At 42.7% G+C, this 72,089-nt stretch overlaps 1 protein-coding gene across 1 annotated transcript; it reads right to left on the reverse strand.

Moving 5' to 3' along the window:
* Positions 1–6,338: 6,338 nt before the first annotated feature.
* Positions 6,339–30,308, reverse strand: LOC110488182 (delta-type opioid receptor-like). Its single transcript, XM_021560282.2, has 5 exons — positions 29,791–30,308; positions 11,791–12,023; positions 11,502–11,624; positions 10,928–11,222; positions 6,339–10,800 (listed from the first exon to the last, which is right to left on the reverse strand). The coding sequence occupies exons 1-5, from the start codon at positions 29,988–29,990 to the stop codon at positions 10,560–10,562; spliced, it is 1,092 nt and encodes a 363-aa protein (XP_021415957.2). The 5' UTR covers positions 29,991–30,308; the 3' UTR covers positions 6,339–10,559.
* Between the last annotated feature and the right edge of the window lie 41,781 nt (positions 30,309–72,089).

The raw sequence follows: 72,089 nt of genomic DNA on the forward strand, positions 1-72,089 counted from the left end.
ACCATCTAAAAAGTTACATTTGTCAAGACCATTGAGAAGAATTGAGATAGAAAGGAGAAAAAAACTAAGGTCTTGTTGTGTGTTTTCCCAAATCATTTTACTGTAGCTGTAATGAATCAAAATCTGCGTTACCATTTCTGTTGAATTTCTTTTGAATGACCTTAAAAGGGTATTGAAGGACAGATTAGGATACTCACAGACTCATTCCTCATTTTGACAATCCCATTCCATGTTTCTGGCCCACACCAGTTAAACACAAACAACTCTGCAGATCCTCCAACATCAAACTATTCACATTCATTGCAGGTGTGAGGACAAATAGGAATGTTATTGAACTTGTATTTATTCAGGGGAGTCCATTGAGACCAGGGTCTCATTTACAATGGTTCCCCGAGGACAACAATCCAATACAACACATTCAAAATTATCAATAAAAATAAAATAAACTACAAATGACAGAATCAACACTACAGCTTCAAACGATACAAATACAATACATTCATTCAACATTGTTTTATATATTAAGGGTATGTGAGACACAGTTGTTTATTAGGAAAGGGAATTGCACTAATTATCTCATGTTATGAATCAAACACCAATGTTGTCTGTCTTTGTCTGTTGCCACTACTATTGCTGCTTAACCTTGTTGCATTTTCCCTCCTCTCCATCTTCCCTCTTCAAAAGGACCACAATGGAAATAAGCTTTTAAGCTTTATTGTGTTATCCTTGATGATTTTCTTAAATTGTATGTAGAGGCTTCTGCATTCCAATAAATGGTGTCATCAGAGTAAAGAACTGGCAGGGAAGTTGACTGTACAATCTGCTTCCTGCTGTTTATGTCACGCATGCTCCCGCTCTCCCTCTGTGGGCCACGAGGACGCCAGGCTGCCCTTCATTACGCACACCTGTCACATCAGCGCAATATTGGACTCACCTGGACTCCGTTACTTTGTTGATTACCCCCTCTACATCTGTCTGCTCCTCACTTTGTTCCTTATGTCAGCGATGATGTCATTGTTGTTCCTGTTCTGTTTCATGTTCATTGGTTATTAAATGTTCACTCTGTGTACCTGCTTCTCATCTCCAGTGTCGATCCTCACAGTTTAGGGAGAGGCATGATCTATTTCTATAAAAGAAGACAACTTTAAATCTCAGCTTCCTAACAAGCTAATGTCAAATGTCAAATTTGACATTAGCAACAGTGTGTGAAAACCTTGTGAAGACTTACAGAAAACGTTTGACCTCTGTCATTGCCAACAAAGGGTATATAACAAAGTATTGAGATAAACTTTTGTTATTGACTAAATACTTATATTCCACCATAATTTGCAAATAAATTCATTAAAAATCCTACGATGTGATTTTATGGATTTTTTTTCTCATTTTGTCTGTCATAGATGAAGTGTACCTATGATGAAAATTACAGGCCTCTCTCATCTTTTTAAGTGGGAGAACTTGCACAATTGGTGGCTGACTAAATACTTTTTTGCCCCACTGTAAATGTGTAAGCAATCTGCAATATTTCTAAGAGAATTAGAAAACAGTACACATTTAGTTTTTCCCTCATTAAGTACCAGTTGTAAAGCAATAAGGACTTTCTGCAAGGTGACAAAATCAGATTGCAGCTCCATCATATCCTGGTCAACCATAGTATACATAACAGTGTCATCTACATACAGATCAATGTTACAGGTGGCTCATAGACCAATATTATTTATATAAATAGTAAAGAGGACATGTTCCAAAATCAATCTCCGCAGGACACCTTTAGTAATATTGAGTTAACTTGACTTGACACCGTAAGAAAGCACACATTGTGTCCCAAACCATAGTGTTGCTCATAGTATTCCCACTGGCAGATGGGGTAAACGCTGTGTGTGTGTGTGTGTGTGTGTGTGTGTGTGTGTGTGTGTGTGTGTGTGCGTGCGTGCGGGCGTGCGGGCGTGCGTGCGTGTGTGAGTGTTTGTGCGTGCGTGCGTGCATGTGTATGAGTGTTTGTGCGTGTGTGCGCGTGTGCATGTGTGCGTGTGGAGATGCAGGGAGGCATTCATTGTCTCTCCATGCCCACTGGGCACCTCACACCGTCTCACCTGGCCTCCCTGTTCTATCAGTACCACCAGACACTCAGGTCTATGAATCCTAACCATGCACACGCACATACACACACACACACACACACACACACTGTCTGAGGCTGATAACAACACAGGCAGTCCGCTTGCCAGTTAAAACAGATTAAGACCAATATCTTCATCCCACATCCTCATGCAGACAGCTTTATGCCTAGCCTCAATGTGACACCCCATGCTTTCCTTTCTGGACAATTGTTATAGTCACATAGTGTACAATCAAAATTGCACCCTAATGCTTATATACTGATGTCGGATCTTAATTTGATCACTTTTTTGTTGCTGAGAATTTTCCTGCACCACAGATGAGCTTTGTGATTTACAAATTCACTGATAAACCAAACTAACACACAGTTATATTAACAGTATTGTACTTTTCATGTAGCCTATTTTCGACCAGCTAATCGTCTAACCACTGATCAAACAACATCATGGACTAAACGTTCAAATGCTGTTGATGCAGGATTAGTTTGCCCTGGTCAAAAGTAGTGCACTATACAGTGAATCAGCCAGGTCACCTGTAATACAAGTCAGTATTCGACATCCATCCATGTCTGAGGATGCCGGGTGATGACATGGAAACCAGCCTATAGGGGCAATAGTGAGTGCTGTTTCCTTCAAATAGGTTTAGTTTTTGTAGGGCGTTGTGGACACGGATGGTCGTAAGCATCTGCCTCTGATTCCAAAACTGCCAAAGAGAAGGAACCAGACGAAGGAAGGTTGCAAGTTCAAATCCAGTGATTAAAAGTTGTTTTTGAGATTTTTTAAAAACATTTCTGGAAAGCGTTGAAATTTGACGTGAGACTGTGAGAGCTAGTTGAGTGAATGGGGTGTCATTTCAGCCATAGCCTTATCCCTGACCTCACTGTGACTCCCCATGCTTCAGCATAATGATAACATCACTCGTTCCTCTCTGTCAACTCAGCTCCAGTCTGAAGATCAATATGATCATCCATTATTGTCATTGGAGAGTTTGTGATCTGAATATCATTCTCATCCAACCATTTTGCATAAGATCATGTTACTGAAGATATTCATCACTAGAACCAGTGTCAGTCACGGTAATCGGATGAGACTGGGGTTGAGTCTGAAATGGCATCCTATTCAGAGAGATCAGTCACACTAATCAGATTGGAACTTGGAGGAAAAATAATGAGTCTTTTAAAAAACTCACTGGTTTTCCAGAAATCCTGGTTGGAAGATTCCGGATTTCCTTATTATTCCCTTCTAATTACAGGAATCTTCCAACCAGGATTTCTGGAAAACCTGGGAATTTTGACAAAGTTGCCTTAATTTTACAACCCTAGTTCTTGTTAAAAACCTGTAGCCTTTCCTACCGTATCTGACACTATATTTTCCCTAGTATGATCATTATACAGAGTTAAGATAGCCTTTAGGCAATGTTTTACAAGCATAACGAATTGGATGATTCATTTTACGTTGAGACAAACAACATCCTTTTGAGAGATGCTTTAGCACTCAGAGAGCCTACTACAGTGAAGACTATTGTATCTGATAACAAAAGTCTGCGAAGGGAATGATAACCTTGGGAGTGCAGCTCTCGGGACGAACGATGCTTAATGGAGCATGCCAATTAGCCAATGGTAGGCATTCTAGGCCTTCTTCCATCTAATAAAATATTATACGATCCTATATAATCTATTGCATGTTGTAAGATTCTATAGCCAGATTCTGTCCCCATTGGTCCTTTAGCCATGAGAAATGGTGAGCTATAAAGCTATAAGGGTATGGAGTTGGAGTTGTTGAACCCCTTTGTATTCCTCATATGAATAATTCTCTTTTTCCTTGTTTTAGTCTTTCATCACGCCCACAACCCTAGTTCCCTTTCTCTCTCATCCTCTTCTTCTTTTTCAAGTATAAACTTAAAATATTAAGATCAAAGTATAGTCTATATTTTATGGCGATAGCCTCTTGTTCACGACTTCTGTTCCACAACATTAATGCAACACTCTTCTGATCAAAGAGCGATGTACATCAGGGGCAACAGGCCACGTAGTTTAACAGAACTAAGTATTCTTACTGAGAGGTTATATGTGTTTCAGATTGACTGTTGCGTTCGGAAACTACAGACAAACTGATTTACAAATCACCTTGCATCCTAAATAACTACTCATTATTTTTTGTAGATCAGTCCTTTTTCTCTGTCATCAGCAACTGAGCGAAATTGATCATCTCAAACACGGCCATAGTCTGCTCTTGTTTAACCAGTGCCCTGATTAGTATGGATTCAATTCACTAGTTCGAAGTGAGAAACAACAATTCTGCATTGCCCTCTGAAAGTGGGCACATGAGGATCATGGACTACATTTTCGTATTATTGCTGAGAATTGCCGAAAATATGCACATCTGAACCAACATACAGAGCTACGGTGTCCTTTAATATGGCCTGCCCTGCATTGTAGTTAAGTTCATGTAAATATCTCTCTTCACTTTGTTTCAATCCAACACCTCACTAAGGGTAATTAATATGACGCTGGTAGAAAGAAAACTCCCATTAATTAAACAGAAACACTTCAGATGCTTCAGTGAAGCGAACACTGTGTCTCTGTGGGTAGTGTGGTTGGTACCCTGGTTTCCATGGTGACTGCAGTGGATGATGTCGCTGGCTGGATCTGCAGAGAAGGCAAACAGAGTGGGAACTTTCATTTTCTGATAGTGAGCGGCTCGATGCGATGGGACTTGCACGCTAGAGCTCACTGACGGAGGCCTCGGGGCCATCTTTGTGACGCATTCATATTGAAGGGATCTGTTTAATTTCATGACTGACTTTTTTTATTTAAAGACTTCGGCAGAACTTTAAAATTGATTTCTGGTCATGGATGAATTGATGGGTTATTTTAAAGGGGCAATGATTTCTGTGACATGGAAAATGCCAGTAAATAGTTTCTCAGATGTTGTTTTTGTTTTTGAAGTTGAAGAAAGCCTCCATTAAGCTTGCTTGCATTAAAAACCCCATGCTGTCTTTTTCATTTATTTTTAAAATCATTACTGTGTGTCCAATAAATCACTGTAGGTGTTTATTTTATGAACAGTTTTATATTTAAAAAAATAAAGGTTAATTTATTTCCCTGCGCCTCCTTTTGCTATTAAAATGTTCAGTCTGGTTGTGTGGGCGATTTGATACAAATGTAAATAAATTTACATACACAACCCTGATTGGCGAATCGAATCGTCTAGACCAGGGGTGTCAAACTCATTCCATGGAGGGCCAAGTGTCTGCGGGTTTTGTTTTTTTCCTTTCAATTAAGACCTAGACCACCAGGTGAGGGGAGTTCCTAGTGACATTAATTCATCCATCAAATCGAGGGTAGAGTGAAAACCTGCAGACACACGGCCCTCCGTGGAATGAATTTGATTACGCGGTCTAGACTAGAGAGCCTACCCCGCTTACCCCTTCAAAGTAGGAGGATACATATGCAAATAAAATATGACCGGTCAGAATAATCAGATCAGATGGTGATGTCATGCTGTGGGTCACAAAATTCATCCCATCTGAACAGGCTGAAATTCCAGGTTTTTCTCCAAAAAAACTGTTACACTGAAAGGGCATTATCTGAATTGTCCTAATTTCAGAGTGTTATTTTGACATCATAGAATGGAAATATCATTTGAAAAACAGGAAATCATGTTTTTGACTACACTAGACATATTGGTTTAAAATTGATTCTACAGTGAAGGTCACATTTTTTTGATTATCCAAGTAAAGTGCTACTAGTCTTTGTTTTTCTGTTTTCTCTTTTTGAACGTTTTAATGTACTGTGAAGACAATAACTAATAGTTTAGCTATCCATCCACAGTTCCTCGACTAGACATAGAACACACCTAACCCCTAGCCCAGCTATCGTTAGCCACAAATGCTAACGTAACAAGACGCATGATAATGTAAGACCGCTAAAATGTATGATACTATACGACCGATATTCTACCACCAAACCATTTGTAACATATCATACAAATTGGAGGACGTAACATATCATATGAAATGGAGAACGTATATATCATACAAAATGGAGGATATAACATATCATACAAAATGGATGACATAACATATCATACAAAATGGGGGACATAACATATCATACGAAATGGAGGGCCACAAAAACACCACAACATAATGTGAATGGGTGTGAGACAGTGTTGGTTCTACAAATCGTTCCATGGTTTTTACAAATTGGGAAACATAATTTGCTACCGTGTTCATTTTATTGATTTTTGTTGTTGTTTTAATCAACAATCCGAGAAGCTTCTTGTAAAACATCTTGGCTTGCTGTTAATTCATCAATGCATTTTACAATAGATACTCATCTAGCTAGCGTAAGTTATAAACTATAAACTATAAGGATCACTGCATGAGCACTGTAAAGTTAATCATGATGGGTTCAAGTGTGACTAGCACAAATACCTTACAGTCTCTGGCAATACATTGAATATAAGCAAACATACAGCGTTTTGTATACATTTTACAGAAATGTTCCAGTATTCAATTGTTTTAAAGGAGTTACTTATAAATGCATATTAATTCATAAAAATGACAAAATTCCCTAACTGCAATATCCAAAGCAGGGCAGAAGAACAGTGCTAGAAAAAACAGAGGTAAAGCTATATTTGGATTAAATAGTGAATCTGTAGGCTAAAAAAATACTGTTGATATCCTGCTGATAGTCTACAGCTAGTTTGTTGAACATCTGCACATTGACTATTTATATAAAGCTTTACCAAAATACACTGGGTGTACAAAACATTAAGGACACCTGCACTTTCCATGACATATTGTAGACTGACCAGGTGACACCAGTTGATAGCTATGATCCCTTATTGATATCACTTGTTAAATCCAATTCAATCAATGTCAATGAATGGAGGAGACAGGTTAAAGAATGATTTTCAAGCCTTCAGACAATTAAGACACGCATGGTGTATGTGTGCCATTAGGATGTTGAATGTGCAAGACAAAATATTTAAGTGCCTTTGAATGGGGAATGGTAGTAAGTGCCAGGCACACTGGTTTGTGTCAAGAACTGCAATGCTGCTGGGTTTTCCATCCTCAACAGTTTCCTGTGTGTATCAATAACGGTCCACTACCCAAAAGAACATCAAGCCAACTTGACACAACTGTGGGAAGCATTGGAGTCAACACAGGCCAGCACGGGCCTTGGGGTCAACAAGGGGAGGGGGGGGAAGGGGTGCAACTCAATATTAGGAAGGTGTCCTTAATGTTTTGTACTCTCAGTGTATAAGTATAAAAACCATGAATGATAGATTGTTAAATAATGAAATTAGATTTTCAACACAAAGTGTGACTCACATGACGAGAGAAAGGAAAGTTACAATTGTATTGCAGTATTGTAGCTATTGACAGCGGTTCCCAGAAATACTATGTGGGAGTTAGCCTTGATCAATATAAAATCCATCGTTCTATAACAGACACTCAGAGGCAAAAAGGTTATAGTAGGCTATTAGCAACTGTTGCTCTAGTAAAAATGGGTGGCTAAGTGGTCATTTTCTATTTTGTGACATTTGCACGCATTTGTCAGTTTGATGTACTGTACTGTACCTTTTACCATTATATCTCTACCCTGTCGATTTGAGCTTGTTTGCAAAGCTAATGCATGTAATCAATACCACATCTGTCATACATAATAATGCGTAGGCTGTTCCACATTTTAATAGACTATCTCTCTTTGTAGAAGCCATGTAAATACGTAGTTTTAGATCCACATAATAATATAAAGTGTGTCTGTCAGGAATACTGACAAAAGCAAAGAGAACATAAACCAGAAACGGATTCGGCTGTAAATAATTCAGCAGTCTGTGTTATTAGACCTGAAGCATTTTCACTCACTGCCAGGACATATACTGAAGATACGGGATGAAAATAATTTCATTCTATAAATGGGACTTAATCTGTTTCTCTCTTATTTTCTTTTTTAAATGTAAGACTAGCCTCAGCAGTTATGCAGTACAGTAGCTAATAAAGCATACAGCTATTTGATCAAATATCACTGTGAAAATGGAGCGATAGTCATCATCAAAACAGCATACAGAATCACATACACAAACGGAAGCCAGTTAGTTTCACCTGTCACTGAAAAGGTTAGCCAACTACGTAAATAATATGTCAGAGTTCTGAGAATATCTATATCTACAAAGTCACGTTAAGTGATTTTAGTTTGGAACTGATTTTGGTTTCCTTACCTTCAGCAAACTACAATGTTGTGGTACATGCACATTCATCTTATTAGAAATATGCCAAAATGTTAACATCTAACCATTAATAGTTAGACTATGTCATCTAAACTGACATTGACATAAACAGTCATTAATTATATTCTCTTCTCATCTGTAGTCTGTGCTAGCTAGAATCATTATGCAAAACGATTCACAAACCTCTCGTCCACATTTTTGGGCTTGTCATAGTGGTTCCTGACATAGCATCATGCCCAAGGTCAGTAAAAAATATAGCTACTTCTGAAATGGTACCCTATTCCCTACATAGTGCACTACTTGGTCAAATGCAGTGCACTATATAGGGAATAGGGTGTCATGTGGGTTGCAATCTATGGAACGATTTACAGGCTTGATCTTTCATCAGCATTGATGTTTTGCAAGGTTACCGGGAGAATTTATACCCTATAATAAAGTCATAAATTATAGCCTACAGCCTATGAAATATGAAGGGTCATTTTAATCTTAATCACTATAATTAGTTGATGCCCTCAAGGTAAAATTGAGCGCTGTCATCATCTTTCTCATGAATCTTATCATGACTTAATGCCATAGTTAAGTCTCTCTAATCTGCCATCGATTTATTTTGACAGATGACACAATGTTTTTCTCCAATTACACAGTAAAACAGATTGTAAAAGTCCTTTCCAAATCTCACTTGGTTCAGCTATGTACATACTCAGTTGTCTTGGTTTCACAAGCCGCCATACTCTTCAGGTTTGTCAGTTTTAAAGTTGTTTTGCTGTTGTTGTTTCATTTTTACATTCATCAGAGTAGTAATGCATTCACGCAGAGTGTAGATCTAGATTAGGCTGTTCTGCTCCTCCACCCTCAGTGTTCTATGATTGTTTAGTTATTCCTTTCAGTGGTCCCTTCTACCTCTCTGCTCCGATCTATGAGTCTATTAGGTTTGTAGCCGAGAGCCGAGGTGTCTGTGAGGAAATTCTATGGTACAGCAGTGGAGCACACGCAGGCACAAAGCTCTGTGGTAGATTTCCATTGTTTGCAGATTCATGTAGCTATCAGCCCCATTTTCCCATTTTGTTTCAGTGTCTCGTGCCCCAGTGCTTTGCACTAAAGTATGTTTTCATCCATCATCCAACCTGTCACAATGGATCTGTAGTTTCTTCTTCCTCTGTGGTGCAATGTATTTGTTTTGCCTTTTGTAGATGGAAAGTGGAAAATAACTATTTTTCTCTCCATTTTACAGTACCTTAGTCAAGTGTGATGGAATATGCGTCAGCAATCTTTGACAATTCACCATCGATGTTAGTTTACAGGTGCTTGCTTCCCAGAGAATAGAAAGAAGGTCTGATAAACAATGGTTGGACATCCATGCTTCTCCACTTTCTCAGTTTGTCAAAGCACATGGCTACTGTAGCCTGGAGAAGCATTGACATCCCACTCACAGTGTACTGTACCCATGCTACAGCCTGTCTTGTCTATTCACACTACTTCAAGATGGATGATGCAGTCTCTGGTACATGAGATAAAAAAATAGACCACTGCTTAGCATTTGGGATCTTTGCGAAGTCCGTCAGCTGTAACAACTGTCATTGTCACTGAACAGTGTTGGGCGTTTTCTCCAACCCCTCCTGGGTCAAACGTCCCCATTTCACATGTCTACATATCTACTCATTCAGTGGTGTCCCTTACCCCGTTGTCTTATTTTCAAAATAACCCCAGTCCCATATTTGTGCAGCTTGTCATCAGTCACAAACAGGGATGACTTGTTGACAAAACCATGTCGTATACTTTGGACCACTGTCCTTGACAACATCCTGTGTATTCACTCTACAGCCAGACATCCATTTGTCACGAACCAGAAATTCACTACTCAAAAAGGCCTGGCACCTTCACATATTGTCTCTAGATAGAACCTTCACAGAGATGTGTGTAGAGTTTTATTGAAAACGATTTATGATGAAAAATTGAATCTCTCTACTTCTGAGCTACAATAAAGAAAGTTCCTAAATCTCACTGGTAGGAATGTCGATGATGAGGTCTAAAAAAAAAAGGTATAGTGTGTTTTGGAACCTCCTTTACTGACACCCCTGTGTGAGTCTGACTAAATCATTGTTTGTCCTGTCAGAATTCCGTTGTGGAGATCTGGGTGATCTCAGACTGCAGGTCTTGCTGGACCCTCCTGGATCGAGAACCACGAGGGATCTGGTCCATGCCTAGTCATACGGGCTTCTTTTCCGTCCCAGCTTCAGTCGGAGCGCAGACGGACACGGGTTCCCGGTTGGCGTTCCGACCCCTGTTGAGGGAGTTGCGTTCCACGCGTGTCCGGCAGGGCAGGCAGAAGTCCCGGAAGCACCTCTTGAAGTTCTCGTCCAGGAAAGCGTAGAGAACAGGGTTGAGACTACTGTTCATGTAGCCCAGTGCAATGCAGAGGTGCCAGCTGGCTTTCACGTAGGGGTTCCTGTTAATAATGAATCATAATAAGTTATGCATCATTTTATTTGATGCCCTTTTCCAACATACCCAAAGTAATTTGTCCAAAAAAAAATTGACAAGAAAATAGAAGTACACAAAACATAACGACTAACCCAAAGTCGATCTCCACCAGAGTCTTGATGATGATGAAGATGTGGATGGGCGTCCAGCAGACAATGAAGGCCGCGACAATCACGAGGACCATGCGGGTGATGCGGCGCATGTTGCGGTCCTTCTCCTTAGAGCCGGAGAGCAGGCGGACGCTGCGCAAACGCAGTATCATCAGACCATAGCAGATGGTGATGACCATGACAGGGATGATGAAGGCAAAGATGAAAACGCAGATCTTAGTGACTGTATCCCAGTACCAGTCAGGGTCGGGGAACTTCAGTGTACACATAGTCTGACCTAGGAGTAGAGAGGGGTGGAGGAGAGAAGAGGGGGGGGATGGGTGGAGGAGAGAAGGAGAGGAGTCAGACACGTTTAAAGAGAGCGGGGGTGAGACAGAGACTGTAGGACAGAGACTGAGGAGACTGAGGAGACTGTAGGAAGTTTATGTTATAGAGATAATTGATATTTGACCAAAGATGTAATAAACTGTACTATAAATTTGCAGGAATAGTGACTTATTATATTATTTAATGGGATAATATACAAGAAAGCCGTTGAAAGAAGTTACTTTCTCACCACTGTCTGTTGTTTTGGTCACCGCCATGACCATGATGGGCACTCCGATGGCAGAGGACAGAACCCAGATCAGAACGTTGATGATCTTACCCTTGGCGGGCGTCCTGAACTCCAGGGCTCTCACTGGGTGACACACAGAAGATTACGTTTCAGTTGCAACTTATATTACAGTGAGTGTTATTGGCTCTAGGCACCCTTTCATTTCTATTTGCGAGAGGATACACTCTGGTTAAAAGTAGTGCACCATAACGTGTATAGGGTGCCATGTGGAATGCTTCTCTCCCTTTACCTGGGTGGCACACAGCAATGTAGCGGTCCACAGACATCATGGTCAGGGTAAAGATGCTTGTGAACATGTTGTAGTAGTCGATGGCGATGACCACCTTACAGAGGACCTCTCCGAAGGCCCAGGTCCCCATCAGGTACATGGCGCTCTGGAAGGGCAGTGTGCTGGTGGCTAGGGCATCCGCTAGAGCCAGGTTAAAGATGTAGATGTTGGTGGATGTCTTCATCTTGGTGTATCTGTGGACGGAGACATTTGTTAAATAGATGTTGCTATCAAACCGTATGTTGTATTCTGTGATGATTTTGACATGAATTCATTTAATTTCAATTCACCTACAAAATTGACTTTTGAATTTATCTCAACCTTGGTGAAAGATAATTAAGTTACAATTATTTTGCGGTCAGTAATGACAGCGGTTGGTGCGGATGGTAGAATTTTCTGTTACACACTTTGGGTTGAGAAAGCTACAGTTGAAGTCAGAAGTTTACATACACTTAGCTTAGAGTCATTAAAACCAATTTTTCAACCACTCCACAAATTTCTTGTTAACAAACTATAGTTTTGGCAAGTCGGTTAGGACATCTACTTTGTGGATGACACAAGTCATTTTTCCAACAATTGTTTACAGACAGATTATTTCACTTACAATTCACTGTATCACAATTCCAGTGGGTCAGAGGTTTATATACACTAAGTTGACTGTGCCTTTAAACAGCTTGGAAAATTCCAGAAAATTATGTCATGGCTTTAGAAGCTTCTGATAGGCTAATTGACATAATTTGAGTCAATTGGAGGTGTACCTGTGCATGTATTTCAAGGCCAACCTTTCAAGGCCTACCGAAACTCAGTGCCTCTTTGCTTGACATCATGGGAAAATCAAAAGAAATCAGCCAAGACCTCCGAAAATAATTGTAGACGTCCACAAGTCTGGTTCATCCTTGGGAGCAATTTCCAAAAGCCTGAAGGTACCACGTTAATCTGTACAAACAATCGCACGCAAATATAAACACCGTGGGACCACGCAGCCGTCAAACCACTCAGGAGGTGTTCTGTCTCCTAGAGATGAACGTACTTTGGTGCAAAAAGTGCAAATCAATCCCATATCTACAGCAAAGGACCTTGTGAAGATGCTGGAGAAAACCGGTACAAGTATCTATATCCACATTAAAACGAGTCCTATATCGACATAACCTGAAAGGCCGCTCAGCAAGAAAAGAGCCACTGCTCCAAAACTGCAACAAAAAAGCCAGACTACGGTTTGCAACTGCACATGGGGACAAAGATCGTACTTTTTGGAGAAATGTCCTCTGGTCTGATTAAACAAAAATAGAACTGTTTGGCCATAATGACCATTGTTATGTTTGGAGGAAAAAGGGAAGCACCGTGAAGCACAGGGTGGCAGCATCATGTTGTGAGGGTGCTTTGCTGCAGGAGGGACTGGTGCACTTCACAAAATAGATGGCATCATGAGGAGCAAAAATTATGTGGATATATTGAAGCAACAAGACATCAATCAGGAAGTTAAAGCTTGGTCGCAAATGGGTCTTCCAAATGGACAATGACCCCAAGCATACTTCCAAAGTTGTGGCAAAATGGCTTAAGGACAACAAAGTCAAGGTATTGGAGTGGCCATCACAAAGCCCTGACCTCAATCCTGTAGAAATGTTGTGGGTAAAACTAAAAAAAAGCTTGTGCGAGAAAGGAGGCCTTACAAACCTGACTCAGTTACACAAGCTCTGTGAGGAGGAATGGGCCAAAATTCACCCAACTTATTGTGGGAAGCTTGTGGAAGGCTACCCAAATGTTTGACTCAAGTTAAACAATTTAAAGGCAATGCTACCAAATACTAAATAAGTGTATGTAAACTTCTGACCCACTGGGAATGTGATGAAATAAATAAAAGCTGAAATAAATCATTTTCTACTATTATTCTGACATTTCACATTCTTAAAATAAAGTGGTAATCCTACCTGACCTAAGACAGGGAATTTTTATTAGGATTAAATGTCAGGAATTGTGAAACTGAGTTTAAATGTATTTGGCTAAGGTGTACTGTATGTACATTTCCGACTTCTGTATATTCTGTAGAGTTTTGTCCCTGTGTTTTCACTCACGTCCAAAATGCTCAAACTACTTGCCTCTTGCTGTATATGTTGAGCAGAGAAACATTTGGAACATGTCATTCCAATTCTCTTTGAACAAGTGATTTTCTCTGTGAACAAGTGATTAAAGATAATTATACAACGGGTGGGTCTAATCCTGTATGCTAATTGGTTAAAAGCGCATTCCAACCGGTGTCTATTCCACAAGTTCCAACCGGCTAAATATATGATGTTAAAATGCCTATTTAGTCTGTTCCATCTGACTGTGCAATCCACTGTCTCATCAGCCCAGCCAGGCAAGTTATAAACTTCCTCTCCACTATAAAACCATCACGACATTAATCTCACATTTCTTTTAGACTAACATTTAGTTTTCAATAATGGAGATTTGTATAAAATTTGCTGTCTTTCTCTCCGACATTTGCAACATTGTTTCAATTTTCAAATTCGATCTCCAACTGTCCCATAGTAACTTGTTAGGGTCAGGAGATGGGACAAGAGAGAGAGAAAGAGAAAGGCAGTGTTTCAGTTCGCACCATTTTTATGGATATATACAAAGAAATGTCAATTGAAAAAAAGTAAAGCGTAACGAAGTGCAGGTAGTTGGCTGTCTTTCCAGCTTCAGTTTGAAGTTATTGTGTTAGTTGTGTTATTGGCTAGCTTCTCTGACCAACAGTGTCCTAACAACAGAGAACATTTTCTATGCCAGGCAAAATCGTGCCTCATAAGCTCATTGTTATGGATGTATCCAAATAAATGTCACAAGAAAACAGCTTAAGCAAATGCAGCTACTGTTGTTTTTCTGTATGCATGTGCTTGAAGTGACTGTAAGTTAGCCGTAGTTGGCTAGCTAGCAAGCAAGGGATAAGAACATTGCCAGCCAGTATGGCGATGGAACATTTAGAATGAACGACTTGGTCGCGTCCATAGAAACAGAACAAAAAGACTGAACGCCTGGGTCGTGTCTCTGGCGACCAAACCAATAGAACGAACGACCAGCCGGCTTGGGTAGCAACCCTATGTTTGTTTCAGGACTATATCTTGTGGAAGGTTGAAATGGTATGAATAAATTAATCCAAATAACATTTCATGAAATTATGTCATCATTATTTGAATATGTTGGTAACCCGTTGTGTAAAAGTGATAATGCCTTCAAAGCCGGTGTTTGGGGCCTAACAACACCCATACCGATATCCCCCAAACACCAGCTTCTCGGGCATGATCACTTAATCGATCTCTTGAACATGCGTGGAACAGCAAAACACGTTATTCTAATTCTCTTCATACGCGGTTCTATTTCTTTCTGAATGAGTGATTAAAGATAATTTATATACTTCAGGCTTGTTAGTGTCTGATCAAGCACTTTGAGGACCGCTTAGGATTATTTGCTGCATTAAGATATGTTATATTCCTCTAAAAAACTCCTGCAAAGAAGACTTTTTTTGTAATTAGACCCAAGACCCACTGGGCAGAGACATCAGTTCAACGTCCAGTTTTTTTAATTTAAATTTGGTTGAGTTGTCAAATAACATGAAAAAAAAAATACATTACATTGATGTCTTTTTGCAAATCCAATTAGTTTTCCACAATTGTTTAACTAGGCAAGTTAGTTAAGAACAAATTCTTATATACAATGACAGCCTAGGAGCAATGGGTTAACTGCTTTGTACAGAGCAGAAGAACACATTTTTACCTTGGCAGCTCAGGGATTCAATCCAGCAAACCTTTTGGTTACTAGTCCAACACTCTAACCACTAGGCTATCTTTCACCCCTAGGTGACCTGCTGACCCAAAACATTGACATCATTCAACATCATCACGTAGATTTTGGGGATTTAAATGATGTGGCAACAATGTTGATTCAACCAGTTTTTGTCTAGTGGGGAGCATTTTGGCTGAGTCACTAGAGTAGTTAGAGATATTGGCCTAATGGGGTCAGAATCTCTCTGAAGGCACAATATAAATGTGTTCATAGAGATATATTATATTTTAACCTACTTTGCCTTCAAAACAGTATTATATTAGTCATAGCCCATTGGTCTGTATGTAAAATGCTCTAAGAGTTACAGAATATGCTGTGTTGAAATTGGTGTGCCTAAGTGAGAACGGTACTTGTCAATAGATTTTTGCACTGTGGCTCTGTGGATACATTAAGTTAATATTTTGTACAGTCCATTTAGTTAATGGTACAGATGTGTGTGTTCACCATAAAAGCTATTGATGTTCAAAAGTCAAAAGGACAACAAAATCAAACCAAACAACACTCAGAATGAAGTAAACAACATTTACTGGAAAATGGAAATCAGCTTTGGGCGTTGGTCAGTCTTTGACAGGGACTGTAAGCTCCTAATCCTAACTCCCTGTTGGGTCGTTCCATGTCATTTCAGCAAGCCGTTACACCCACTATCTCAGATTTATTAAGAAATCATTTTTGTAGTTAGAAAAATATAAAATTAGCATTCCTGCTAAATCCTTTTGCTGAAATATAATTTGATCTCTGAGAAATTAAGCTGCTTGATTGCACCCAAATTCATATAATATTCAATATGTCCTGGTAGTCTATCTGGCCACGTGGCCTTGATACTGTTGAATGTTTAAAGGTCTTGCTCATATCGACTACGGAGAGCGTGATCACACAGTCTTCCGGAACAGCTAGTGCTCTCATGCATGCTTCAGTGTTGCTTGCCTCGAAGTGAGCATAAAAGGCATGTAGCTCGTCTGGTAGACTTGTGTCACTGGGCAGCTAGCTGCATTTCCCTTTGTTGTCCGTAATAGTTTACAAGCCCTGCCTCATCAGACGAGTGTCAGAGCCGGTGTAGTCGGATTCAATCTTAGTCCTGTATTGACGCTTTGCTTGTTCGTCTGAGGGCATAGCGGGATTTCTTATAAGTGTCCGGATTAGTGTCCCGCCACTTGAAAGCGGAAGCCCTTTCCTTTAGCTTGGTGCGGACATTGCCTGTTATCCATGGCTTCTGGTTTGGATATGTACGTACAGTCACTATGAGGACGACGTTGTCGATGCACTTTTTGATGAAGCTGGTGACTGAGTAAGAAATTAGGACTGTTGCAGGAATGCTTATCTTGTCTGTTTCTAACAACAGAAATGATTTCAGAACAATCTGACATGGTGGGTGTCAAAATCGTCCTTCTTGTACTTTTTGAGGTGGAATAACCCTGATCCCTGTCGCTCAGTAATAAATACATTATAGCCTATTGATTTCCCATTCCCTTTCTCCCTCTTTAAGATATGGTCGATAACATGTACTAATTTACATCTCTTAGTGCATAAACACTACCAGCCAAATCATTCTGGAGACTGGGGCTATAATCTAGGTCTGTGGAGTGTATGTGTATGCATGTCTGTGTCTGTGCTTGTGTGCGTGCATGTGTGTGCTATAATGTAATATAATATATATATGCCATTTAGCAGACACTTTTTAGCGACTTAAAGTCATGCGTGCATACATTTTACTTATGGGTAGTCTGGGAATGCTCTACAAAATGAGCTACAAAGGATCACCCATATGCAAAATGTCTCTTTGCTGTAAGTCAGCAAAGAGGCCTTGAGCCAGGACTGATGACTGTGATGACCATTCCATGTTTAGGCATCCCATCTGCTTATGAGACTGATGGTGGGTTAGGGGTGAGAGGGGACAGGACTGTCGAGTATGTGGACTGAGAGCTGCTGGTGATTTGCTGATTTCTCTTCTGCTTCAACGGCTCCCACAGGAGGGTTAGACCCTCCCGACTGAAATAGTCCATGAAAGCCACCTTCTTAATTGTTCATCTGACAGATGTGTTGTGATCCCTGTCAGGTCAAGTCAACTGGCCGACATTTAACAGACTTTACAACAAAGGTGCGTGTGTGTGCATGTGTGTGCGTGTACGTGTGTGTGTGTGTGTGTGTGTGAAGAGTCGTGACAGTCATTGTAATATGGGCCAACTCAGGGACAACGGCTTTAAATTAAAACAAGGTCAGGTCAGTGGATCTAAATATTGTCTATTCAATGTATTTCTGTTTTAATTGCACCTGTCTCTATTCAAACAAAAGTTATAATTGTTGGTTATCTCCCTCTCTCGCCATCTCTGTCTGTATTGGGTCTTGGTGTCAGTCAGTAAGATCTCATTGATCTACTGGCTCTGCCTCTCCAGGGTATCAGTCACTCTCTACACCATAAACGCAGCCCTGGCAATTAAACAATCCCACTGTTAAAAGTAGAGACAGGCTAGGTGGAGGGATTGATGAACGCAAAACAAATCTGTCAAGAATCATTCCAACGAACAGCATCCTGTACCTGACTTATACAATATGCTTTCCCAGCTTTTTAGCTCCATTCCTATGCTGTAAAGTTATACATTGGATTTTATTGTCACATTTAATAATATCAGTACCGTATACAGATGTAGGATCTTAATTTGATCACCCTGTTACAGGATAACTTTCATACAATGCAGGACAATTAAAATGTGTTGTTTATTTGAGGTGTAAAAAGGCTTCTGAAGTTTGTAATGTCCACTTAGAAATTTCATACTTGATTTTCCATTGCGCAAAACGTATAAACCCCTACATAAATGTCCGTAAATTATTATTCACACAATCATTCACATTTCCTGTTGCTGCAGGATTATTTTCCTGGCTCAAACTGGCTCAAATTAAGATCCTACATCTATAATGCATCCCATCTGTGGTCAGTAGCACTGTGGTTTCTAAATGGGCCTCTGTTGTACAAACACATCACTTGTCCATTGCTGTGAACCTGCTCATAGTGTATCACAACTATATCTCAATGGGGCAAGGAAGATATGTTTTAGGAAATATTGCTTGAGTCATGTACTGGGGTGCCAGAGACAGAGTAAATCTATTGTCTGAAGTTTCCGGTGCTCAGATGAGTCAGACTACAGCAGGTTACAGACTCTTTTACTGCTAGGGAAGATTGTTCTTGATGGGAGATGTCTTTCTCTGTCTGTTAGAACCCTTTGATTCAGCATAACTTCATCTATGAATCCGTCTGTGCTCCCTAGCGCCACTGTCAGCAGGAGAGAATAGATAGATATTACATGTTATATTTTTCGTATTTATAAGATGACGGTGAATCACAGGCAGTCATTATATCCATTGGATGGGTTTGCTCTCTGCGTATGTAGAATCATTATCGCTAGCCCTGATCTGAGCTGGCGTGGTCAGGGCACACCCACCCTCACCTCTCCTCCACCACCAAGACCCATGCTGGGACCATGTCCCTTCTGGTCTTTCCTGTCCTAACCATGGCCCACTCCCCTCTGCCTTGAACCAATGTTACAGGAGCCAGGGCTTACACATGATAGACACACACACAGAGACACACACACACACACACACACACACACACACACACACACACACACACACACACACACACACACACACACACGGAGATGGAGATGCAACGAAAGACGCATCGAGTGGGTGGCCTCTGGGCTCTGTTTGTGTGGATGGATGTTGATGAAGTGGCTAGAGAAGGGGAGAGGAGGCGGGTGGGCGGTGGGGGAAGAGACATGATGTCACATGTGCACGATGTTACACATACAGGAGCTGAGAACACACAAGTGGCCAGATACTGGCAAGATGTTAAGGATACGGCGTTCTGTACAGCACTGTACGGTACAGTCGTTTCAAGGAACTGGCTAAGATAGGCGGTCCCTCCCTGCTATCTTTAAAGGGGTTGTAGCTGACAACCTGAAGCATCTTCTCAACAGGTTACAGCACCAAGGCAGGTTTCACCACAACATGCTATGTTCCATTTCCCTTTGAGGATGACACCTGTGCATGCATTAATCATAGAAGAGGAGGGAGAAGATGAGCTTTTGATATTTTCCCACGGTGCCCACTCTGTTCATGCCATCCGTTTAACTGGTTCTGGACCTGTAGTAGTTAGCTAATGCCACAGGTTCATAGGGGTGGTCCATTCTCCTTGTTTGGAAGCCTGAAAAGCTTGAAAACAGTGGGATATTTTCTTCCAATGTCGTGTTAAATCATGCTGTTCAAAATGAGAACCATGATCTGTAACTGTGATAGTATCATAGATGTCAGTCTAGTTGGAGATTGTAGGTGTGGAGCTGTCATTGCTGTCCTGCCCTGTCATCTCGTGTCCCTAGAGCAGTGGTTCACCACCATCTCCATTCGGTGGACCACCAAATCACGTCAAAACCTCTTGAGGACCATTATTTGTGGAGTCACTAAATGTTTTGACATTAAATATCTTGCCGGACAAATTTTGAGTCCGTTTTATCCATGAATGTAACAGTTAAAAGGCCTATTATTATTATTATGAACAATTTGTATTTTTTAAAGAAATTAACATTTCTTATAATATAATTAATACCCCCAACTGTTTTTATTTTTGAAGGAAAATAAATTGCACCAAAAAAAGTACCACGGACCACAGGTTGAAAACTACTGCCTTAGAGGTTAATCAACATATGGAGGAGGCAGAACCTTGTTAGAATCACTGCTGCAGGCTAGAGGGTCGTGTCTGTATGTGTATTTGTGTGTGCGTTTGTTAAATTCACAGCAGCAGGGAACAGAGGGTCATTTTAAAAACGTCAGTCAGTGGCCTTGGTTCCAGGACAAACCGGATGGAAATTGAATACTTCCTTCTCCTGCCTGACGCTGGTGAATATTGATTATTGTCTTATTGATCACAGCTTCATCAGACCACAGGCAACATTTGTATATTGGGTACGTACACCCAGAGCCATTGATCATAGTCTGTCACCACAAGTTAATCACTCGGTCCAGTATTAACCATGTTCACTGGGCTCCAGTCCGATATGTGTCCATTTCAGCCAAAGGCAGCACACCATGAAAAGATGAACTATATATGCAAAAGTATGTCAACACGCTTTCTAATTAGTGGATTCGGCTATTTCATCCACACCCGTTGCTGACAGGTGTATAACAATTGAGCACATGGCCATGCAATCACCATAGACAAACATTGGCAGTATAATGGCCTTAATGAAGAACTCAGTGACATTCAACAAGTCAGTTCATTACATTTATGCCCTACTAGAGCTTCCCTGGTCTGCTGTTATTGTGAACTAGATATGTCTAGGAGCAACAACGGCTCAGCCACGAAGTGGTAGGCCACACCAGTTCACATAACGGGACCACCGGATGCTGAAGCGCGTAGCGTATAAAAATTGCCTGTCCTCGGTTCCAACGCTCACTACTGAATTCCAAACTGCCTCTGGAACCAACATCAGCACAAAAACTGTTCATCGGGAGCCTAAGATCACCATATGCAATGCCAAGCGTCGGCTGGAGTGGTGTAAAGCTTGCCACCATTGGACTCTGGAGCAGTGGAAACGCGTTCTCCGGATTGATGAATCATGCTTGGAGGAGGAATAATGGTCAGGGGCTGTTTTTCATGGTTCGGGCTAGGCCTCTTAGTTACAGTAAAGGAAAATCTTAACGCTACAACATACAATGACATTATAGACGATTATGTGCTTCAAACCTTGTGGCAACTGTTTAGGGAAAGCCCTTTCCTGTTTCAGCATAACAATGCCACCGTGTATAAAGTGAAGTCCATACAGATATGGATTGTAGAGATCGGTGTGGAAGAACTAGACTGGCCGGCACAGAGCCCTGACCTCAACCCCATCGAACACATTTGGGATTAATTAGAACGCCGACTGCGAGCCAGGCCTAATCGGCCAACATCAGTACCTGACCTCACTAATGCTCTTGTTGCTGAATGGAAGCAAGTCCCTGCAGCAATGTTCCAACATCTAGTGGGAAGCCTTCCCAGAAGAGTGGAGGCTGTTATAGCAGCAAAAGGGGAACCAACTCCATATTAATGCCCATGATTTTGGAATGAGTTGTTCGACAAGCAGGTGTCCACATACTTTTGGCCATGTAGTGTGTCTTGCTGCTGTAACGGAGGTGGTTTGGTAAACCATGCTTGCTTGATAGCTAACCTTGCCTCAGACCTGAAAAGTTGTGTTTGCTCTATGAGTTATTACCTAGGCTTTAGCTCAGAGGGCTGACACAGTAATGTGGCGCATGGGAGACACAGACTCAAACATCAGTTTGTCACACTGCTTGGAGACAGTCAAAAGAGTACTCACTCTTTTATGAGGGTCCTTCATTCAGTAAGTTTACTGTGAATTGGAGACATTAGCATTTGGGCAGGCAGTGCTCAAACTTTTGGGCTTGGTGGGCCAGAATAACATCTGAGTGGTGCCCAACTAGACATGATGTATTTAGAAATAGGACAGGTAAACAATAGCTTTTTAGGGTCACACTCCACACCAAACTCACACTTATTAAGAACACATTCTAATTACCAGTAATGATGTATACATTTTTTAACAGTTGTGGCACAGAAACAGCAACCAAGTTTCTATGTTCATAAGGCTAATAACTTGAATATGTTTAAAATGACTTGAATATGTGAAAGATGTAAAAATTTGTATTTGCAGCTCTGATCTGTCATCATTTCTACCCCACTGTTTCCTCCATACTCCGCGGAAGTGCCCTCGACCGCTCTTCTTTTCCCACCACTTCCCTGACCAAACACACACTACTCCTTCCAGAGCTCTCTCTCACACACACACGCACATGCACGCACACACACACTTCACACACACACACACTGCTGAGTAAGAGAGTAGACATGCAGCGAGACACGGGAGCTGGTGTTGACTCACACCCGTCCTAAAAAACACCCAACTAAAGCTTCCACTCCACTGGGTACAATATTTCAGGCAGGAATTGCTGCTCTTTGTTTGTTTGGGTAAACCCTGATGTATTTCCCCAAAGAAAGGATTTCGACCTAATCAGAGTTATAAGATGTCAGCTTATGGTGTATACTAGAGTTCATCTTATTCAAGCTCATTAGATGATTCTCCCCTGTTTGGGAGTTTTCCTCCTAAGACAGCTCTGCTTATGCCCTGCGTATGAATAAACCAAGTACACCACCTAGTACATCAGCTACACCACTCAAATAAGTAATTTTATCAACTGCACACCCTCATTCATAACATTAGCCATTTAAATGTAGGTCATAGCACAGTACATTGGGTACAATCATCTCTACACTATTACTGATTCTGTGTGTGTGTGTGTGTGTGTGTGTGTGTGTGTGTGTGTGTGTGTGTGTGTGTGTGTGTGTGTGTGTGTGTGTGTGTGTGTGTGTGTGTGTGTGTGTGTGTGTGTGTGTGTGTATGTGTGTGGCTGGCTGGCTGGCTGGCTGTCTAGCAGAGCGAATGCTTCTGACCTGGGCTATGTTACAGAGGGATGAACTACAATATTGGTGGTGTCAGCCCCAGCTCTCCCCTCAGTCCCCTCAGTCAGTAATCACAGAAGAGTCTTCTTTGGCTCGTATTATAACTAATGCTATTATGGATACTAAAACATAGCCTTCATATCTACCCAGGCAGCTCTCCCTCTGAAGCAGCCGACACCTGGGTTCAAATAGTATTCATTTTCTTTCAAATACATTGAGTGTTTGATTTAGCCTGCCTGGAATGCCAGATGGATCCAGTCAACAGCTCTCTAGAACAGAGGGAGGGGAGATACTGTAGATGGCTCCTAAATAGCTTAATTACTCACTGTGCTGTGTTTTCAAAATGAATATCCAATGCCGATCACGATTCACAGTGAATGAACAATAGCGACTGACTGTGGATGCTAAAAACACTCATTTTACTCCACTAGTCAATGTTTTCTTTCCTGCTTCTTTCCTGTGTAAGGCTGATTACTCCATGCCTAGCACACAGTTTCAGAGAATCAGAGAGCATCGAACCCAACTCAACCTCACCACTTTCTCCGCACTTCATATCTCCCTGTCTCTTCCAATAAATGTGTTTAATTCAGTCCTTGAGCTGTTCTTGTCTATTGATGTTCTGTATTATGTCATGTTTTATGTTTTGTGTGGACCCCAGGAAGAGGATCTGCTGCTTCAGCAACAGCTAATGGGAATCCTAATAAAATAATAAAATACTAAATCCGGCTGATTCTCTCCGCTCTCTCTCCCTGTCTCTCTCTGTTTCTCTCCCTCTCACACACCCACTCTCCCTGTCTCTCTCTGTTTCACTCCCTCTCACACATCCACTCTCTCTGTCTGTCTCTGTTTCTGTCACTGCCTCTCTCTCTCTCTCTCTCTCTCTCTCTCTCTCTGTCTGTCTGTCTGTCTCTCTCTCTCTCTCTCTTTCTTCCTCTCTCTCTCTCTCTCTCTTTCTCCCTCTCTCTCTCTCTCTCTCTCTTTCTCTCTCTCTCTCTCTCTCTCTGTCTTTTTTTTTCACTGTCTCTCCTTAAATTTTGGGGTGGTAGTCATGGTAATGGCAGGTCATGTGCAAAGAAAACCCCACTTTAGAGCAAAGAATCTGATCTGTGCGTCCAGACAGAGGTCGCATATGGAGGATTCGGTTTGCATCAGAATTCAGATCCACATATGGAGGTCGTATAAATCTGGAGTCAAAAGATCAGATTCCATGTTTCTTTTTGCTGTTTACACTGAAGGGAACACATACAGTGCCTTGCGAAAGTATTCGGCCCCCTTGAACTTTGCAACCTTTTGCCACATTTCAGGCTTCAAACATAAGAATCAACAACAAGTGGGACACAATCATGAAGTGGAACGACATTTATTGGATATTTCAAACTTTTTTAACAAATCAAAAACTGAAAAATTGGGCATGCAAAATTCAGCCCCCTTAAGTTAATACTTTGTATCGCCACCTTTTGCTGCAATTACAGCTGTAAGTCGCTTGGGGTATGTCTCTATCAGTTTTGCACATCGAGAGACTGACATTTTTTCCCATTCCTCCTTGCAAAACAGCTCGAGCTCAGTGAGGTTGGATGGAGAGCATTTGTGAACAGCAGTTTTCAGTTCTTTCCACAGATTCTCGATTGGATTCAGGTCTGGACTTTGACTTGGCCATTCTAACACCTGGATATGTTTATTTTTGAACCATTCCATTGTAGATTTTGCTTTATGTTTTGGATCATTGTCTTGTTGGAAGACCAATCTCCGTCCCAGGCTCAGGTCTTTTGCAGACTCCATCAGGTTTTCTTCCAGAATGGTCCTGTATTTGACTCCATCCATCTTCCCATCAATTTGAACCATCTTCCCTGTCCCTGCTGAAGAAAAGCAGGCCCAAACCATGATGCTGCCACCACCATGTTTGACAGTGGGGATGGTGTGTTCAGCTGTGTTGCTTTTACGCCAAACATAACGTTTTGCATTGTTGCCAAAAAGTTCAATTTTGGTTTCATCTGACCAGAGCACCTTTTTCCACATGTTTGGTGTGTCTCCCAGGTGGCTTGTGGCAAACTTTAAACGACACTTTTTATGGATATCTTTAAGAAATGGCTTTCTTCTTGCCACTCTTCCATAAAGGCCAGATTTGTGCAATATACGACTGATTGTTGTCCTATGGACAGAGTCTCCCACCTCAGCTGTAGATCTCTGCAGTTTATCCAGAGTGATCATGGGCCTCTTGGCTGCATCTCTGATCAGTCTTCTCCTTGTATGAGCTGAAAGTTTAGAGGGACGGCCAGGTCTTGGTAGCCCAATTTTTCAGTTTTTGATTTGTTAAAAAAGTTTGAAATATCCAATAAATGTCGTTCCACTTCATGATTGTGTCCCACTTGTTGTTGATTCTTCACAAAAAAATACAGTTTTATATTTTTATGTTTGAAGCCTGAAATGTGGCAAAAGGTCGCAAAGTTCAAGGGGGCCGAATATTTTCGCAAGGCACTGTATCATACTGTATCAGCAGGTTAGGAGAGCATTTTAGCTAACCTAACCTTAACCCTTTTCGTAACCATAATCTAACTCTCCTAACCTGTTACGTTCATTCTCCTAACCTGCTGCGTAAATTCTCCTAACCTGCTACGAAAAGTAACTTCCGTCCGTAGCTGTATAGGCCTACCATCTAGTAAAACCCCTTTAAAGCACCTCCACAGGGAGAAACCAGAGTCCTATATTTTGAGAGTTGGGCCAAAGCGGTTTCTGTCTGAATGTTCTGAGAGAGCCACTTTCTCCTCCACAGCTGTTGCTAAGTGATAATTGACACTTCCGTATTGTGCTGTTTATTTCTGATAGTTTTCAAAACCTATGAAGATGTCAAGTGAAAGCAGATATGTAGTTTGTTCAGACCATAACACAGTACCGACTTGGATACACATTATCCCGAATGCTAATAAAAAAAATGTCTGTTAAATTCACTGCTCTGTTTTGCTTGTTGACAGCGAGTAATTTCATAGGGAATTGTCGGAGACGCTCTCATATTGTACATCACCAACATTTTGAGAATAAAGGAGCTAACATGGCATCCGTTCTAATACCTGGACGAACTCTCTTAAATATATGGCTCTCGGAAAACCAACTAATGTCCATTGTCATGACAACCCCTTTCATTATCTGACAGGAAACAGCAGTAGAGGCCACTATACGTATCTTTTCCCTGAAAACCAGAGAGGAGAGTTCATACTGATAGTAGCCTCCTGGCTCTTACTGTCAATAGTTACAGCCTTATTCTAAATGTGATTAAGTAAATGAAATTCCTTGGCAATCTACACACAATACTCCATAATGACAAAGAGAAAAATATATATTTTTTACATTATTTTTTTTACATAAATATACAGACCCTTTGCTATGAGATTCGAAATTGAGCTCAGGTGCATCCTGTTTCCATTGATCATCCTTGAGATGTTTCAACAACTTGATTGGAGTCCACCTATGGTAAATTCAATTGATTGGACATGATTTGGAAAGGCACACACCTGTCTATATATGTCAGAGCAAAAACCAAGCCATGAGGTTGAAGGAATTGTACATAGAGCTCTGAGACAGGATTGTGTCGAGGCACAGATCTGGGGAAGGGTACCATATTTTTTTCAGCATTGAATGTCTCCAAGAACACAGTGGCCTCCATCATTCTTAAATGGGAGAAGTTTGGAACCACCAAGACTCTTCCTAGAGCTGGCCGCTTGGCTAAACTGAGCAATCGGGGGATAAAGGCCTTGCTCAGGAAGGTGACCAAGAACCCAATGGTCACTCTGACAGCACTCCAGAGTTCCTCTGTGGAGATGGGAGAACCTTCTAGAAGGACAACCATCTCTGCAGCACTTCAACAAGCAGGCCTTTATGGTAGAGTGGCCAGGTGGAAGCCACTCCTCAGTAAAAGGCACATGACAGCCCACTTGGACTTTGCCAAAAGGCACCTAAAGACTCTGACCATGAGAAACAAGATTCGCTGGTCTGATGAAACCAAGATTGAACTCTTTGGCCTGAATGCCAAGCGTTACGTCTGGAGGAAACCTGGCACCATCTCTACGGTGAAGTATGGTGGTGGCAGCATCATTCTGTGAGAAGGTTTTTCAGCGGAAGGGACTGGGAGACTAGTCAAGATCGAGGCAAAGATGAACGGAATGCCCTTGAGTGGCTCAGCCAGAACCCGGACTTGAACACGATCAAACATCTCTGAAGTACCAGAAAATAGCTGTGCAGCAACTATTTCAAGAAAGTATGCTTCAAGAAATGATTGAGTAAATCGTCTGAATACTTATGTAAATGTAATATTTCAGTTTATTTTGAATAAATCAGCAAAAATGTCTAAACCTGTTTTTGCTTTGTCATTATGGGGTAGTGTGTGTAGATTGGTGACAGGGAAAAAAACAACTTAATACATTTTAGAATAAGGCTGTAATGTAACAAAATGTGGAAAAAGTCAAGGGGTCTGAATTCTTTCCGAAGGCACTGTATATAACAGGATTGGGGACAAGTATGAATAGAGACACGAATTGCTCTTTAATTATGTTCAATTCATGAATTTGAATTGTATTTCAATTGGACATACCTCACAGGAAACAGAATTTGAATGAAAGGAAGTGGAATTTATTTAAAATAAATGTAATTAAATTCAAATGACTTATTGTCACGGCCGTCCTCCTCTTCATCTGAAGAGGAGAGGCGAGATGGATCTGAGGACCAATACGCAGCGTGGTAAGTGTCCATGGTGAATCTTTAATAAAGAAAGACTGAACACTATGCAAAAGAGTAACGAAAACAACAAACCAAATACGACCGTGAAGCTACAAAATGAGACCTGTGCAGACACAAGCCACTAACATAGACAATCACCCACAAACAAACAGTGCAACCCAGGCTACCTAAGTATGATTCTCAATCAGAGACAACTAATGACACCTGCCTCTGATTGAGAACCATACTAGGCCGAAAACATAGAAATGCCCCAAAACATAGAAAAACAAACATAGACTGCCCACCCAACTCACGCCCTGACCATACTAAATAAATACAAAACAACAGAAATAGAGGTCAGAACGTGACACTTATTTATTCTACACATCCCCATAATTTTGGTTACAATAGCATAAGGTTGAAACATTTAATTTTCTAAACTCATTCTCTTGAAACAATTGTAAATTATTATCGTGGTCTGGAAATATTCTAAAACAATGTTGTGGGTTGTCTATAATAATCCATAATTCCCTTAATGTTCAAAATATCAGAAATAAAAAAATCCCAGAATGCATTAGATCAAACACTTCCTTATGGAGACATGCCAAAGTGAAAAACTGCTTCACATCTGAGTTATAATCAAATTAAGATTTGAAATGGTGTGTATATTATTTGCATTAATAAGTGGCATTGATAAAAATATTTGTGAAATGAATGAGACTCATGTTTCACTTCTAAATTGAATTGGTTTCAATTGGTTTTAATTCAATTCTCCTTCCTTCAATTAAATTCACATTCTGCTTCCTGTGGGGTGAGGCCAATTTAAATTTAATTCTAATTCAATTCAGAAATTCCAACCCTAAAGCTATTATTAGATTCAGAGCAACTAGACTGGACATTGTTTTATAATGTCTGACTGCAGTGGGCAATAAAGCTATTAGTGGATTCAGAGCTATTAGACTGGATACGGTTATAAAATGTCTGACAGCAGTGGGCAGTAACAGAAGTAAGTGCACTAGACTGGACATCCAGTTTACTAGACTGGATACTCACTGTCTTATAATGCCAGACAGTGTAGTACTGTCAAGGGTTCAGTTTAGTACACTGCTAGGGTTCAGTTTAGTACACATTGTGTGGGTTCAGTCCTCCAAGTTTGGCCATGGCCTGCCATGTCTATGAACATGTCAGAGGGGGGTTGTTAGAGCATTTTTGTGATGTGGGCAAAATTATTATCCTTCAAAATACACTCAGCATGGTAATGTTATCATAAACAATAAACCCATCACTGACATCAGTACTATTTAAATTAAGGGAGGGGGCAGATTGGGAATAGCCAATAATTGAATCCTGTTGATCCTAATTAGTGTCTGTAAAATGGGAGCATTTGATAATAAAACTTTTTTTAAAGATAGCCCAATTTGAGTACTCTTTTGAGTGCTGTGTAGTAGGCACACAAACACCACACACTCTCCACCAGACTCTCTCTTTCCTTTGGTCCTCACGCGCGAGTAAACACTGATTTATTGTTTCGCCAGCAAAAATGTTTCCTTGTTGAACAAAAGCAACAACAACAAAAAAGTATTATAGAGTGTAGCATCTTCAAATCACAGAAAATCATTCATTTTATCATTGATTTGCGCCCTGTGCTTGCTTTTGACAAATACACGGTTTGCTTAACTAACACGAAGAGAGGCACACATGAGATATTGGTCTATAAAAAAACGCGATTTCTATACGAAATACACGATTCCCCTATAGCCTAAAACCTTCTTTTTTTCAGTCACGCATATCCCCACAAATATATGCATTCACATGCTTTCTTACAGACAATAATAAGGCATATAATCTCAAAAGCAAGTTCCCACCAATGATAGTAGGCTAAATATAATATGCCACGGGTGGTTCCAGTAGAAAAGCCTTACCTCACCACCCCGTACATCACAAGGACATTCCCGAGCAATCCCACCACGCAGATAACCGAGTAGAGCGCGGTGATGGAGATGGCTACTATAATATTGGAGGCGCTCTGAACCGGGGGCTGCTGGGTGAAGTTTGGCACGTTTGGCACGAACCCCATCTTGTCGTCCGGGTAGGTGACATTGAACGGAATCACCGAGTACATGTCGAAATCAGCCGGTTCAGCACCATGGCTCTAGGACTGTCGCGCGCCTGTGACTGTTACTGTTCTCTGGTCTGTGGTGCTGAAAACTTATCCAAGCACTACTGGTCGGCTGGTCGGACACGGCTCGCGCTTTTGTTTCGCCTGCTCGGCGTTTTATTGGCTGGAAGGTGTGTACTGATCCTCACGCGCCAAAGGGCAAGGTGCACAGTTTACAGTTGGTCTGTCTCACCAAGGGGTCGAACATGAAAAACAGAACGATGACAGACTTCCCAACCCCAAAAATAAGAATAGAAAAGCAAAAATGATTTCACTTCTGTTTAGAGTTCACAGAACATTAGGATGATTCAATAATTGTTCGGTCTTGTGTCTGGTTGAAAGAGAGGTGTCCTGTTCTCAGGAGGATCGGTCTGTGTAATGTTGACGGTAGCCTTTAGTGGGAAAGGTGCATGCAGTGATTTGGTCTCGCTCTCCAAACGTCTAATAAACGTCTAATAATAATAACTCGCGCACTGCAAGTGTTTTTTTTTTCATAGGCTAACACATCAAAGCTGTGCATAGTAGGCTGATAATTGTTTTAGCCTATTCCGCTGAGCTATAGATTAATCTCTACACGTATTGTAGGCTATGTGACAGAACATACATACACTATGCATACAAAAGTATGTGGACACGCGTTCAAATTAGTGGATTTGGCAATTTCAGCCACACCAGTTGCTGACAAGGTGTATAGAATCGAGCACACTGCCATGCAATCTCCATAGACAAACATTGGCAGTAGAATGGCCTTAGTGAAGAACTCAGTGACTTTCAACATGACAGTATCATAGGATGCCACCTTTCCAACAAGTCAGTTTGTCAAATTTCTGCCCTGCTAGATTTTCTCCAGTCAACTGTAAGTGCTGTTATTGTGAAGTGGAAACGTCTAGGAGCAACAACGGCTCAGCCGCGAAGTGAAAGGCCACACAAGCTCACAGATCAGGACCACCAACTGCTAAATTGCATAGCAGGTAAAAAATAATCTGTCCTCGGTTGAAACACTCACTACCGAGTTCCAAACTGCCTCTGCAAGCAACATCAACACAAGAACTGTTCGTCTGGAGCTTCATGAAATGGGTTTCCATGGCCGAGCAGCCGCACGCACACAAGCCTAAGATCAGCATGCGCAATGCCAAGCGTCGGCTGGAGTGGTGTAAAGCTTGCCAGCATTGGATTCTGGAGCAGTGGAAATGAGTTCCCTGGAGTGATGAAAAGGGGGACCAACTCCATATTAATGCCCATGATTTTGCATTGCGATGTTTGATGAGCAGTTGTCCACATACTTCTGTTCATGTAGTGTATGATAAAAACATTGTTGGCGTACAAGAACATGATAATGCCATTTTATTTTCATAAATTCCCAAATGCAGGACTTCGAATGAAAGGAAATCATTCATATTTACTGGGCCTAGGCTTATTAGTGATACAATTACTGTATGTCGACGTAGGTAGTTCTAGGCATAGTGCTTGGCAAGGCAAAAATAAAATATTCTAACAAGGAATTGAATGGTGCCTCAGATGGTTTTGATGTGGCAATATTAATAATTTAATTGAAAATGTGGAAAATGTGGAATAGTACAGCAACACTCTACATATCGTGCCAATAGGGTTAACCCTTTTGGTGGGAATTGTAACGTGGCTCATATAACGAGTGTCGCTTCACCGCCCTCTCAGAATGAGAAGTCACATCCCCGCCCTTTGATTTTCATTCAAGCCCCATGACACATCCTCCCTTGCATTCCGTTGGCCCCACAGCCGCCATCCCACTTCTGTCACCAGAGGAGCAGATAGGGGATCACTCCAATATATTGGTATCACTCCGCGGTGGAGGGATACATCCATGGTGAGGATTTACAGATTTACTCCCGTGTACACCTATGTCACGGCTGGGGTCCGCCCCTATTTATAGACCCCATGGCCGCGACACTCGGGTAGCCACTGCACTGGACATCAAACTGGTGGACAGTAATGACTATCCATCTGTCCCCATCTCTACTGAGTTCAGCGAGACCTTGCAGGAGAGCTGGGCCTCTGCCAGGCGGTGCTTCCGACTCACAGCAGAGACTGGACCATGGAGTTATGTTGCGGGCGCAGAGTTACTCACTCCGGGAAGCGATGGAGGTGTCTCGCCTGCTTTCCCTGGTCCAGAGGGATGTGGCCCGTGCCAATGGACGGGCCATGGCGCAGGTGGTTACCTCCCGGCGCCATCTCTGGCTGGTCCAATCCCATCTGCCAGCTGCTCTCCAGAGCACATTTGCCACTCTCCCTATCACCCCAGGGCTGACGTTTGGCCCAGGGGTTGATGACATTCTGGAGCAGACCGATAAGGTTCGTATGGACCGGGAGACCCTGAGACGGTTCATGCCGCCTCCTCAGGCCCGGGGTCCGGGTCCAAGGCAGACGGACCCACCTGCACCCGAACAACAGTGCGGTCCCTCTCCTGACCCATCGCCTCGTGCTGAGGGACGATGGCAGGGAGGGGCACAGCATACAGTGGAGCAACAACCTGTCAACTGTCACCACCATAGGGACGTGCCTGGGGGACCCAGGTGTTCGGGGTGCCAGAAGAGAGGCAGGCCCCAGCAGGACCCCTGACAACACCCTTCCCCGGCCTCAGCCGCTTCTCCCGGGCCTCAAAGGGCAAAGTGGGAGGAGGGTGTGGAGTCCCCCTGGGTGTTGTCCACAATATCCGAGGGGTACCAACTCCAATTCTGGTGCCGGCCCCTGCCCTTCATGGGCCTTCATGTCACAATGGTGGCCGACCCCCTGAAGAAGGAAACCCTGCGGCTAGAGATCTCCTCACTCCTGGACAAAGGTGTCATCCGCAGGATTGAGAAATCAGAACGGCTAGGTGGGTTGTACTACACTTATTTTCTTGTCCCAAAAAGATACGGAGGGTTTCGACCGATTCTGGACCTCCGCAACCTCAATGAGTTCTTGAAGGTACTGAGGTTCCACATGCTGTCCCTAGCCCTCATGTTGCAGGCCTTGTCCAGGGACCAGTGGTTTGTTATGATGGACCTGAGGAATGCACACTTCCATGTTCCTGTTCACCCAGCTCATTGGCAGTACCTCCGATTCGCTTTCGAAGGGCGGCTTACGAATGGATGATTCTTCCCTTCGGCCTTTCCTTGGCACCCCGCACTTTCACAAAGTGCATGGACACTGTCCTGGCACCTCTCACGTACCGAGGATTGTTGATCCTCATTTAACTGGACGATTGGCTGATTTGTGCCACGACCAGGACCCAGGTCCTGTCAGACAGAGACATGCTTCTGACCCACATCGGCGGGCTGGGCATTACTGTAAATGACAATAAGAGTCATCCAACGCCCACCCAGAAGGTGGCCTTCATTGGCATGGAACCGGACTCAGTCCTCAGGAGAGCACGCTTGCCCACCAGAAGGGTTCAGGCGATCTTATCTTGCCTCGACCGCTTTCAGCAAGGGAGGGTGGTATTCACCCTGACCTGCCAGCGCCTGTTGGGCTTGCTGATGGCGGCCTCGTTGCTGATTTCCCTGCTCCTGCGCCTGCTCCATGTCCAGCATCTTCAACGATGGTTCAACTCCCACCGGCTACAACGAAGCTCCACCATCACCGCCAGCTGCGGATGACCGCACAGTGCCTCAGGGCATTGTTGAGGCGGCGCAGTTGCTCCTTTCTCTCAGGTGGGGTGGAGATGCTAAGAATGTCCCGCCGGGAGCTGGTCAGCACAGACTTCTCCCAGATTGGCTGGGGGGGGGGGGGGGGGGGGGGGGGGGGGGCAGGTCGGCCAGCTCTCCTTGGCAGGCACTTCATTACACTAGAGCTCCGAGCTGTACTGCTGGCCCTGTGGTCTTTCCTTCCACATCTGAAGAGAAGACATGTCCTGGTGAGAATGGACAACACCACAGTGGTGGCTTACATCAACCATCAGGATGGATTGAGGTCACACCGCCTCCATCTTATGGCAGGGAAGCTCCTTCTCCTGTGACACAGTACACACAGCGGAGTGTTACCAATATATTGGAGTGATATAACTGTGAGCTATATAACCTTCATTTTGGTTCCAGGAACCAAAAACCTTTCTTCAAAGGGTTCTCTTAATAACACATGACAGCCAAAAAAACGTTATGTTTAATGTAGATCGATTGAAATGATTCAAAGTTTTAGAGCTTTTACAGTATCAGACTGTATCAGATTGTCAGAAAGAGGCAGACTTTCATTTCACTCTGTCTATAGTATCTCTTTCTCCCTCTCACTCTCTCACTCACTTCTTCCCTCCTCCCACTCTCTCTCTCTCGCTTTCTTCATTTCATCATTTCATTGATTCCTCTCTTACTGTGTCGATGACTATATTCTGAATCCAGCTCCTCATTACTTTCCACTTTACCAGGCTCCATAATGGCCATTAATTTCCTGCTATGTAAAGTGGCTATACTAGCTCTTGTTCACACACCACTAAACCCTTCAGGAAATATACAACACTCTTCCATCCACAGGGCTTAGAGGACCAGTTCGTTATTAATAATATAAGCCTCATGTACCTCTGGAGTTCACACAGGTTGCATCCCACATGGCAACCTATTCCCTACATAGGGCCCTACTTTTGACCAGAGCCCTATGGGTAGTGCACTAAAGTATTCTGGAAACAGGAGACAAAGGGTTGTGAGACATGGGTTTGATCCCATACACATGAAAAGTGGGATATATACAGAGGGTACAGGGCAACAGAAGACGAACAGCAGAGTAAGTATCTTGGAGATTGCGGGACTCTACCCGGAGGGGCAGATCTCGGGCGGCTTTGGAAAACCGGGCCTCTACTGTCAGGATGGCGGTGTTGCCATCAGAGAGACATAAGAGAACAACATAGTGAGGCAGTAACACATAACAACACAGCATGGTAGCAACACAACATGGTAGCAGCACAAAACATGGTATAAATATTTTTGGGCACAGACAACAGCACAAAGGGCAAGGCGGTAGAGACAATAATCCATCACGCAAAGCAGCCACAACTGTCAGTAAGAGTGTCCATGATGAGTCTTTGAATGAAGAGATTGAGATCAACCTGTCCAGTTTGAGTGTTCGTTGGAGCTCGTTCCAGTCAGGGCAGGCAGAGTGGCCAAAACTGGGAAAGCTAGAAAACAGTAACTAGAAAAAGACAGGAGCAAGGGGAAAACCACTGTTAGGCATGACCAACAAAACAAACTGGCAACAGACACACAGAGAACCCAGGTATGGGGATAACGGGGAAGATGATTGACACCTGTGACAGATCAGGGTGTGACAGATATCCCCTTAATCATCTCTGATCTAATGTGACACAACCATATTTATTAATGGGGCAGAGAGAAATCCTTAACGTAGAACATTACATCAAAACAGCCTAGAAACTATTTCCATCTCCTATCTCTTCTCTATCTCTGTCATGCCTACTCCTGCTCCCTCCCTCGGGCACTCGACGTCACTAGTCTATTAACCACCGGTCCTGGATGCCACATTGCGCACAGCTGGCAACCATCATTGCACACACCTGCTCCCCATCATTACGCACACCTGGACTTCATCACTACCCTGATTACTGTCCCTCCATATAGCCCTCTGTAGCCTCAGTCATCAGGAAGTATTGGATTTGGTTACATTTAGTACGCGGCTCCTGTTTTGTATTTTAATAATGTTTATTATTATTATTATTATTATTAATCACCTGCTTCCTGATTCCCTGCATATACGTTACAATCTCCCGGTGTCTGTCTGACAACCACCTCCACCTCCATCGATCCAAATAGAAATGGATTCTCATTAAAACACAGAGAACAGAGCATGTTAGAAGGGTTTGTTCCTCTACCTTTCATGGTGACAGAGAGACAAACAGATAGACACATCACGCTGAACTTCGGAGGCCTCCTCCAGAGTAGCCTTCCATCTGGGCCTGGCTGAGAGGAGGGGAAAGGCTTCCCCATTAAAGAGAAAGGTACACAGTCCCACAACAGGTACAGAGACCACGACTAGGCAGGCCAATCCTTGAGTTAGGTAGAGACAGCCTGGCCACAGCAAGCCCAGCAGCATTTTTTGATGTAAATTGGTTCTAAGGACATCATTCTACCAATTAGAGAGAGAGAGTGAACGGGTGATTCATGCCACAGTCAAAGAAGTAAGCCTCCTCCTCACCATAATATATCAGGACAGCCTAGATCGTTGGTGACACCCTTTCTTTTTCCTCCTCCCTCCTTTCTTTCTCATCTCCCCTTTATACAACCCCCTGGTTTCACTATGTAATGACTTGGGGATGACTACAGGCTGCTGACACCTCACAAAGGGTGCTGAAGCGTTGGTTGGTGGACAGCATTATTGAGGCATGAGCTGTGCTGTCACTGACTGTCAGCGAGCATCAAGTGACACAGTAATGTATGCTTGAACATGACTTCATACATGAATGGAGGAGTTGGTGTGAGACTTAATCTATGGATTGTAACATTAGTGTCAGAGAAATATAGGATCTCATGATTAAAATACCAGTGTCTGATTAGAGCAAAACATTAAGTGAAACATTAACTTACACAGTTAGTCCTAAAAGTCATCTTAACATTTTTTTAGCATCTTAGTTTGGATGAGAAAATATTGGTGTCGTACACACCCAAGCTCAAAAGATCATTTGAAATAAAATCTTGACGTTTTTTATCGTCTTAATTTGAATAAGTAATCTTGACATTTTTTATCATCTTTGTTCGTTTGACTGAGGACGAACATGTTCTGCAGCTCAAAAGACCAAGCTGCAAAGAAGCAATTTCATGGCAGCGACAAAATCATTGAGCCAGACCCACTTTGTAATGGAACAAACTATCTCTTTCACTTTGGTATTATTCTGACTGCCTTTCATCACTTTACCGTTGCAGACATGTAGAGCGAGAATTCCATTTAGAATTGATCACCAAGGCTCTTTGTTTCTCGATTGATGTAATGGTAGGCATAGGTGTTGCTCAGTCTTTGTTTGTGTAGGGCAGGGTTCCTCAACTGAATTTGGCCTGCGGATGGTTTAATTTGGCTACCCGCGGGCTCTATTCAATCCGTGTCATTCAGCGTTACAGCATGATTAGAATTGAAAGGCAATGTTCCCTCGTAAACAGAGAGTGCATTCACGGTAAACACTGCATATGTCTGCTCATTGGGAAATTACCTTAAAATGTATGTGGCACAATCTGTGACACTTCAGCAATACAGATTGAATAGATGTTTGTATTTATTTTGATAATCTTATTTCCCAGTCTGTCACAAGAGACACGATCATGTTGATAGTGGCACTTTTAGGAGACACATGGCAATTATTGATGGTTGGCACATACTGTATAAGTGTTCCTATGGTTTTTATTGTTCCTGTGCCAATGACTTACCCCCTTCACCCAATTCATAACAGTTGCTTTCTTCTTTGCTCAGTTGGTAACAGGTGATGTGCCAATCGTGTTCCCCCTATGCGCAGTTGCCCAGTTGGTAAAACGTGACAATGCCAATGGCTTCCCCCCTTCGCCCAGTTGGTAACAGGCGACTGGCAAGTGGCTTATTTGAAATCTATTAAATCTCCCTCTCAAACAGCCAAATGGGACGGTTTGTACCACACAGCCTCTTCATCATGGCCAGAGCAGATGGTGGTAGAGACGGGCGAGATGTCTTGTCCAGACACATTATCTAGACCCGTGAATCCTCACACTCTCCTGGATACAAATGTTATTTGTCACATGCGCCGAATACAACAGGTGTAGACCTCACAGTGAAATGCTTACTTAAAAGCCCAACAATGCAGTTCAAGAAATAGAGTTATGAAAATCTTTACTAAATAAACTAAAGTAAAAAATTCAAAGAAGTAACAAGAAAATTGCATAACAATAACGAGGCTATATACAGGGGGTGCTGGTACGAGTCAATGTGTTGGGGTACAGGTTAGTCAAGGTAATTTGTAAAGTGACTATGTATAGATAATAAACAGCGATCAATGTAAATAGTCCGGGTGGCCAGTTGATTAATTGTTCATTAGTCTCATGGCTTGGGGGTAGAAGCTGTTAAGGAACCTTTTGGTCCTAGACTTGGAGCTCCTGAAAACAGTCTATGACTTGGGTGACTAGAGTCTTTGACAATTATTTGGGCTTTCCTCTGACACCGCCTAGTGTGTTGTTATCTGTTAATAACATTTAGACTTGGTTACCCAGCAGGCTATGCGGGCGGGGCAGGTGGTTGAAGAATGCCTTGCATGGCTAAACAAGGAGTATTCTAGCTGAAGTATAAGTTCAATAAAAGTAGTTCAACCGCCCCGGTTTGTCATTATTTAAGGAACAAACATACAATGGTGTCAGATTGGTAGTCGCTATGACGAGACAGAGAAAAGAAAGGAGTAACTCTGCAAATTTCCCCCCAAATTTCCCCAATTGAACATTCTACCACAAGTCAAGTGACGTGAGTAGTCGAAGATGCTAGCTTGCAAGAGCGAGGACAACGAGCCGCAGCAGCGAAAGTGACAGCAGCGAGAGCGAGGCTACATTGGAATCTGTTGATGAGCAAGTTGATGAGCAACATACTGAAGTAAGAGAAATTGACACTGTTCCTGTTCTCTGTCATGGATAGGCTTAGTCATCCTACTCCTATGCAGTTAACAGGCAATTTAGCTGACAATTGGAAACGTTTCAAGCAGAGATCCAATATCTACCTAGCAGCTAGTGGTGCAGGGGGAGATGATGACAAATTGAAAGCTTCCATTTTTCTGCATATTATTGGAGAGGATGCATTGGAGATTTACAAAAGCTTTCAGCAAGATGAGGCAAACTTGACATTGACTGTGCTAATGGCTAAATTTGAGGAGCACTTTGTACCAAGCCAGAACGTCACGTTTGAGAGATTCAAGTTTTTCTCTCATGATCAGAAACAGGGAGTCAGTTTTGACCAGTATTTGGCTGAGCTGAACACACTGAGGAAAATGTGTGAATTTGAAAATCTGAAAGACTCCTTAGTGAAAGAGAGGATAGTCTGTGGCATACTTGATAATGGACTCAAGGAGAGATTGCTGTGTGAGTAAGATTTAACTTTGGATAAAGCAGTGAATATGTGTCGAGCAGCTGAAACACCAGAGCACAAGCTGAAGAGCTGCGCAAGGATGAGACATCAGTGTATGCAATAAAAAGAGAGGAGCACCACACACAATGCCTTACAAAACAAAAACAAGCAAAAGAGAGAAATCAAAACACTACATGTGGAAAATGTGGATTCGCCCACAAGCCCAAAAATTGCCCTGCATATGGCAAATCATGTAACAACTGTGGGAAAAATAATAATTTCTCAAAATACTGCAAAGCTGAGGCTACAAAGAAACAGGTTCACACAGTCAAGGAGGAGATTGAAGAAGTCTTTGTTGATTCTGTGGAAATATGCAATGCAGTAAATGCTGAATGGATTGTGTCATTGAAGGTGAATGAAACTGTAATACCATTCAAGCGTGATCCTGGAGCACAGGTAAACCAGGTTACTGGTTATACTGGGGAGAACGTACTGGTCAAAGGTAGCTGCATAGTAACTTTACAGCACAAAGGAAAACAGTTCAGTGCACAACTGCTGATCGTGGAAAAGAGTGTACAGCCTATTCTACGAATCAATGCATGTGAAAAGCTCAATTTGTTGAAAAGTAGTGACATCACAGACTGAAAATGACCAAGATTAGCTACTGGCTGAGTATGAGGAGGTGTTTGAGGGTCTTGGATGTTTACCAGGAGAACACAAAATATGTACTGATGACAAAATGACTCCAGTTGTGCATGCATGCAGAAAAGTTCCATTTGCACTGAGGAAAAAGACTGGGTAAGCTCACTGGTTATTGTGGTGAAAAAAAACGTCGATCTCAGGATATGTCTAGACCTGAGAGATCTCAACAAAGCAATCAAGAGAGAGCATTTCAAGTTGCCGACCGGAGAAGAGATAGTGTCGCAGTTTGCTGGAGCAAAGTGGTTCAGTAAGCTTGATGCCTCCTCAGGATTCTGGCAAATGAAGCTAGACGATGCAAGCTCAAGGCTATGCACATTCAACACACCTGAGGGCAGGTACAGATTTCTTCATCTACCATATGGAATTCTCTCAGCGCCAGAGGTCTACCACAAGACAATCCACATGATCTTCGAGCATATTCCTGGAGTGGAGACTATGATGGATGACACCATCGTCTGGGGGTCCACAAAAGAAGAACACAATGCGAGAGGGAGACAAGTGCTGGACCTGACACGAAAAGTCAACCTAAAACTAAACAAGGACAAATGCGAGTTTGGTGTGAAAACACTTACCTTCGTGGGAGATGTACTCTCAGAGGATGGAGTCAAACCAGACCAGAGGAAAGCATCAGCCATCAACAACATGGAGCGCCCGAAGAACAAGGACGACGTGAGATGGGCATGATCACCTACCTTGCAAAGTTCATACCTCAACTGTCAGCACAGTCCGCTCCACTCAGATGTCTTCTGGAACAGAAAAAGGAATGGGAATGGTCCCATGAACAGGAAAACTGCTTCAAAAACCTGAATAAGACAATCACAGAAGAGCCAGTGCTCAGGTTCTATGATCCAGAGAAAAGCACAAGGATTTCTGCAGACGCGTCACAGTTTGGCCTGTGAGCAGTTCTTCTGCGAAAGCATGACGACACATGGCAACCCATCGCTTATGCATCCAGAGCCTTGGCAGACACAGAGTCAAGGTATGGACAAATAGAGAAAGAACTACTGGAGAGCACATACGCTTGTGAAAGGTTTTACCAATACGTCTACAGATGAGACTTCGAAGTAGAAACTGACCACAAACCATTGGTGTCAATCATGTCTAAGCCACTGAATGATTATCCAATGAGAATCCAGAGAATGTTGATCAGACTGCAAAAGTATGATGTGAATATGATCTATACCTCGGGAAAGCTCATGTTCGCCGTTGACACTCTTTCTCGAGCATTCGACAAGAAAGAGAGCTTCGAGACACAGAAAAACACTGGGATTCAGTGTTTGACCTACGGGCCAAAGCAGCAAGCTGACTTGCCTCGTCCAGTACCCAACAGACCCTACTACAAAGTTGGAGTTTACATTTTTGACTGCAATGGCAAAAGTCACATTGTTGTTACCGACTACTACTCAAACTACCCTGAAGTAGCAACACTGCCAACTACCTCCAGCAAAGCTGTAATCACCTACCTGAAATCAGTCTTTACAAGACATGGGGTTGCGTCTGAACTGTACTCGGACAATGGCCCGCAGTTCTCAAGTTCTGAATTCCGATCGTTCGCTAACGACTGGGGATTCTGACACAACACCTCCAGCCCCAACTACCCAAGGTCCAACGGCTTAGCAGAGAGTTCAGTCAAAATTGTCAAAGGTCTGATGAAAAAAGCACACGATGGAAAGGAGGATTTCCTAAAATGTCTGATGATCTACTGCAGCGCACCGCTGCAGAACGGACTTTCACCTGCACAAATATTGATGGGACGTCGCATCAGAACCAACCTACCCATCCATGACGACTTGTTAACACCCAGAAGTGCTCACAAAGTCAAACTCGCAAAGGAAAAACAGAAAGACAAACAAAAACAGCGGCACGAAAAAAGTGCAAGACACTTACCTGAACTGAAACCTGGAGATCATGTACGACTCTGAGACATCACTACAAGAACCTGGATACAGCAAGGGTGTGTGCAGAGAGAAGTCGATCCTATGAGATCCAAACGGAGCATGGATCACAACTGAGACGAAACAGAGTGGATCTAAGGCGAACCATTCAACTCAAGGGACTGAGGATCATCAGGAGGATACTGCCGAAGCGTCAAATGCTTTTATCAATGGAAACACCCTGACTGACAATGAACGCTGTCCAACTGTTTCAGGAAGCACTTCAGCAGAACGACCAAAAAGGACTGTCAGAGCCCCTGAAAGGCTTATTGAGAATTGATTTTAAAAAAGAAGAAAAAAAGGGGCACCTGGACTGAATGTTTTGTTTATGTGAAAAGAAATAGAGACACAATAGAATATTGTTGGACAGACTATATTTAGTTTAAATGGCATGTTATGCATGTTGAGTAAACAAATGTGATGTGACATGTAGTTACATAGAAAAGTAGTTTTCTTTTAAAGGAATGAAGATCTGTTGTTATGTGTTAATAACATTAGACTACATTACCCAGCAGGCTAGGCGGGGCAGGTGGTTGAAGAATGCCTTGCATGGCTAAACAAGGAGTTTTCTAGCTGAACTGTCTGTTCATTAAAAGTAGTTAAACCTACGCCCCGGTTTGTCATTATTTAAGGAACAAACATAACACCTAGTATATAGGTCCTGGATGTCAGGAAGCTTGGCCCCAGTGATGTACTGGGACCAAGCAGTTGCATCTGCCTTACAGTCAGATGCCGAGCAGTTGCTATACCAGGCAGTGATGCAACCAGTCAGGATGCTCTCGATGGTGCAGCTGTAGAACTTTTTGAGGATCTGGGGACCCATACCAAATCTTTTCAGTCTCCTGAGGGGGAAAAGTTGTTGTCATGCCCTCTTCACAACTGTCTTGGTGTGTTTGGACCATGATAGTTTGTTGATGATTTGGACACCAAGGAACTTGAAACTCTCGACCTGCTCCACTTCAGCCTCCGTCGATGTTAATGGGGGCCTGTTCGGCCCTCCTTTTCCTATTGTTCCCTATCAGCTCCAACCATATGGTTTCCCTGACCTTGGTTTGGTATTTTCCCTGCTTCAAAAACCAGGAGAAATGCTGCTGCTGGCAACATAATGAAGTTATTCTCTTTCTTTCTGTCTCCTCCATTTCCTCTTGGTTAGATGCTAGAAATAAACATGTTATTCTTGAGGTCTTATTTGTATTTTTTTACATTTCACGGCATGGTTAGTGAATCTGCAGAACATGTTCAGTGTTATATCAGAATGTGTTAAATAGCACCAGGCTCAGGCTGACTGGCAGAACACAGCAGCATTTACAGAAAGACGTTAACTCACCTTTCCCCCTCTTGCGTGATCACAGCCGTTCTACTCCACAGATGCTCAATAGAATCAGTCATACCTCCTTTTGTTTACCTTTCTCTCTTTCCTCCCTGCCACTTCTCTACTTGGCGCTTTTTCTACCTTTTGTCCATCCTCCCCATTCTTCTCTCCTGCCCGTTATCTAACATTGCACCTTTTCTGTTGAATCAGTGATATACTGTGTCCTTTTTTCTACCTTGGTTTTTCTTCCTATATTTAGAAAACGTTCTCCCTGCCTCACCTCTCTTTCTCTTCTATACTTGTCCGTCACACTACTATGACTGTGGCTGACAAGAATGGCATTCATTCCTTGATGTAAGGGACTAAACAGGATTTAATGACTGTTAGAGTTAAGGTGGTATATGATATGAACTGCAGCAAAGACTAACGATTGTGTGTGTGTGTGTGTGTGTGCGTGTGTGTGTGTGTGTGTGTGTGTGTGTGTGTGTGTGTGTGTGTGTGTGTGTGTGTGTGTGTGTGTGTGTGTGTGTGTGTGTGTGTGTGTGTGAACACCGTAGCGATTGCTTTGCATGCTCATTAAGGAACATCCATCAAATGGTAGTAACTGTGGCAACGGCAGGCAGACTCTGCAGTACTAAACTCAGGAAAATGGCAAAGTTCTTTCAAACACACACACACTGCAGTGTGAAAGACTAATACATGTTGTTGTTGCACCATAACTGCTTTGTAATATATATCACCCTACAGCTGCTCACAAATAATGGTTGTCTATATTTATATGAGAACGGTGTAAAGGAGAGAGATGATTGCCGGAAACAAGGAATGGCGGAGTAGTTCTGCCAAACCAGGAAGAAAAATCAGTTGAGGGACCAATTTTTTGGGGGGAAGGAGGTGAAAGAAGCACGAATTGATGTGACGTACAGTATTTGTGGTTAGGGATGGAGACAGTGTTGTGAGGCAGGACGGGCTGCAGTTTGTGTGTGTGTGTGTGTGTGTGTGTATGTAGTGGTGTGTGTGTGTGATCACGACTGATATTGGGAGCACGCACGTGCTGTTTTCGTGATTGTGTCTGTGTGGGTGTGTGTGTGTGTGCGTGTGTCCATGTGAGTCTGTGCGTCTGTTTGTGCGTGTGTGTGCTCGCTCGTGTGTTTAAGGCATGAGGACCCAACAGGTTGTGAACAGAAGGGAGGCAAGAACTGAAGGAAAAAAACAGCATATTGTTCCACCTCAGCTTGTTACTAGCCAAGCGTTCACTCTACTCTCCCTCTCCCTCCATGCTGCTCTCCTGATGCCTGGCAGAAGACAGGGGGAGGGGAAGGGGAAGGAGGGAGAGAGAGATGGAGGGCGGATGCAAGCTGGAAAGAAAAAGAAAGAAGAAAGAAAGAAAAAGCACAAAGATACAAGGCTAGCCTATGGACTGGTCCAAGATCAGTTTGTGCTTTCTTGCCAACATCTGTGGTCATTGACATTACATTAATGTGACAGTGACCATAGGAGTTGGCAAGACGGCACAAACAGATCTGGGACCAGGCTAACAAAATCATGGATTGTTTGACATAATTATATACTGTAGAGATCGTCACATCATACAACATATCACTTTATTGGGGGAAAAAGGTAGAGAGGGATGCTATATTAGCTAGCTGGCTATGATGATCTAAAACAACACCAGAACTCTTCCAAGTCAAGGTAATTAATTGCCACCGGGGCCCACCAGTGTAACTGCTAAATCAATCAATCAAATGTATTTATAAAGCCCTTATTACATCAGCTGATATCTCAAAGTGCTGTACAGAAACCCAGCCTAAAACTCCAAACAGCAAGCAATGCAGGTGTAGAAGCATGGTGGCTTGGAAAAACTACCGCACGTGCGGTCTCTAGAGAGTTGAAAACAGCAGGTCTGGGACAAGGTAGCACGTCTGGTGAACAGGTCAGGGTTCCATAGCCGCAGGCCGCACAGTTGACACTGGAGTAGCAGGTAGACTGGGGACAGCAAGTGGTCATCAGGCCAGGTAGTCCTGAGGCATGATCCTAAGGCTCAGGTCCTCCAAGAGAGAGAGAGAGAGAGAGAGAGAGAGAGAGAGAGAGAGAGAGAGAGAGAGAGAGAGAGAGAGAGAGAGAGAGAGAGAGAGAGAGAGAGAGAGAGAGAGAGAGAGAGAGAGAGAGAGAGAGAGAGAGAGAGAGAGAGAGAGAGAGAGAGAGAGAGCATACTTAAATTCACACAGGACACCGGATACCGGATAAGACAGGGGAAAATATAACAGACTGACCATAGCCCCCCGACACAAACTATTGCAGCATAAATTCTGGAGGCTGAGACAGGAGGGGTCGGGAAACATTGTGGCCCCGTCCAACGATACACCCAGAGAGGGCCAAACAGGCAGGATTTAACATCACCCACTCTGCCAAAGCACAGTCCCCACACCACTAGAGGGATATCTTCAACCACCAACTTACTCTCCTGAGACAAGGCCGAGTGTAGCCCAAAAAGATCTCCCCCACGGCACGAACCCGAGGGGGGGTGCCAACCCGGACAGGAAGACCACGTTAGTGACTCAACCCACTCAAGTGATGCACCCCTCCTAGGGACAGCATGGAAGATCACCAGTAAGCCAGTGACAATCCCAGTGGAGAGGGGAACCGGCCAGGCAGAGACAGCAAGGGCAGTTCGTTGCTCCAGTGCCTTTTTGTTCACCTTCACACTCCTGGGCCAGACTACATTCAATCATAGGACCTACTGAAGAGAAGAGTCTTCAATAAAGACTTAAAGGTCGAGACCGAGTCTGAGTCTCTCACATGGATAGGCAGACCATTCCATAAAAATTTAGCTTTATAGGAGAAAGCCCTGCCTCCAACTGTTTGCCTAGAAATTCTAGGGACAGTAAGGAGGCCTGCGTCTTTTGACGATAGCGTACGTGTAGGTATGGACTGCTTACTGACTATACACTGTAACGTTACTGCATGATTGTAGCAGGTTTACTAACGCATTAGTTATGTTAGCTATGTTGAGTACGACGTTACTTTAGCTAATATGAGAACAAATATGTAGACTGTGTGAATGATATGATATGGTTTGGCTTGGAAAGTTTTTTTCTCATGATCACATTTTTATTTTATTTTTTATTTCACCTTTATTTCATTTAACCAGGTAAGCCAGTTGAGAACAAGTTCTCATTTACAGCTGCGACCTGGCCAAGATGAAGCAAAGCAGTGCGACACAAACAACCACACAGAGTTACACATGGAATAAACAAACGTACAGCCAATAAAACAATAGCAAAATCTATATACACTGTGTGCAAATGAAGTAAGATTAGGGAGGTAAGGCAATAAATAGGCCATAGTGGCGAAATAATTAAAATTTAGCAAATAAACACTGGAGTGATAGATGTGCAGAATATGAATGTGCAAGTAGAGATACTGGGGTGCAAAGGAGCAAAACAAATATATACATAAAATAAATAACAATATGGGAATGAGGTAGTTGGATGGACTATTTACAGATGGGCGATGTACAGGTGCAATGATCTGTAAGATGCTCTGAGAGCTAATGCTTAAAGTTAGTGAGGGAGATATGAGTCTCCTGCTTCAGTGATTTTTCCAGTCATTGGCAGCAGAGAACTGGAAGGAAAGGCGGCCAAGGTAGGAGTTGGCTTTGGTGGTGACCAGTGAGATATACCTACTCTAGTGCATGCTACAGGTGGGTGCTGCTATGGTGACCAGATGAGATGAGATAAGGCGGGACTTTACCTAGCAAAGACTTGTAGATGACCTGGAGCCCGTGGGTTTGAGGACGAATATGAAGCAAGGCCCAGCCAACGAGAGCATACAGGTCACAGTGGTGAGTAGTATATGGGGCTTTGGTGACAAAACAGATGGTACTGTGATAGACTGCACCAATTTGCTGAGTAGAGAGTTGGAGGCTATTTTGTAAATGACATTGCCGAAGTCAAAAATCAGTAGGATAGTCAGTTTTACGAGGGTATGTTTGGCAGCATGAGTAAAGAATGCTTTGTTGCAAAACAGGAAGCCAATTCTAGATTTAATTTTGGATTAGAGTTGCTTGATATGAGTCTGGAAGGAGAGTTTACAGTCTAACCAAACACCTAGGTATTTGTAGTTGTCCACAAGTCAGAACCGTCCAAAGTAGTGATACTAGGCGTGCGGGTAGGTGCGGGCAGCGGTTGGTTGAAGAGCATGCATTTAGTTTAACTTGCATTTAAGAGCAATTGGAATCCCTGGAAGGAGAGTTGTATGTCATTGAAGCTCGTCTGGAGGTTAGTAAACAGTGTCCAAAGAAGGGACAGAAGTATACAGAATGGTGTCGTCTGCATAGAGGTGGATCAGAGAATCACCAGCCGCAAGAGCGACATCATTGATGTACACAGAGAAGAGTCGGCCTGAGAATTGAACCCTGTGACACCCCCATAGAGACTGCCAGAGGTCCAGACAACAGGCCCTCCAATTTGACACACTGAACTCTGTCTGAGAAGTAGTTGGTGAACCAGGCGAGGCAGTCCTTTGAGAAACCAAGGCTGTTGAGTTTGCCGATAAGAATGCGGTGATTGACAGAGTCGAAAGCCTTGGCCAGGTCGATGAATACGGCTGCACAGTATTGGCTTTCTTCGATGGCTGTTATGATATCGTTTAGGACCTTGAGCATGGCTGAGGTGCAACCATGACCAGCTCGGAAACCAGAATGCAAAGCGGAGAAGGTATGGTGGGATTCAAAATGGTCGGTGATCTGTTTGTTAACTTGGCTTTCGAAGACCTTAGAAAGGCAGGGTAGGATAGATATAGGTCTGTAACAGTTTGGGTCGAGAGTGTCTCCCCCTTTGAAGAGGGGGATGACAGTGGCAGCTTTCCAATCTTTTGGGATCTCAGACGATACGAAAGAGAGGTTGAACATGCTAGTAATAGGGCTTGCCACAATTGCGGCGGATCATTTTAGAAAGAGAGGGTCCAGATTGTCTAGCCCAGCTGATTTGTAGGGGTCCAGATTTTGCAGCTCTTTCAGAACATCAGCTATCTGGATTTTGGTGAAGGAGAAATGGGGAGGCTTGGGCAAGTTGCTGTGGGGGGGTGCAGAGCTGTTGACCGGGGTAGGGGTAGCCAGGTGGAAGACATGGCCAGCCGTAGAAAAATGCTTATTGAAATTCTCAATTATCGTAGATTTAGCGGTGGTGACAGTGTTTCCTACCCTCAGTGCAGTGGGCATTTGGGAGGAGGTGCTCTTATTCTCCATGGACTTTACAGTGTCTCAGAACTTCTGGGATTTTGTACTACAGGATGCAAATATCTGTTTGAAAAAACTAGCCTTTGCTTTCCTAACTGCCTGTGTATATTGGTTCCCAACTTTCCTGAAAAGTTGCATACCGCGGGGGCTATTTGATGCTACTGCAGTACGCCACATTATGTTTTTGTGCTGGTCAAGGGCAGTCAGGTCTGGAGTGAACCAAGGGCTATATCTGTTCTTAGTTCTACATTTTTTGAATGGGGCATGCTTATTTAAGATGGTGAGGAAAGCACTTTTAAAGAAAAACCAGGCATCCTCAACTGACGGAATGAGGTCAAAATCTTTCCAGGATACCCGGGCCAGGTCGGTTAGAAAGGCGTGCTCGCTGAGTGTTTGACTGTGATGAGGGGTGGTCGTTTGACCGTGGACCCATTACGGACACAGGCAATGAGGCAGTGATTGCTGAGATCCTGGTTGAAGTCAGCAGAGGTTAGGGTGGGTTGGTTTAGAGGGCAGGTTGGTCAGGATGATTTCTTTGAGGGTGCCCGAGTTTACGGATTTGGGGTTGTACCTGGTAGGTTCCATGATAATTTGGATGAGATTGAAGGCATCTATCTTAGATTGTAGGACGACCGGGGTGTTAAGCATATCCCAGTTTAGGTCACCTAACAGTACAAACTCTGAAGATAAATGGGGGGGCAATTAATTCACATATGGTGTCCAGGGTGCAGCTGGGGGCTTAGGGGGGTCTGTAACAAGCGGCAACAGTGAGAGACTTATTTCTGGAAAGGTGGATTTTAGAAGCTCAAACTGTTTGGGCACAGACCTGGATAGCATGACAGAACAGGCTGTCTCTGCAGTAGATTGCAACTCCACCAGTTCTATCTTGGTGTGAAATGTTATAGTTGGGGAAGGACATTTTAGTATTTTTGGTGGCTTTCCTAAGCCAGGATTCAGACACGGCCAGGACATCAGGGTTGGCGGAGGGAGGAATTTGGGGAGGATGCCCAAGTTTATGGATTTGGGGTTGTACCTGGTAGGTTCCATGATAATTTGGGGGAGATTGAAGGCATCTATCTTAGATTGTAGGATGACCGGGGTGTTAAGCATATCCCAGTTTAGGTTACCTAACAGTACAAACTCTGAAGATAAATGGGGGGCAATTGTTACAGACCCCCCTTTTAAACTTTTTTACAGAAGTCAACAAATGATAGCGCCTGGGGAATAGGTGTGGAACTGGGGTCAACAGGGCCTTGGTTAACCTCTACATCACCAGAGGAACAGAGGAGGAGTAGGATAAGGGTACGGCTAAAGGCTATAAGAACTGGTCATCTAGTGCGTTGGGGACAGAGAATAAAAGGAGCAGATTTCTGGGTGTGGTAGAATAGATTCAAGGCACAAGGCTGAGGGCTCTACAGTGAAATAAAGCAATAAAAACTAGCCAAGACAGCAGTAGCCGAGGCATATTGACATTAGAGAGAGGCATAAAGCAATCACAGGTGTTGATCAGGGGAGCTAAGACAACGGGTAAATGGTGGAGATTGGGCAGAGCGGGTCAGTTAGGTACATAGAGGACCTGAGTTTGAGGCTGGGGCCGACAGGTAAACAAAATGAGGTACTGTGTTATTGAAACAGTCCAGGGGGCATCAGCTGTGTAGCCGAGTGATCATAGGGTGAAAAGAGTAATAGGTGAGACAGGGTGCTGTACGGTATTCACTACTACACTGGGCGAGCAGGGGAACATACAGCTGATGTGTTGTGCATTGAAGTCCACAAATGAAGGGAAAAGTTGAGAAGGGGAGAGCGCATAGACGCAAGAAGAAACTGTGTATACACGCGATCAGGGGTGCATTCATTCTGCCGATTGTGTTGTTAAACGTTTCTTAAATGGAGGCAAACGGAACAAAACGGGAGATAAACATACCTGAATTTGTCCAATAGAAACTTTTGTTTGCAACTGTTGGACTCATGATTACACCCTACAATAGCTAGACGCATTGAAGAATGTGCAAGGCGGTATTGAATGTGTCACTGTCTGTCACCTCAAATTTTTCTCTCTACCTGTGTACGCCTACATTGTAAACTTTCATTCATAGGCTAGGTTGCAGCAACCTCATGATGGGTATAGGGAAAATTTGAGTATCATGTAACCTATCGATGTTACATTGAACTGGGTGAACGGAATATGAATGACAAGCATCTAATATGCTATAATAGAAATGAGGCCATGTTCATAAAAAAAATAAAACGTCCTCCTTCATCTTAAACGGCATCGACCGCCACTGAATGATGTGGGAGTAATTTATATGCTTTGCCTATCCTCTATCCCTCTGTCTGGAAGTAAAATTAGCAGCACTGCCAACACTTTGACTTCGAAGGCTGTTGCACTCCTATAGAAACTTGATATACTTCATAATGTCAAGAGGCATATCAAGTCAGAACTAGATAGAGGGAGATCGAATGCTGCCTGTCAGCCGAAGAATTTGAAAAACCACAAAGTGTGATATGAAAATTGAGGTAATGACTCTCTGAGACTCTTTTCATTTCAAAGATTGATTCAGGATTGATTCATATTTTGAAAAGGATAGGTGTGCGTGTGTGTATGTGTGTCTGTTTGTGTGGGTGTCTATGTTTCTGCATGTGTGCCTGTGTCTGTGTGTGGGTGTGTTATGTTCCCCAGTTTGTGTGTTGTTGTGGGTTTGTATGTGTGTGTATTTCAGGAAATGGCTTCCTGGAATCCTAAAGCAGCTGATTGGCCGGCCCCATCGCTGATTGGCGCTCTGACTCCTCCCTCTCAACAGTTGTCTCTTCAATTACCAACTTCTTCTCCAGCTTGATAAAAGCCAGTGTTTCTTTGTCAGAAGAGAGCTTATTTTTATGTCCTGTGTTGGTTAGTGAAAGTTTTGTTGATATGATTTTGAGGCCGCTCCTTCAGAGGTATGTGTATGCCAATGGGACTTAGTGTTTTTGGTTAATTGAAATTGTTCACGTAAATTATTGGTCAATTATTCTGTTTAATTTGTTCCCAGGGGGGAAGGGGAACGCACCTTGGGAGTGTTGAGGCCTACAGGCATACATAACCCGTAGTATTTAATCTGTCTATGCACACTAGCTAAGACCTGGGCGGACGACCCCCTGTATTTTTGTTAGTGTGCCAGGTGGTGCTAAAAGTTAGGTAAGTAGTGGGAAGGCAGGTAAGGTAGGAGAGGGGAGTCTTTAATTTTTACTTTCTTTTCTTTGGTTCCGTCCAGCCCCTTTTCCCCATGTTAAGGAATAATAAATTCCCTGTAAATGGTATTTTTCTCTGCCTCTGTCCTTCCCCTCACCTATGATCACATACTTTTTCACTCCACAGGGAGCAGTTGTGTTCCCTCCTCCAAGAGACGGACGTAACAGTGTGTGCATGTGTTACTCTGAAGTCTTGGAATATGACCCCATTAACTACTCATAACCAACATAGATAGACGAGAGGAGATGAGCCCCCTCATGTAACAAATATGAGAAATTTGCTTTCATTACGATCACAAATAGCACCCTGTTCTATATTCAGTGCACTACTTTTGACCAGAACCCTATAGGCCCTGGTCAAAATTAGTAAACTAAATAGGGTATAGTGTGCCATTTGGGATGAAGACAACACTTTGGCTTGCATTTCTCAACAGGCCCAATCTGTCAGCAGCTCCACTGGGCTTTTTAAGCTAGCCATTGTGGGTGATGGAGGTGGCCTCTGGCAGAGTTAGGCTGTATGTGTATATCTCTGCAGCACATTCGTCTGTCTGCCCGTCTGTCTCTCTGATGGACGCACCTCAAGGCAACATGGTTGGAGCTAGCTGGCGTTTGCTCCTTTGTTTCCTCCTTTGTTTGTTTTCTTCTTGAGGGAAGTCTTGCACCAGCAGATGTCCACCTCAATATGAATAGGTATTGCATGCAGTACAGACATACAGTACAGACATATGACATGCCGTGTAGTTCTGGGCTGTTCCCTCACCTTCCTCATGATCATTGATGCCCCACCAGGTGAATTTTAATTATGGGATATCTGTTGTTTTGAATTTGGCGCCCTGCACTTTCACTGGCTGTTGTCATATCGATCCCATTAGTGGGATCTCAGCCCTAAGAATTAACAGAATGGTTGACATAGAGGGGTAAACGGGCTCCGTTAAAGATTAAAGGGGTGCCCAAACATCATGTTTAGGCTGGTTTAGTAAAACAGAATAATGAAGATATGCATATTAACTATGTAATGGGCTTATGACAAACTAAAACTACTGGCCTTGTATAAAAGTAGACTTTTTGAGAAGCTTGTCTTGTTGTGATGACATTAATCGTGTTCCCTTTTACTGTTTTGTCTGTGGAACTATGTGCGGAGGCGGAGTACAAAATCATCATTATCAAGCACATCATCACCTGCCAGCCAACTCTTATGGTTATATATGAGAAAGATCTCTTAATTCTTCACCATGTCCCGTCACGCCTACTTTCTGACTCACCCAGTCTAGACTGGTTCCTGATAAAATGTATATATTATTTATTAAACACAAAGATATTGATCTTCTAATTATCACAGGCGTCTCAACAACACACACGCACACTAAATACGCAAATAAAACTGTTCCATCCGCATCACTGCCTGGCCTAATTGAATGGTTTGAAGCTATAAATATGGTATCTCTCAAATTAGAGAACATAGGACTGGCATAATGATGAAATTAAAATGTCACAATGAAATGTCACAATAGCTCCTTGCAGACAGGCTACACAACTAGGCGAAATTGCCAGGGGGGAGGAGGGGACATGTCCCCCAAATATTCAGAACAGGTCGATTTGTCGTTGTCCTTCCTCCTCCCCAATAATTTCTGACCTCCAGGGGGCCCCCCAGATAGCATATGAACATGTCATAAGCAATAACAAAATGTGTTAAATTGCAGGAAATTAGGTTTAACGGGCGACTTTGGGCACGAAAAACAGTTAAACTCCTCCTCTCTCAATTTTCCAACAGAAATTAGGTGTGGCTTTGGTGGTTCATCTGTGTCATTCTGGTCATGCGAGTCGTTCCCGTCTTAGCTAGTTTGTTAGCTAAGCTAGCCACTTGTAGCTAGCCAGTAACTCTTTCAGGATTTGTTTTTGGAAGAAAGCTGTAGAGTTCGGTAGGAAATGACACTTCTGTAGCCAAATATCTTATTCATCCACTTACATTTACATTTGACTCATTTAGCAAAAGCTCTTATCCAGAGCGACATACAGTAGTGAACAATGTTCCCTCTAAGCTGCGCGTGCAGACATAGTATATGGGACTGATTTTAAGAAATGTTGCTAAATTAGATGAATATTAATATTAACCCTCTGAGTTTCCGTTAGAATGGAAAGAAAAATATGGTGCTGTACAATGTGATGGTCGGGAGTAGGCTACAGTACTGGGCTGTTTTGCTAAAGAATCCCATGTTGTGCGGGCACGCGGGAGACCGGGGTTCAATTCCCCGATGGAGAGGAAGAAGTAGGATTTCCTTGTAAATAAGAATTTGTTCTTAACTGCCTTGCCTAGTTAAATAAAGGTCACACTAAGAGCATAACATTTCTACACCCTAATTGTAGTCTAACCAATACCCAAATGGAGATTCAGTGAAAATAACAATCTCATTGATTTACCAAGACCAGTCCCCATGCTTGTCTCAGAGCAGCGCGAAATAATACATATAGAGGACTGGAGGATTCTAAATTAAAACCAAAAGCTACTTCATGGGTCTCCCGGTGGCGGCCGGCACGCGTATTGAACCTGCATCTGTAGCAATGCTACGTAACCTACAGATGCAGGTTCGATACCCATGCCGGCTGCCACCGGGAGACCCACTAGGTGGCTTTTGGTTTTAAGTTAGATTCCTCCAATCCTCTATATATAATTATTGGCGGAGAGTCACGTCGTCATTTTCGATATACTGTAGGCCTACTGTAGGCAACATGAGTCTCACTAGTGTTGAGTAATGTGCTGTTAAAAGTGGTGTAGCTTATTTATTTAAAGAGCATATTGAAGTTAGAAGCAATAGGATTTGAAGCACAAAGTATCAAAATACAGAGGTGTTGGTAAAGGTATATTATCCTGCTAATAGCCCATAATGGCTATTATAATACTGTACATGGTGTCCAAACTCTGGCTTCTTGGCAGGCCTGGAGAGCAAATCAAGTATACTATAAGCCTACGGCTGGCCAATTGGATGTCTCAGATAACCGTGTCTGCAGTAATTTAGCAGGCATAAAAGAAAGCTACAGCAAAGTTGATGCTGTGAGATTTCAAAACGTTTACAATCATGACTGGAGAGAGACTGTCAATGAATATAGCAAAGAACTGCTGTTTTTATGAGTGAGTTCATGTTTAAGTTCTTACTCAGCACTGTCAACATTTTGTATTCAACACTTTTATAAGCCATAACGCCTCAGAGGAGGAAGGGCATGAACATCCACCTTAGTGAATTTTTAAATAAACCTGTACTAAATATATTCACGTCACCAAATAATTGATTAAAATATATTGTTTTGCAATTAAGGTCTACAGTAGCCTCAATAGCACTCTGTAGGGTGTGGTGTAGCCGGAGGGCAGCTAGCTTCCGTCCTCCTCTGGGTACATTGACTTCAATACAAGACCTAGGAGGCTCATGGTTCTCACCCCCTTCCATAAACTTACACAGTAATTATGACAACTTTCGGAGGATGTCCTCAAACCTATCAGAGCTCTTGCAGCATGAACTGACATGTCCACCCAATCAAAGGGTAAGAAAATGAAAATAAATGGCCGACAATGCATTGGCAGGGCAATTCAAGCAAAGCCAATATGCGGTGATAATGTGTTGAGCCTATAGCTTACTGCACAAACCCCATTGCTACAGTATTGTTTTTAATTGGTTAACATTGTATAGGCTTACCTTTTTTAATGTTTTTTTTTATGTCAAACAATTAGCCACTTTCAATGCAACATATCGAAACAAAACAAACTATGCAAGTAGGATTCTATTGCATTGACAGGCACAAGTCAGCCCGTACTCTACACAGACTGGTGCAGCATTAACATTCAGAGCTGTAGTAGGCCTATATGCAAATGTGACTCACCACTTGGATTTGGTCTTATGTAGCAAAATTTGAATTTCTGTTTCTTACATTGGATAAAAATAGAGACTCAGAGTTACAACATGGTATATCATACACTGCATTTGAGTGATCAACTTGTAAACTTACAAGATACATGAATGAGTGAGGGTACAGAACGGCATAGGCAAGATGCAGTAGATGGTATATGGTATACAGTATATACATATGAGATGAGTAATGTAGGGTATGTAAACATTATATTAAGTGGCATTGTTTAAAGTAGCTAGTGATACATTTATTACATCAATTTTCCATTATTAAAGTGGCTGGAGTTGTGTCAGTATGTTGGCAGCAGCCACTCAATGTTAGTGGTGGCTGTTTTAACAGTCTGATGGCCTTGAGCTAGAAGCTGTTTTTAAGTCTCTCGGTCCCCTCTTTTATGTACATGTACTGACCTCCCCTTCTGGATGATAGTGGGTGAACAGGCAGTGGTTCGGGTGGTTGTTGTCCTTGATGATCTTTATGGCCTTCCTGTGACATCGGGTGGCGTAGGTGTCCTGGAGGGCAGGTAGTTTGCCCCCGGTGATGCGTTGTGCAGACCTCACTATCCTCTGAAGAGCCTTACGGTTGTGGGCGGAGCAGTTGCCATACCAGGCAGTGATATAGCCCGACAGGATGCTCTCGATTGTGCATCTGTAAAAGTTTGTGTGCTTTTGGTGACAAGCCAAATTTCTTCAGCCTCCTGAGGTTGAAGAGGCACTGTTGCACCTTCTTCACCACGCTGTCTGTGTGGATGGACCAATTCAGTTTGTCCGTGATGTGTACACCGAGGAACTTCATTTACAACCCTCTCTACAACTGTCCCGTCGATGTGGATAGGGGGGTGCTCCCTCTGCTGTTTCTGAAGTCTACGATAATCTCCTTTGTTTTGTTGACGTTGAGTGTGGGGTTATTATCCTGACACCACACTCCGAGGGCCCTCACCTCCTCCCTGTAGGCCGTCTCGTCGTTGTTGGTAATCAAGCATACCACTGTAGTGTCGTCTGCAAACTGTACTGGGCACACAAATATCTTCAAAATTTGAATGTTAGATATATCCTGAGGCCTACCAGTCAGTATCTGGTGTGACCACCATTTGCCTCATGCAGCACGACACATCTCCTTCAAATGGAGTTGATCAGGCTGTTGATTGTGCCCTGTATAATGTTGACCCACTCCTCTTCAATGGCTGTGCAAAGTTACTGGATATTGGCGGAAACTGGAACTCACTGTCGTACACGTCGATACAGATTATCCAAAACATGCTCAATGGGTGACATTTCTGATGAGTATACAGGCCATGGAATAACTGGGACATTTTCAGCTTCCAGGAATTGTTTATAGATCCTTGCGACATGGGGCCATGCATTAACATGCTGAAACATGAGGTGATGGCGGCAGATGAATGAAACAACAATAGGCCTCAGGATCTCGTCAGGGTATCTCTAACAATCAAATTTCCATCGGTAAAATATAACTGTGTTCATTGTCCGTAGCTTATATCTGCCCATACCATAACCCCACCGCCACCATGGGGCACTCTGTTGACCACGTTGACCTCAGCAATCCGCTCGCCAACACAATACCATACATGCTGCCTGCCATCTGCCCAGTACAGTTGAAACTGGGATTCGTCCAAGAAGAGCACACTTCTCCAGCATGCTAGTGGCCATCGAAGGTGAGCATTTGCCCACTGAAGTTGGTTACGACTCCAATCTGCAGTCAGGTCTAAGCCCCTGGTGAGAACGATGAGCAAGCAGATAGTTTCTGACAGTTCGTGCAGAAATTCTTTAATTGTTCAAACCCACAGTTTCATCACTTGTCCGGGTGGCTGGTCTCAAGATGATCCCGTAGGGGAAGAAGCCAAATGTGGAGGTCCTGGGCTGGCGTGGTTACACTTGGTCTGCGGTTGTGAGGCTGGTTGGACATACAGCCAAATTCTCTAAAACTACATTGGAGGCGGTGTTTATGGTAGAGAAATTAACATTACATTTTCTGGCAACAGCTGGAACAGATGAAATTCAATAAAACATTTTTTAAAACATTTTTAAAAGGGACAGGGGGCAGTTTTGTAAACAAATCTCAATTTAAAACACTACTATTTCCTATTCCATTCTAATAACTGTATTTCCTGTGAGGCAACCTCTTTAAAATTGATGTAAACAAATGTGTGCAAAAAATGTCAGCGAAATAGTATTTTTGTTTTTATGGAACATTTCGGGGAAATGTTATTTCTGCTCATGAAACATGGTTCCAACACTTTTCATGTTGTGTTAATATTTTTGATCTGTGTAGATGAAAAACATGATTGAGTTTTTTTGGTTGTTACACTTCTCAGCATTCTTTGGAGTACATTCCTCAAACATTTACAGTTAGTGCATTGACTGTAGCTGGAGAGGTCGGACTCTTAGTGGATAAACTTTGTGAAATTTACACCTGGGTCTTTGGATTCAGCTTGTGCTCTAAAAGACCTGACGTGTATTTTATTTTTATTGGGTACACACTGTATCACTGGAAGAGCAATGACACAAAGAATCTTCAACTGTGCTCATGTGGTGATGGAAAATATTCTCTCTGTGTTCAGATAGGAAAACATCATTGTCTTTTCAGTGATGAAGAATGGTGTATTTCTCTATCATTGTATGTTCCCATGGGTGTCAAGGGCAGAAGCATGAGTGAAGGATTTCCTATTGCGTGTTTTCATTTTCACTGAAGTCTCTCTTTGTGTAGGTGTTTCACTCCGTATTTGTGTGTGTGACTGTTTGAGAGAGAGCATTTCTGTGTCTACTCTACACTATTCTTGATTCCGTGTGAATACAGCAGCCAATGACACTTGTAGAAACCTGTGTAAACTGAAATCACTCTAAGCCCAAACCAACTGGACGTCCTCACAGACAGACACATAAAACCAAGATAAAAACATTACTACAACTGCACCATCAAGAGCATCCTGACCGGTTGCATCACTGCCTGGTATGGCAACTGCTCGGCATGTGACAGCAAGGCGCTACAGAGGGTAGTGAGAATGGCCCAGGACATCACTGGGGCCAAGCGTCCTGACATCCAGGTCCTACAGTTTAAGTCGGAAGTTTACATACACCTTAGCAAAATACATTTAAACTCAGCATTTCACAATTCCTGACATTTAATCCTAGTAAAAATTCCCTGTCTTAGGTCAGTTAGGATCATCACTTTATTTGAAGAATGTGAAATGTCAGAATAATGGTAGAGTGATTTACTTCAGCTTTTATTTATTTCATCACATTCCTAGTGGGTTAGAAGTTTACATACACTCAATTAGTATTTGGTAGCATTGCCTTTTAAATTGTTTAACTTGGGTCAAACATTTTGGGTAGCCTTCCACGAGCTTCCCCCAATGAGTTAGGTGAATTTTGGCCCATTCCTCCTAACTGAGTCAGGTTTGTATGCCTCCTTGCTCACACATGCTTTTTTAGTTCTGTCCACACATTTTCTAGAGGATTGAAGTCAGGGCTTTGTGATGGTCACTCCAATACCTTGACTTTGTTGTCCTTAAGCCATTTTGCCTCAACTTTGGAAATATGCTTGGTGCTATTGTCCATTTGGAAGACACATTTGTGACCAAGCTTAAACTTCCTGACTGATGTCTTGAGATGTTGCTTCAATATATCCACATAATCTTCCTTCCTCATGATGCCTTCTATTTTGTGAAGTGCACCAGTCCCTCCTGCAGCAAAGCACTCCCACAACATGATGCTGCCACCCCCGTGATTCACAGTTGGGATGGTGTTCTTCGGCTTGCAAGCTTTCCCCTTTTCCCTCCAAACATAACGATGGTCATTATGGCCAAACAGTTCTATTTTTGTTTAATCAGACCAGAGGACATCAGACCAGAGTACAAAAAGTATGATCTTTGTCCCCATTTGCAGTTACAAACCGTAGTCTGAATTTTTTATGGCGGTTTTGGAGCAGTGGCTTCTTCCTTGCTGAGCGACCTTTCAGGTTATGTCGATATAGGACTCGTTTTGCTGTGGATATAGATACTTTTATACCTTTTACACCTATTTCCTCCAGCATCTTCACAAGGTCCTTTGCTGTTGTTCTGGGATTGATTTGCACTTTTCGCACCAAAGTGTGTTCATCTCTAGGAGACAGAACGTGTCTCCTTCCTGAGCGGTATGACGGCTGTGTGGTCCCATGGTTTTATACTTGCGTACTATTGTTTGTACAGATTAAAGTGGTACCTTTTAGGCATTTTAAAATTGCTCCAAAGGATGAACCCGACTTGTGGACGTCTACAATTGTTTTTCTGGGGTCTTGGCTGATTTCTTTTGATTTTCCCATGATGTCAAGCAAAGAGGCATTGAGTTTGAAGGTGAGCCTTGAAATACATCCACAGGTACACCTCCAATTGACTCAAATGGTGTCAATTCGCCTATCAGAAGCTTCTAAAGCCATGACATAATTTTCTGGAATTTTCCAAGACGTTTTAAGATAGTCAACTTAGTGTATGTAAACTTCTGACACACAGGAATTGTGATTTAGTGAAATAATTTGTCTGTAAACAATTGTTGGAAAAATTACTTGCGTCATGCACAAAGTAGATGTCCTAACCGGCTTGCCAAAACTATAGTTTGTTAACAAGAAATTTGTGGAGTAAATAAAAATGAGTTTTAATGACTCCATTCTAAGTGTATGCAAACTTCCGACTTCAACTGTATATGCTAGGTGTTGTCAGAGGAAGACCCCAAAAATTGTCAAAGACTCCAGTAACCTAAGTCATAGACTGTTCTATCTGCTACGCACGGCAAGCAGTACTGGAGCGCCAAGCCTAGGTCCAAAAGGTTCCTTAACAGCTCTTACCCACAAGCCATAATACTGCTGAAGAATTAGTCAAATGGCCTCCTGGACTATTTACATTGACCCCCCCCCCCTTGTTTTTACACTGCTGACACTCGTTGTTTATTATCTATGCATAGTCACTTTACCCCTACCTACATGTACAAATTACCTTGACTAACCTGTACCCCTACACATTGACTCGGTACCGTCACCCCTTATATATAGCCTCGTTATTGTTATTTTGTTGTTTTACTTTTTTAAACATTTTTTTACTTTAGTTTATTTGGTAAATATTTTCATAACTCTATTTCTTGAACTGTGTTGTTGGTTAAGGGCTTCTAAGGAAGCACTTCACAGTAAGGTTGTATTCGGCCCATGTGACAAATAGCATTTGATTTGATCAAGGCACCTCCATTTCCACCTAGGACATTCTCTCTTTTTTTCTCACTCTCTATTTCCACGCAGGATGTCATCCCCCCTTTCTCATATCCATCTGCCACCTGAGTGGCAGACAGCTGGTCCAGACTGAGATCTATTACCTACCCATAATTCACATGAAACAAGTTGTTAAAGCAAGTCCCATTGCCTAAGTGTTCAATCCCTAAACTAAAGCCTCTGTGAGAGCTGCTTGGCACCAGTAGTAGCAGACAGTTATGTAACCTGTATTTAACTAGGCAAGTCAGTTAAGAACAAATTCTTATTTACAATGACGGCCTACCAGGGAACAGTGGGTTAACTGCCTTGTTCAGAGGTAGAACGACAGATTTTTACATTTTCAGCTTGGAGATTTATTCCAGCAACCTTACTGGCCCAACGCTCTAACCACTAGGCTACCTGCCACACCCCAAAAAATAATTGTAAAAAATTACATTTTTTATTTTTTTTAAAACTGAAATAAAAATAAAAGTTAAAAGGCATAAACGGAATACATCCAGGATGAAATCAATCCCTTCCATTTGAACACATTGAAAATGTAGCAATGCACAGTAATGTGGATAATTCACATGGACGTTTTATGGATTATATACATTTAGACATTGTTATTGTGACTTGTGAATGGGTTTTATAATATGGGGGACAAAAACAGAGTAAAGGACTGTGATTATACAGTAATTTATATTGGCTTCTGTACCAACATCTTCATTGTTTAGATTCTGGACATTAAACCGTTCATATAGCCAACTGTACACCATCACATCTCAAGGACAATTTTACAATGTCTCACATACAATTCCACAATGTTTGCACTGAATGTGAACAGCTTTCACGAGGGGCAGTGAAATCCCAAACATTTTCACAACCTACAGAAACAACTACAGTCACTTGACATGACTCACTTTGCCTATGTACATGTACAGTATGTAAATTATATGACACATCGTCAACTTACCATTTCACATAAGTTAGACATTTTTATCTTAAAAACAATATTTTATCTGACCTGAGGCAACCTCTCCCCCTCTCTGTAGCTATGTGAGTGTTGGGCTCCAAGGCAGGGCTACCAGGCTTTGCCCACTCACCCCCCTTGAGTGACAGGAGTTCTTCTCTGGTCTAGTCTGCTGCCACCTCCATTTAGTCCTTAGCTTGGCATCTGCCAGTCTTTCTTTCCAGTTTCCCGTCTCCCCCAGGCCTCCTCCCCCACCATCTCTTCCATCTCCCCTGCCTCCCCCTGCTGCCTCACCCCCACTTCCTCCAGCCTCCCGAGTCCCCTGTCTCCACACTCCTCCCCCAAGCTGAAGGTCAGTGATGTCTGAAGGATGTAAAATACTTGTCTGACAGAAGAAAATGTTATGTCTCATTTTCCTACAACAATATCTGCTTAGGATAAGCCCTTTCTGGTTATCGAGAATTGTAAGGAGGGGGCACTCTGAATAGGTAATTCTCTATTCAGACAATTTAGATGTTTTTTCAACAGATGGCTGCATAGTCACGAAACTGGCGTTTGTTTTATTTGCTTTTCATTATGTCATACAGTAGGTTTTCAGAGCATCTGATTCTTAACCCTACAGTTATGAGAGGAAACAGACAGTGTCTGAAAGAGCTTGGGAACACTTACAGTTACATTTAAAATCCGATCCGTTTGTGCCACACTACTTAGACACTCAGGGACATAACAGTACATCATGCCAAAGACTATTACCATCAGTCATTAGCCAGGGCTCCCCCTCAGACCATGGCAATCTGAATGAGAACCATTCTAGGAATTCTATTTCTGTGGGTTGTTCCATCTCCAGGCAGGATGAATCTCCTCTGCAACCACATGTTAAAACCTGACTCACAGGCCAACAACAGGCATGCTCGTCACACACACACACACACACACACACACACACACACACACACACACACACACACACACACACACACACCACAGAACAGTGTTAGCGTTGATATCAACGTCACATGCCTTGTGGCTTAAACAGAAGCCTCTGTCTCTCTTTCTTTTCATCTGTCTCTGTCACCCCCTCGCTCTCTCGTTCTCTCTCTCCTCCTTGCATCCTGCTGTGATCTACATCCATGTTAAACTGCCAGAGGTTAATGGTCAGCTAAAGGTTATAGGGGACTCTGACGTTTTTAAGTGTCATAACTTCCTGCATGACCTTGTTCAAGCTCATTCACTACACTCCCATCTCTCAGAACATGTTTGCCTTTTATGTAGATGGACAATAGATACCAGCATTCTACAATATTCCTCTTTCTCACATTTTCTTCATAGAATACAAAGGAAATGTATTCATTCTCATGACTGTCATAAACAGATATTTCTCCTGAGTAGTTTGAACTCAGCCACCTTGGGCTGATGAGTCGTGACGTGTGACGTGTTCAAATTGCATTGTGCCATTATTCAATCAATTATTCATTTTTCATTCCATTCTGAAAAGTAGTTTCTAAAATGGCACCCTATCCCCTACATGGTAAAAGTGTTCTGGCCAAAAGTAGTGCACGATTTAGGGTGCCATTTGAGACGCAATCCATTTTGTTAGGGACCACGATGAGAAGATGGTCCGGTTTCTGTAATACATATATTATGATAGTACACAGAATGGGCTTGAAATGCTCTGTAATTCTGACAGTGTAGAGTTTAGGCGTGATTTACCAGGTGCTAATGGGTTGAGGTTCTTTTGAAAGTGGATCACAAAAAAACAAACACACACATACAACGCCCTCTAGCCTCTGTCTTTTCTTCTCTCTCATTTACACACATGCATCCACAGATATGTCCCTCCCTACCTGCAGGCTAAAACACAAATCAGTGCGGACTGTGGAATGACTTTACGATTATTTCAGTGGAGGAGGAGGAATCCTGGTGAGGAACAAAGAATGTATCAAACTGCTACAGCTACTGCCTCAATGGGCAACATGCCCACATCTCATTAACATCCCTGTTCCCTTCTGAGCCTGGGAATTGATGGGTACCTGGTTAGATTCCAGAGGCAGCTCTATCACTACTGATTCTGGTGGATGGAGTGAGTAGTGTAGGCTCCTCTCCATCTACTATCTGATCCAGATGATGGATTCAGTTGTGGACCGTCCATCTATCACTCACTTCACCCTCTTTCTGATGTCTCTCTGGCTGACTCACTAACACTGAAACCTAATGAAAATCGTTTCTCCCAGACATACAGTACCAGTCAAAAGTTTGGACACACCTATTCAATCAAGGGTTTCTTTATTTTGACTATTTTCTATATTGTAGAATAATAGTGAAGACAACAAAACTGTGAAATAACAAATATGGAAGTGTGTGTTAAACAAGTGTTAAACAAGTCAAAATATATTTTATCTGTGAGATTCTTCAAAGTAGCCACCCTTTGCCTCGATGACAGCTTTGCACACTCTTGGTGTGACCGACGTGAAATGGCTAGCACACTTTGTACAAAATAATACAAAGCAGTACTACAGGATATTTCTTAAGGTAGCTCTTTATTAGCTAGCTATAACTGGCATGTTCACGTATTGCCAACCAGGATCAAACTGACCATGACCTAACCATTTGGGTGGTCTTAACCAATCATAGCACAGTATGTTATGGCGGTAAAATGCATCCAATTACAATTACAGTATGTTTACACATATGAATATACTATACTGTTACATTGGCATTCTCTCAACCAGCTTCACCTGGAATGCTATTCCAACAGTCTGGAAGGAGTACCCACATATGCTGAGCACTTGTTGGCTGCTTTTCCTTCATTCTGCGGTCCAACTCATCCCAAACCATCTTACTTGGGTTGAGGTCGGGGGATTGTGGAGGCCAGGTCATCTGAAGCAGTACTCCATCACTCTCCTTCTTGGTCAAATAGCCCTTACACAGCCTGGAGGTGTGTTGGGTCATTGTCCTGTTGAAAAACAAATGAAAGTCCAACATGTGGTAACCAAAAAAAGTGTTAAACAAAATGAGAGATTTCAGAGAATGCCAAGAATGTGCAAAGCTGTCATCAAGGCAAAGGGTGGCTACTTTGAATAATCTAAAATATAAAAGGCACATTGTTTTGTTAACATTTTTTGGTTACTACATAATTCCATATGTGTTATTTCATAGTTTTGATGTCTTCATTATTATTCTACAATGTAGAAAATAATAAAAATAAAGAAAATGTAGGTGTGTCCAAACTTTTGACTGATAATGTATATCTTACATTGACCATTGACTTCACCTCTTGCTGTCTTAATGATTCAATGTCAACAGTACATGGAAGCCTGTGTCAATGAAGCGCAGGGGTCTCTAACCTTTTCTAGCATGAGAGCTACATTAAAAACATTTTATATGTCGCGAGCTAGCTTTCAAATAGGCACATTCTTCTCTTCCCCGGGTCCTTGGTGTACAAGATGTGTTTTCTGTTAACATACCTAGTAAAATAATGGTTAATAAACAACTCCAAGGGGCCCCATAAAATGTGATTTTTGAATTTTCCTGAATTCTTAAAATTTGTATAATTTGTATCTTTAAAAAAAATGTACTCTCAATGTTACAATTATTAATAAAGAAACACTTTTGAGTCCATGTCAATTCTTAAACCACATCAGAAGACAGATTTTGAGGTCTGGAAAAACAACCTGTAATTTAAATTGATTTTTATAGATTGCATGTAAGGGACATACACCAATTGGTGAAGTGAAATGACAAAAATAACTTGTTTACAATTTTCTTTTCCACATGTGCAATCTAAGTGTCACATGATCTGTCAAATGATCTCAGTGTTTATATATATACCTGTTCTGAAAGGCCCCAGAGTATGCAACACCACTAAGCAAGGGGCACCACCAAGCAAGCGGCACTATGAAGACCAAGGAGCTCTCAAAAAAGTTGTGGAGAAGTACAGATCGGGGTTGGGTTATAAAAAAATATCTGAAACTTTGAACATCCCACAGAGCACCATTTAAATCCATTATAACATTTTTTAAACAATATAGGACCTCAACAAACATGCCAAGAGAGGGCCGCCCACCAAAACTCACGGACCAGGCAAGGAGGGCATTAATCAGAGAGGGAACAAAGAGACCAAAGATATACCTGTAGGAGCTGCAAAGCTCCACAGCGGATATTGGAGTATCTGTCCATAGGACCACTTTAAGCCGTACACTCCACAGAGCTGGGCTTTATGGAAGAGTGGCCAGAAAAAAATAAGCAAACACGTTTGGTGTTCACCAAAAGGCATGTGGGAGACTCCCCAAACATATGGAAGAAGGTACTCTGGTCAGATGAGACAAACATGTAGCTTTTTGGCCATCAAGGAAAATGCTGTCTCGCGCAAACCCAACACCTCTCATCACCCTGAGAACAAAATCCCCAGTGAAGCATGGTGGTGGCAGCATCATGCTGTGGGGATGTTTTTCATTAGCAGGGACTGGGAAACTGGTCAGAACTGAAGGAATGATGGATGGAGCTAAATACAGGGAAATTCTTGAGGGAAACCTGTTTCAGTCTTCCAGAGATTTGAGACTGAGACGGAGGTTCACCCTCCAGCAGGACAATGGCCCTAAGCATACTGCTAAAGCAGCACTTGAGTGGTTTAAGGTGAAACATTTAAATGTCTTGGAATGGCCTATTCAAAGCCCAGACCTCAATCCAATTGAGAATCTGTGGTATGACTTAAAGTTTGCTGTACACCAGCAGAACCCATCCAACTTGAAGGAGCAGTTTCGCCTTGAGAATGGGCAAAAATCCCAGTGGCTAGATGTGCCAAGCTTATTAGAGACATACCCCAAGAGACTTGTAGCTGTAATTGCTGTGAAAGGTGGCTCTACAAAGTATTGACTTTGGGGTGAATAGTTATGCACGCTAAAGTTCTTTTTTTTTTTGTCTTATTTCATGTTTGTTTCACAATAACATATTATGCATATTCAAAGTGGTAGGCATGTTGTATAAATCAAATGATACAACAACCCCCCCCCCCCCAGGTTTGGTTTTTTGTACGTTTATGGCACTCTCACTGCATGCTGCAGATGCATTAGGGGAAAAAACTTTACTCCACACACAGAGACATGTACAAAGCTGTCCCTCGCCCTCCATTTGGCAAAATCTGACCATAATTCCATCCTCCTGATTCCTGTTTACAAGCAAAAATTTAAGCTGGAAGCACCCGTGACTCATAAAAAGGTGGCCAGATGAAGCAGATGCTAAGCTACAGGACTGTTTTGCTAGCACAGACTGGAATATGTTCCGGGATTCTTCTGATGGCATTGAGGAGAACACCACTCCAGTCCACTTCAGTCACGTCTTCAATAAGTGCATCGATGACATAATCCCCACAGAGACTGTACGTACATACCCCAACCAGAAGCCATGGACTACAGGCAACATCCGTACTGAGCTAAAGGGTAGAGATGCCGCATTCAAGGAGCAGGACTCTAACCCGGAAGCTTATAAGAAATCCCGCTATGCCCTACGACGAACCATCAAACAGGCAAAGCTTCAATACAGGACTAAGATCGAATCGTGCTACACCGGCTCCAAAGCTTGTTGGATGTGGCAGGGCTTAAAAACTATTATAGACTTCAAAGGGAAGCACAGCTGAGAGCTGCCCAGTGACACGAGCCTACCAGACGAGCTAAATTACTTCTATGATCGCTTTAAGGCAAGTAGCACTGAAACATGCATGAGAGCATCAGCTGTTCCGGACAACTGTGTGATATCGATCTCCGCAGCCGATGTGAGTAAGATCTTTAAACAGGTCAACATTCACAAGGCCGCAGGGCCAGACAGATTACCAAGACGTGTACTCCGACCAACTGGCAAGTGTCTTCACTGATATTTTCAACCTCTCCCTGTCTGAGTCTGTAATACCAACATGTTTCAAGCAGACCACCATAGTCCCCGTGCCCAAGAACATTAATGTAACCTGCCTAAATGACTACCGAACCGTAGCACTCACATCTGTAGCCATGAAGTGCATTTAAAGGCTGGTCATAGCTCACATCAACACCATCATCCCAGAAACCCTAGACCAACTCCAATTTGCATACCGCCCTAACAGATCCACAGATGATGCAAACTTTATTGCACTCCACTCTTCCATTTCCCACCTGGACAAAAGGAACACCTACAGTGGGGCAATAAGTATTTAGTCAGCCACCAATTGTGCAAGTTCTCACACTTAAAAAGATGAGAGAGGCCTGTCATTTTCATCATAGGTACACTTCAACTATGACAGACAAAATGAGAAAAAAAATCCAGAAAATCACATTGTAATATTTTTAATTTATTTATTTCCAAATCATGGTGGAAAATAAGTATTTAGTCAATAACAAAAGTTTATCTCAATACTTTGTTATATACCCTTTGTTGGCAATGACAGAGATCAAACATTTTCTGTAAGTCAGATCTCCTCTAGAGCAGTGATGTTTTGGGGCTGTTGCTGGGCAACACGGACTTTCAACTCCCTCCAAAGATTTTCTATGAGGTTGAGATCTGGAGACTGGCTAGACCACTCCAGGACCTTGAAATGTTTCTTACGAAGCTACTTCTTCGTTGCCCGAGTGGTGTGTTTGGGATCATTGTCATGCTGAAAGACCCAGCCACGTTTCATCTTCAATGCCCTTGCTGATGGAAGGAGGTTTTCACTCAAAATCTCACGATACATGGCCCCATTCATTCTTTCCTTTACACGGATCAGTCGTCCTGGTCCCTTTGCAGAAAAACAGCCCCAAAGCATGATGTTTCCACCCCCATGCTTCACAGTAGGTATGGTGTTCTTTGGATGCAACTTAGCATTCTCTGTCCTCCAAACACGAGTTGAGTTTTTACCAAAAAGTTATATTTTGGTTTCATCTGACCATATGACATTCTCCCAATCTTCTTCTGGATCATTCAAATTCTCTCTAGCAAACTTCAGACGGGCCTGGACATGTACTGGCTTAAGCAGGGGGACACGTCTGGCACTGCAGGATTTGAGTCCCTGGCGGCGTAGTGTGTTACTGATGGTAGGCTTTGTTACTTTGGTCCCAGCTCTCTGCAGGTCATTCACTAGGTCCCCCCATGTGGTTCTGGGATTTTTGCTCACCGTTCTTGTGATCACTTTGACCCCACGGGGTGAGATCTTGTGTGGGATACCCAGATCGAGGGAGATTATCAGTGGTCTTATATGTCTTCCATTTCCTAATAATTGCTCCCACAGTTGATTTCTTCAAACCAAGCTGCTTACCTATTGCAGATTCAGTCTTCCCAGTCTTCCTGGTAGAGGTCTACAATTTTGTTTCTGGTGTCCTTTGACAGCTCTTTGGTCTTGGCCATAGTGGAGTTTGGAGTGTGACTGTTTGAGGTTGTGGACAGGTGTCTTTTATACTGATAACAAGTTCAAACAGGTGCCATTAATACAGGTAACGAGTGAAGGACAGAGGAGCCTCTTAAAGAAGAAGTTACAGGTCTTTGACAGCCAGAAATCTTGATTGTTTGTAGGTGACCAAATACTTATTTTCCACCTTAATTTGCAAATAAATTCATAAAAAATCCTACAATGTGATTTTCTGAATTTTTTTTCTCAATGAATGCTATTCATTGACTACAGTTTAGCGTTCAACACAATTGTGCCCTCAAAGGTCACCACTAAGCTAAGGACCCTGGGTCTAAACACCTCCCTCTGCAACTGGATCCTGGACATCCTGACTGGCCAGCCCCAGGTGGTAAGGGTAGGTAACAAGACATCTTCCACTCTGATCCTCAACACAGGGAGCCCTCAGGGGTGCGTGCTCAGTCTCCTCCTGTACTCCCTGTTCACTCATGACTGCACAGACAGGCACGACTCCAACACCATCATTAAGTTTGCCAATGACACAACAGTGGTAGGCCTGATGACCGACAATGACGAGACAGCCTACAGGGAGGAGGTCAGAGACCTGGTAGTGTGGTGCCAGGACAACAACCTCTAACTCAATGTGATCAAGACTAAGGAGATGATTGTGGACTACAGGAAAAGTAGGACCGAGTACGCCCCCATTCTTATTGACGGGGCTGTAGTGGAGCAGGTTGAGAGCTTCAAGTTCCTTTGAGTCCACATCACCAACAAACTAACAGGGTCCAAGCACACTGTTACGAATCCCTTTGGCCCGGCAGTCTAGGGGGGATGGTATCGAGACCTGTAACATAACTCATGGAAAGTGTAATAGTGGCAAAGTTACAGTGAGAACGAAATAACCACAGACAACTAATATCTACCGTCAAACACTCAGGGTTTATTTGCAAACACACGGTAGGGGGGGGGGGGGGGGGGGGGGGGGGGGGGGGCAGGACAAATGGCTGAGCTGGACCCATGGAAAGAAACAAATATCCAAAAATATCCCTAAGATAGACTAGCCTACTTCCATACAGCTAATTAACTAACCAAAAATACAGTGGGTGGTCCGCCCAGTTCTAACTAGTGTTCTTAGACAAAGTAATCCTACGGGTAGTGTATGCCCATGGGAAACTTATCTTGGTTCCCCCTTTTCCCACCATCAAACACCATAACAAAAACACTCACAGGTGGGGACAAAGTGATAAGGAGGTACTAAAACGAAACAAAAAAAACTCAAGCCAGAGAAAGAGAGAGAGAGATATTGCGAGAGATTGAGACACAGAGAGATTGAAACACAAAGAGATCGAGCTCCAGAGGAAACAACTGAATGGGTTTTTAAATCAAGGGAAAGGGGATGTGATTGGGTAATGGAAACAGGAGGAGGTGTGTCTTCTGATTAGCGACTGATTGCTGACTGATTGGGGAATTATGATTGCCACCTGTGAGGAGGGGAGAAGGAGAGAAAAGAAATACACACAGAGGATACACACACAGGATACCTGTATCCGTAACACACACCAAGACAGTTGTGAAGAGGGCACAATACCTATTCCCCCTCAGGAGACTGAAAAGATATGGCAAGGGTCCTCAGATCCTCAAAAGGTTCTACAGCTGCACCATCGAGAGCATCTGGTTACATCACTGCCTGGTATGGCAACTGCTCGGCCTCTGACCGAAAGGCACTACAGAGGGTAGTGCATAAGGCCAAGTACATCACTGGGGCCAAGCTTCCTGCCATCCAGGACCTCTATACCAGGCCCTAAGAATTGTCAAAGATTCCCTCCAACCTAGTCATAGACTGTTCTCTCTGCTACCGCAGAACTTCTAATCAAATGGTTACCCAGACTATTTGCATTGCATTGCCCCCCCCCCCCCCCCCCCCTCCCTTTGACGCTACTCTTACTCGCTGTTATTATCTATGCATAGTCACTTTAATAACTCTACCTACATGTACATATTACCTCAATTACTTTGACTAACCGGTGCCCCCCCGCACATTGACTCTGTACCAGTTCCCCCTGTATATAGCCTCGCTATTGTTATTTTACTACCGCTCTTTTATTTCTTATTATTTTTATTATTTATTTAAACTGCATGCAAATAAGCATTTCTCTGTAAGGTCTACCTGTTGTATTCGGCACATGTGACAAATAAAATTTGATTTGATTTGTTACTGCTGAGCAATTTCAGTAGCACATTAGGCTATTTAGATAAGGTGGGTGCGTAGCTATCTTTTAGATATGGTTTTGGGGGTTTGTTAGTAGTACGTTGTCTTATGCCATGTCATGGCTGAGCTGTGCCACTCTGCAGCAGTCTATGTACGGTCTTCTCTCTGCACAATATCTTCAGTTATAACTACGTATGCCTTTATCTATGCCAATTTCAGTCAGGCAAAGGCTGCCTTTTCCAGAGGCCGTCCATATAATGTCTTTAAGGGTTCTTTTATCTGAATACACAATGTTCCTTCCCTTTAATTTTGCATGATCTTTTTCATATCTCTTTAGTTCTGTTAGCATTTATGGACTCTCACATGTGGAACATTGTCGTTGTCACCAGAACTAACACTGCTTTGTCCTCTCTTTCATGTTATGCTGCCTGCATGCTGAGCACGGGCAGCATCTGGCAAACCTCTGTTAAACGTTGACGCTGGCAACTCCTCACAGCTCTGGTTCCTTCGTCAGTGCTGAGGGGCTAGCTTTGAGCTATTGGTGCCCAATTCTGAATCAGCGCTGCTACTGCTTCTCAGTTGATGCTGGCTTCAATCTGATCCTCTGCTTCTACTATGTTACAATTTATTTATTCTGAGATTGTGACACTACCAGAGTTCATTCAGTAGTGCTATGATCATGATTCTGTCAGCCCGTGGTCCATTAGCTATGTTACATAGGTAGAATATCCTCATACACCAAGATGACATTTCTGCTTCAAAAGAGACATCTTCAGGCAATGACAAAGGTTACCTATCTCCGTCACTCTATACACAAATGGAATAATGTTAAGGAAAGGGTGTTTCGCTCGCAAAATTATTTTTATTAGAAGCAGTCATGACTTTCTATGGGTTTTACAGTTGGGGAATACACTAAGTATTCATTTATCTTTAATCATTGCATGATCTCACAATTTTTAAGATTTGAACTATGGACACTC

Source organism: Oncorhynchus mykiss, chromosome 32 (genome assembly GCF_013265735.2).
Source record: "Oncorhynchus mykiss isolate Arlee chromosome 32, USDA_OmykA_1.1, whole genome shotgun sequence".
NCBI lineage: Eukaryota > Metazoa > Chordata > Actinopteri > Salmoniformes > Salmonidae > Oncorhynchus > Oncorhynchus mykiss.

Excerpts from the sequence above, each read along its gene's own strand:
- LOC110488182 (XM_021560282.2), bottom strand. The coding sequence starts at position 29,990 with ATGTACTCGGTGATTCCGTTCAATGTCACCTACCCGGACGACAAGATG. Across the intron at positions 12,024-29,790 it reads GTGATGTACGGGGTGGTGAG|ATACACCAAGATGAAGACAT; the intron begins GTAAGGCTTTTC and ends CTCCGTCCACAG. Across the intron at positions 10,801-10,927 it reads CTGGTGGAGATCGACTTTGG|GAACCCCTACGTGAAAGCCA; the intron begins GTTAGTCGTTAT and ends CATTATTAACAG.